The sequence below is a fragment of the Numenius arquata genome, chromosome 7 (genome assembly GCF_964106895.1).
Source record: "Numenius arquata chromosome 7, bNumArq3.hap1.1, whole genome shotgun sequence".
In the NCBI taxonomy this organism is placed as follows: Eukaryota; Metazoa; Chordata; class Aves; order Charadriiformes; family Scolopacidae; genus Numenius; species Numenius arquata.
The window spans coordinates 15,893,412-15,965,246 of NC_133582.1; the positions used below are offsets into that span (position 1 = coordinate 15,893,412).

The window sequence follows — 71,835 nt, forward strand, 5'->3', positions numbered from 1 at the left end:
CAGGTAGGCATTCCTGTGCATGCTGCCTACCACTGCTTAATTTATTAGCACTGGCACAGCTGGGATCATCACCTGGTCAGTAGTCCCGGCCCAGCTGCACCGTCCTCCTTCTTCCCCAAACGAGGCATTTGATGTGAAGAAGCCCATGTTAAGCCCCTTTAGAATTAAACTCCACTTCAGAAAATCCCAGTGTGAATAAAGAAGTAGATTGATTTGGTTTTAAATGGAAAATAAAAACAGGGAGGCAGTAAATTAGAGACTCCATACAACACACTGTCAGCGTGACTGAAAGGCAGTAGATTGAAAACCAGCGTGCATTTGTTATAAAAGAAGGGATTTGACATTTAGTCACAAGTTAATATTTCAAATGTGATTTGGAAGACTGATACGAACCTGAAAGGAGGAGGGCACAGAGCTGGCTTTCACTGAAGAGATTAAAATCCCCTCCATCTCCACTAGCCCCTCACCACCGAAGCAGGGAGGGGTTTTTTTCTGCATCTTCCAAAGCAGCCCGAGGTCTGTGGCCAACATGGATGCTCAAAGTCAGATTCACCGCAGCAGCTTCGAGCCCCACGCCGGGTTCTGCAGGTTCAGGTGGGAGGCGAGTGCTGGGGCAAGGGCAGGCGGCACCAGAGCAAGGGTGGTGGAAGGAAGGCTGTCACCCCAGCAGGGTCACCCGCCTGCTGGCCTCTTCTGGGAGAAAGGGATGAGCTGAGCTGAAGGGATGAAGAGTTTTCTGCTGGGGATAGCAGTCCTTGCCTGCCCTGGGGCAGCAGGAGCCCTCAGAGAGGTGGGAGAGGAGGGAAGCAGATGCCGGGCCTGGGGCGAAGCCTGGGGAAGGTGAGGGGAATGGCTTGATCCACTTGTGAGGAAAAGCAGTGGCACTGGGAGAAAGCTGACTCGCCTGCCTGGAAAGAAGAGCTCCTACACTTATTTTCCCCACCTCTGTCTGCTCGCTGAGATCCTGTGGGCATGTTGGGTCCAACGCAGAGCCCTGCTCTGGGAAGGAGGGGATGAGGGAGCTGAGGAAGCGGAGAGGTTGCAAAATGAAAAGAGGGTATGGAAGGTGAGAGGGAAATGCCAGGATTCCAAGAGAAGGAACAGCATGGGGACAGAGAAAGAGTTGCTAGAAGTACGATGCTGGGCTGAGGCACACCAAGGGAGGGGCACTGAGCCCTGCAGAAGTCAGAAACCAAAGGCAGTTACAAAGGCTGTATATCACAGACATGGAAGTGGTGTCATCTTGTATTTTAATGCAAAGTTTAATGTCAAAATCCTTTCAAAGAGAAGCAAAAAACCCAACCTGCTATCTATTTTTTTAGCTCCCCCCATCCCTTAGCTCCTCAGGGAATGGCCAAGGCTGGCTCCCGGGAGTGCACTGCACCACAGGCCCAGGGCTGGAGAAGGCACGCAGCAAAACATTCATCTAAACCCCAAAACAAACAAAGGAAAAAAGACCAGGTTTCACTTTCATCTCTTTTAAATAAGTATCTTGCTAGATGAAAAACCATTTGCTATAGCCATTGCAAGAGTAACTTAAACCAAGCCGTTCTTTGAGCAGATGAACTAGGGAAGCCACGTCTTGCATGGCTGAAGCCTCAGGAGGGTGAGGAGGGGGAGCACTTGTGGCAGATTTTCCAGCAGCTGAGTCTCTCTGTCCCATCACCTCCCGTGTCAGAAGCGCTGAACCCGCTTCCCACAGCCAGACTGCCTTAAAGAGCCAACGGCAGAGCACTCAGACGCTGCTCAACGAAATAGGTAGGAATTTAGTCTGGTGGTGATTTCTGCCTCTGCCAAATTCAGCTGAAATTTGCCAGTGGGCTGAAGAACATACTGTTCTTGCCTAAAATTTGTTCCATGGGAAACAAGGTCAAAGTAAAGAAGGCGCAAATCAAAGATCACTTTACCAAGGGAGGCAACACCTGACCCTTCCTGAGAAAGGCACCTCCTCACGATCACTCTCCTGCACAGCTCAGCGAGCAAAACTTCCCGGGGCAGCCCCAGCGATGCCCTCTCTGCCGGCAGGCTCAGCCACGGGGCAGCCGGGGAAAGCCACGCTGTTAGCCACTCCAGACACACCTCTACAGAAACCTCTGTCCTCTGAGACGCTGTACCCGCCGGCAAATATATCACTATACAAATTTGCACCATGTATCTTCTCCTAGTGCCAGTTCTTTTGACAATGTAGAAAAATAAAAGGCAGTCCGTTTTGTTAGCAGTCACTGTGTGCATATTTAGCAACTTTAGCCAGCGATGCCAAAGTCCTCTTCAGTAATGCTACGGGGCCAGATGGCTCACAGTCACACATCATAAATTCCTTTCTGCTATTTCCATCTTGTATTTACCCAGCTCAGTGTGTAACAGCTACTGGCGTTGAAGGCTTCCTTTTTCAGAAACATCTGTGGTTTTGATAAGTCTTTGTAGGTATGGAAAAGCCTGAAGTCCTTCAGCTCCAGCTCCCGGAGCAGACTGTACCAGTACCGCACCACGGTGCTGTCGTTGCCGCTGACCTCAAACCCAGGCCAGTGGATGTGCACCTCAACGACCAGCTGTCCTATCTGCTCAACAACATCTTCCAGGATCAGGTTTTCCAAAATTTTCCACTCGGCACTCTCCACATCTGCCTTGAGGACATCAATCTGCAACAAAAACACCATTACTATGTGAAAATGAGCAGCTTTGCAGTTATTGTGAGTAACATCTGAGGCCAGGCTTGGCCATTTTATAACATACATAATTGTTACTATGTGCAATTCCTTTTGTACCAAAAAAAGAATTAAACAAAATCTCAGAGCATCATAGGGCTAACATGGACAGTACGTGAACTTTCACGCTTCCCTGTTCACAGCCCTCCTCCTCCTGCCTCCAACTCTGGGTCCGAAAAGCTTTGTACCCCGAGGTGTCTGATGCAGCTCATCCTACAACCAAAGCATGTTACTGCTCCTTCACAAATCTTGTAGTGGCATCAAAGCTATGGAAAAAGGAAACCCACCAAACTAAACAAAGACACTAAGGTATTACTGTTCCTTACTTCTCCATCACAAAATCCTGTGACAGTGATTACTTGCACCACAGTAGAGTGGGGTCTTCGTGTGTCAGATGCTACTGGCACCACACAGATGCAAGAGAAGGCAAAAGTGAAATGAGCGAGGAGGACCAAATAAAACAAAATTACGCAGAGAGCCTGCAGGGTTTTAAGGACAGACCCTCCAAAGAAAAAGGGAGAGCAGCAAAGAAGCCATGAAGCTGTCTGAAGGGAAAAATATATCTAATAGGAAAGCGCCCTGTTTCAGTTTTAGACCAATCCTTAATTTTGTAGCAAGATATTCAGCAATCCAACTTCTCACAGCCCAACATAACTGTGGGTAGACTTTACTTGGAGATTAGATGGGGAAGGGGAGTTGTATGCTTTAATAAAAACAGAGCATTTCATCACAATTTCAGACCGGGTAGAAAACGATGACTGCTCAAGGCCCTGCATTCCTAAAGCCAAACAGGGGAAACTTCCCCCGTGACAGCGGGGTTTGCCTAGGTCGGTTCCACCTGAGCTGCTGCTTCTGCCCATCTGCTCACACTCAAGATTCATTTGAAGTGAAAAACTAGAACACTTTATTTAGAGTCAAGAATAGTTTAAAAAAAACCAACACCTGGCCACGGCAAGGGGCGGCCACATCTACCTTCCCTTGTTCTCTGGCTGGCTGACTGGTGGCACCAGGGTCTGATCTGCTGAGGTGCCACAGCCACGTCAGCCCTCCTCAGGGGCTGTGCTCCACCGCTACAGATGGCCACGGGATGGCAAGAATCGGTAGGTGTCAAACACTTGCTGTTTCTCATCTCCATCTCTAAAATGAGGGTATTAAGCACTGAACACCCTCCGTACGGTGGAAGGGTTGTGACAGTTTTGTGGGACAAGCTGTAAAACAGCAGAAAACAAAACACTGCATTTTCAGAGCAGGACTTGGAGAGTGGGACTTGAATGAGGTCCACGGTCACAGACTGAATGATGACAAGCCAAGCCGCTGCTCATCTGCTCATTAAGGCGGCATTGTGCCTCCTCCACACTGAGGGAGGCAGGGGGCCAGTGGAAAACGACTGAGGGATTATGGAATTAAAACCCGTATTGTGGCACGTCCGCACAGGGAGCAGAGAGGAAGGCTGCACAGACAACCTTACCTCTGGTATTGCCTAACTTGACTCTGCAACAAAGAGCCTGTCAGTCAGTCTGTCCATCCGTGGGTCAGTGAAACAGTTTAACACAGAGCTCCTTTGGGTTCAAGGGGAGGTTGAATGTAAATGATGCTGCTCATGTCATTTCAGCTGAGAACTACTTCATGGTAGAGCTCACTTGTTTTCCTTTATACATTTAAATAGGTTACTTATTTTTCAGACACCAACTCGCAGCTCTACCTGTAATGCAATTTTGTAGGTAGGTGATTCCACCTGGGTGCAGTTGCCATAGGACCGAGCTGCTGCACTTCAGAAACCACAGGCTTTTATCTTTGGGAGACTTCTGTCACTTTGAAAGGAGATAAATTATGCAACATCTTTTTTTTTTTTTTTTCAGGGGTAAGAGGGAGAAATGTTTCTAAGTGTTTGCTTTTGTTTTCCCATGATCTTGCTTTATGGCAACAGCAGGACATCTTTTTCCCATGGTAATGTTTCCAGTCATCATCCAGGTTTGTTTGCTTTTCCCTTGTGACACTGACTGCTGCTCCTGCTACTCAGCAGGCGCTCTGCACGCTCTGCGCTGTATTTGCAAAATTGATCCAAAAAGTGGCTGCTAACCAATGTTTCGGTAGCATAAAATGAGATACCGAAGTAACTGCTTAAACACACACTGAAGTGACCAGGGAAGCTCATGGGGATGTGCTGCATACACAAACCAGAAGCTCTGTGTTGCCTTCAGTGCCCAGCACTGCTCAGAGACCTACAGGGAGGAAGGTCTCTACACACCAACTTTTGTGACTGCCTTCCAGGCGAGGCGTCCATCTCAGCCCAGAGTCTCCGTTTTATGCCATGGATAGGGGAAAATAAATGGCAAACCAGCTTTGTGTCAGAGTATCCAAGTGAATAACAAGCGTCCTGCTAACATCAAACGCGGGTTTTGTGATGATTACACCGCTCAGGAGATATTTACCCTCCTTGATAAGCAGAGCACTACTGATAAGAAATGCACTACCGCCTTCCAGACGCCTTGATTCAAAGTGCCACTGAACGGATTAGGGGACAAATCTATCAATTCAGAGCTCTAATTCACCTGGGAGCACAGCTGGAGCCTGCGGCTGAGAGTAAATCCTGGGGGGCAAAGATCTACAGTGCCTGAAGGTAAAGGATGGCAGTCAATAGCCCACCGGTTTCAAGACTAAGGCTGGTTCCTCTTATCTTCCACAAACTAACTAAGGTTATCAGTCAAAAATGCAGTTTTTGAAAAATGTTTTCTCAGCGTTTAGCTCCCTTGCAAAAGCACTGCAGCACTGTAGCAGTTACACTCGGAGAAAAAAAAAAAAGGCAGGCCTTTCCTCATGCACAACCAAGCATATAAAACAGCTGAATAAGAATGTGTTTTAGTTAGCAAAGGTTAACACGTACAGTATGAAGGCTCATTTCTTCTTTTTAGGGTAATGACTTGTTACAACTGTGCATCATTTCCTAAAGCAGAGATCAGAGCTCTGTTTGCCTTGATCGTTTTTGAACTACCAGGGTTAACAGGGATTTCAGGCTCTGCGCTGCCCCATGGGCACCATTTAAAGCTCCCCGTGGAGAAGAGTCAATTGAGAGCGAGTAGCTGGAGGAAGCAATTTAGCTGTATTACTTCCAGCATGAACTCAGCATGTGGAAGCGGCAGCCAGGAAAGGCAAAACCAGCAAACGCGGTGTAAGTCAGGCAAGGAGGATCCCTCCCTTTCCGTGGGAGCAGCTCTGCGGCAGAAGGTGGGAGCAGGGAGAGAGGAGAGCTGGTTACGGCTTTCAAGCAGAGGAGCGGAGCTCAGAACCACAGTCCTGCACTCGGGATTTGAGGCTGCGAGGAACAGCCCTCTGTTCCAGCTCCCTGATACAGGCTTACCATTTTGACATCAGCTGTACAGCAAGAACAACTCTGCTTGCTTATGCACCGGTTCTTCCTCTCTCCACCTAAGTACAATTTTCTATTTTCAGCAGACAAAACTCTAGAAAAAGCTGTCTAATTCGTATTTTGATAGCGTGTGGCTTTGCAGGCAACAAACAGGTTCTTGAGTGTGGGTTTTTTAAATGTAGCTTCCCTCTTTTTCCCATCTGCAACCTTTCAGCATACGTTCTTCACTTTCTTTCCTTTCAAAATGCATCCACAGCCCCTCCTCACCAGCAGGCAATGGCTTGGATGTTAAGTCCCTTTCATTCCTTTTTATTCCGAGCCGAGGCTGTAATTGATGGCAGACAGGATGCCACGTAGCCTAATAGCAAATTATGCTCCCAGCAGCTTGCAACTGCCTCTCCCTACACCCCCTGCGATCCATGGGAGGAGGAACCATCCTTGGCTCTCCCTGAGCCATCCGTCAGGGAGACTGGGACTGCTGTGGGCACGGTCTGAGCAACACCCATACTGAATTCAAAAGAAAAGTCAATCACTGTACAGTGATGTAGAGCTCCAAACAGCAGCACTTCTCCCTCAGATTACCTCCCTTCCTTCCTACTCACATGTACAAGCCCCTCTGTGATGGTCTGTACGGCCAACTTAAAAAAGACTCTGGGACAAATGTGTCATTTGAGATTATAGGCACCCAATGTGACAGATTGGGAACAACTTCAAGTATCTGCTTAAGGCATCAAAGCCACAGAGCTGGTTTGTGCAGTCGGGTGCTTACATGGTCTGTGGTCTTTTTTTACAGTAAAGGGCAACTGTACAGTTGAAGTCACTCACACAATATACACATCACTGAAACAGAAATCCAGCAGTGAGTGCAGACGAGCTTCATTCCTCTGCTCTCACCATTGATCCTCCACAGCCTTGCAAGCGACAGAGAAGTCTTTTTTTCTCCCAGTTTCAGCGATGCGCTTCCATGAAAGCATTACACAGCAGGGGCAGGATATTAAGTCATTTCATGCTTACCACTTAAGCTGGAGAAAATGTTTCAAAATCATATTAAGAAAACTTATTTAACTTTCTCTGACGGCCAACTGTCAGTACAGCAACAGCTTGCCAGATGCAGTAATGGCCCCAGAAAACGTACCCATCCAGAAAGCCCACCTGGTGCCTGCAAGAGATATCAATCTCAGCTGAGTGCTGAGGAGCGCTACCAGCACTTAGCCCATGCTGTCCCACTGGGGACTGCTCCCAGCAAGGACCCACGTGGGCACCCCAAGTGACTCCCTCCCACAGCTCCAGAGCCCAAGCGTGGGAGCAACCTGGCACTTTTGTTCCACACTTTTTCCCTTGGTCTCTGATTCCGAGACATTTCCCACATACTCCCTCCATCTGGAAGCAATTTCTCTCTGAAGACTCATTACAGAAAAAGATACACCACCCATCATCCTCCACTCCAGCCCAGTTAAGCGATGTCACTTACTCCAGTGGGCAGGCAGAGAAGAGGACTGTTAGCTGGCAGGAGGCTTTTTCCAATGCCACTTTACCAGAGGACAAAATAATCTCTGGACAAACAACCGCCACCTAACTTAGGAGATCAGCATGGCCTGAAATCCTTTCTCCCTGTCTGCATTTGGTCAGGAGGCTGCAGGGTTTCACCTGTGGCTTTCCTGTCATCACAAACATCTTTCTTCACTGTGGGATTAGTTCTTGGCATCTTCCCATCTTAACTCATGCTGGGCACTGGACCAGCCAGAGATGGCAGCTTACTCGCTAATCATCTTCTGGTCATAAAAATAATGTATGTCCCCAAGACTGAATCGATTTTCAGACAGGTCTGATGAGTTTAGCCAGCATTACACTACAATGACCTTAAAGCTAGAATTATTGTGCTTAACATTGTCTAGCTTTCTACCCAGCAAGACCAAGGTTCCTGTGTCACCCAGAGAACAGGACTTACAAGCCCTCAGCATGGGGCAGGCCGACTACACATAGGCAATCCTGAGGGAGAGGACCTTCTCCTCATAAAAATCCTGAACATCAGAGATCTTGGTTCCCCACCTCATTAAACTGAGACCAGTCTCCAGAGCAGGCAACAGAAACCTCACCACTAGCTGAGGACTCAAAAGTGATGCTTTCTCAGAGGAAAGAGGGTGAAGAGCCTCCATGAGGACATGAGGCCCAACGAGGGCATGAGTCGCCAAACAGTGACCTCCTCACCTGCTCAGAGTGGCAGTAGCTCACAAGTGAGCATCCCCGCTCAGAAATACTGTGTCCCAGCTCCCATTTGCACCATGTTACCTTTTTCAGTTTGCGTGGCTCTTCTGTTGTACAGAAAAAGGTGAAAACAACATCTCCTCACCAGTCCCTCAATCCAAAGGCGAGATTGCCCAAGTGGGGAAAATCCCACAAGGGAGCTGCAGAAACCCTGATCTTAAATTATTTATCAGCCTGATCAGCAGCAAGAGGTCTGCTCGCCAAAGCCCATGCTGCCAACAGACACTTTAAATATTGCATTTATCCCACCAGCAGCCGACAGCCCAGGCTGGAAGCGCAGCCGCTCCGCGTGCAGCCCTGGCCGAGCACACGGAGTTGCTCTGCGAAGAGTACATTCAGCCATCCAATCTCACAGGAGATGTCCTGCTGCCCGCTCCCCCCGCAAAGCGGGGAAAATCCTTTCATTTCTGTTCTTTTGATCTCCTCTGCCAGACGCTGCTGGATGCCTGTGGGAACGGATGTTTACTCAAAAGAATAAGTGCTGTACGCTGGACCCTCAAGTCTCTTCATTAAAGGGGAACAAACGCTTGCAGTCTGTTTGTGTTGCCCCAGCACCAAGCAAGGACAGTGGGACCCGGCTCCGTGCTTACATAAGGCCACATTATCCCGGTCCTGCAAAACGTGAAAGCCAGCAGTACCACCACAACCGCATTAGGAGGGAAGGAGGGGGCAGTCAGCGTGGGAGGTTTGCATTAGAAGGCAAATAGTTACGCAGCAACTGAACCTGAAGCCTTGAGGAGCAAGACCTGTGAGTGTGTTCACACATGCAAGGGACAGAGGGCTTATGCTACTGTAAAATGGTTGTACCTAGTAAACAGCATGCAAGACCTGCTAGTGTTTATTAATATAGTGCTCATGGGACCTTCAAAATGTAAGTAATTGAAGAAAGGGCTCAGAGTCCCATCTTCAAAAAATGTTCACCATACCAAGAACACCTCTTGCAGGAAGGGATCATGCAGCCCTGGTATAACTGAGTAGCTCCGATTAAATCTCGTGGAGAACCTCGTTCCCATCTGCGCTAGCCAGTGTGATAAAGTCCTTTAAGACTACATCCCTTCATGGGCTCTATTTGTTTCACTCCATTTCTGGTCCAAGGTGCCAACCTGCCTCTCTTCTGCTTCACTGTTTGTCTGTCCACCCCATGGTTTGCTTGCAAGCAGGAAGAAAGCTGCATGTTCCTGAAAACATGAATAAGGAACATCCTGAACTGCTTGCATGACTAGGAGATTTCATCTGGGACGGGCAGTGGGAGGGGGAAGGAGAGCTGCTGTGGCTTTGACCTCTGGATTTCAAATTTCTGAGAGTGGAGGGATACCTTAAACTGCTGTCAGATCAAAAATGAGACCAGAAAGGATCCAGACACTAAGGTGAAAGTATTCAGACAAGAGATGGCCAATTCCAATGACAAGAATTTGTAAACCGTGACAGGAGGAGGGATGAGCTACCAAGGACAAACATGGAGGAAAAAAATTACATTAATTTACAGAGCTCCTAAGTGTTCTGGATAGAGCATTTATCTAAATGACTTGTTAATGTCAATTACTCCCTGCAAATTGTGAGAAAGATGGGTAGCGGGGAAAGACCAAGATGCTATGGAAAGGGGGTTGATCTTGATTCTCATAAAACCAGCGTCATGCCATGGACCACCACCCTGAGCAGATGTTCAGCACCCTGGCCGAATTAAAACTGTACAGATTAACATTATGGCACTTAAGCAGGAGCTGGGGAGTGTGCACACGGGTCTGAGCTCAGCAGGTGCCCTGCATCTGGTACCACCTTGTGAAGCAGGGCAGGTTCCCCAGGCTCCTGCCAAACTCCAGTTTCGTTGGGAGGAGGGAACCAGAAGTGACTGGCTTCTTACAGCAGCAGCATACCAATGATGACTCCAGGGTGCCTGCAGCGAGTGCCGTGCTCTTCTGAATGCAACTGTTTGACACTGAAATAGTGGCTGCGCTGCTGCTGTTGAAAAGAAGGTGGAAAGGCACACCAGTGCACCGTACTGTGCTGGGAATTGAACACAGCTTGTGCAGCCCTCTGGTAAAGCTGTGGGGAAGCAGATTTTTAACACCTGATTTTTCTGAAGGGTCTTCCCTAACAGCAGCAGCAACAAAAAAGTAAAATAAAACTGTAAAAAATCCTGCTTCTTTTCTAGTTTTTAGCAGACAATAATATGCTTTGACAGTGTTTTGTTTGGGTTTTTTTGTTTGTTTGTTTTTTTAAAGAAGACTTGCCTAAGTTCTGTTTCAATAACAAAATACTTTCATTACAATTCAGGCATTACACTAGTCCTTTTCCTAGAGGAAGAAAAGGCTAAGGATTGCACCACATTCAGTCCACGTTGTCATTAAAAAGATCTTCACCCCATGCCTGACAATTGCATACTAAACAGCACCTTCAAGTTGCTCCCTAGAAACACCCCTATTCTTAACAACATCTTAAGAACTGCTCCTGGTGGAAAGAATTTAAATGAGGTGAAAGGAGATGTAAAGGACCAAGAGAAAACCCTGTAAAGGAATGTGTATGAGACATTCCTTGCATTCAACACAGGGAGTTGGGAGAGGTGGTGAGCAGTAAATCACTGTCCAAAGACCTTTGCTTCCAGAAACATGAGGTTGTCAGGCCCACTTCTCCCTGCAGCCAAACTCTTCAGTCTAGTTACAATTAAAATACTTTACACAGCAGCTGCCTCAGCTGACTAAGCAAATGAAGAGTAATTACCACTTTGATTTCATTATCGCTAAAATTAAAAAATACATACATCCAGGAAAGAAACACTGTGTGTCAGGAGCTTGCACATTACTAAGGGGTAACCATTACAAGGTTACAGAAAGCAGCATTTCCAACTGCAGCTGGAAACATCTGCACCAGTTCAATTTTCAGCAACTGGAGTAAAATTCGCTAACTCCCTGATGCACCCCCAAACAAAAGGCTCATGCACAGCAAACAATGGTCAAACTGCAGCTCTACTGTAATTCCAAGGAAACTGGTCATGTTAGACAGAAAATTAATTTGGCCCAGCGTGTACAAACATAACCTCAAAGGGACGGAATGCCTGTGTTATGGGCAACAAGTCTCACAAGAACTCATAAATCAAATTACAGAGCTAGAGGCACATGCTTATTGTAGAATAACATGCTCTCCAGCACTCTGAGCTTTTGCTTTAATGGGATGACTTCAAAAAAACACAAAGCTTTACATTTTCCAGCTAGCTTGCCCAATGTTATTATCTGCAGTGCTCTCCCTTTCAGCACAACCAGCACAGAAATCAGGCATGTGAGACAGGTTTGCAGAACTTTGAAGTCCCGATCTCAGGACTTGTCAGACAGATGCCAAGCACAGAGCTGAGTCTGGAGTCACCACCACAGCTCCCTACACATCCTGCAGTTTCTTCTGGGTGCATGCCTTGAGGTTATCATACACCTGCACAGCAGGTCTAACTCCTTCTGCGTTCATTCATAGCTTTCTGGTTCCACACAGAAACCGGAGGCTGGAGCTGGAGCAAAGAACCAAATGAGGGAATTAACACACAGATTTTTAAGGGTGTGCTCCCTCCACACTGCTCAGGTCCCCCTTCCGTTCCCATTGCATCAGTGTGTGCTGCTGCTGCCCAGGCTGCCTGCTGCCAGCCACCGACACCGCTGTCGCCTGCCCTGGAACCGTAGTGTGCATTACCTGGCCTCCACTTCTTAGCGCTTCTAGTTTTTGTGGATTGCTTACACATGCACGCGTTATCCACGTGGCTCAGGTCACATCTGCTAGCATTTTCCCACTACGTGTTAAAAACAAAACCAAACCAAAGCCCAAATACACACATACGCTACATCACTACAGCAGACCTGCGCTGCTCACAGTGGCAAGAAGCTCCTTCAGGAATAACCAACCCACAGTAAATATGAAACTGCAAATCACTCTCCTAATCAATGATTCCAAATATCCACTTTGAGAGCTGCTGAAATAATTGTCTGCCAGGAAAACAAGACATAATTGGGACATCCAGAGAACTGATATGTAATTACCACTTTTATTTCCTGCAGCACTGCAGAGAGGGGCAATGCTTCTTGCAGGTTTGGGGGACGTCTCTTTCTCGCCACTAATGGCATTTTCTTACACAGCAGCAGTACTAGTGTTTGAGGATGTTCCAACATGTTATTTAAGAAAAAGAGAAAAATAGGAAAAGGTGGTCACCAGTGTCAGCTGGATTGTCCCTGCATGATACTGAGGCAAGTCACCTGAGGTGCGATGCACTTCGCCCAGCCCTACACATCTAAACCCAAACCAGCTGTCCAAGCTCCCTTTATAGACCAGAGAAAAGAAGAGGAGGCGAAGGGCGCTTCTGAAGGGCGATTTGAGATGTGCTGTTCACATCATCCAGCCTGTTTCAAACGTCTGCCCTTGGATGAGATGAACTGCACCTTAATGGTTTCCCTTGAGTTTATGAGGACCTCAACAGCTATCTCAAATGTAGAAATTTAAGTTAATGGAGGTGAGTTCCATGATCCTCCATCCCCTGGCAGGTCATTTATTTAGATTATAAGCTCTTACAGCTATGGTACTAGATCTGCCCAGTGCAAAAAGGGTCCAGTGCTAACATGGGACTTTACTGTGCCAAGTTACTCCTACTACAAATAGGCCAGGACCAGCCATTTACTCTTTAAAAAAATCACTGCTCTGGGACAAATCTCTTTCTACTGTGTCACGCAGAAACTGATATAACAAACAGACCGTCTGATGTGTCCCCATAAAAGCAAATGAGATAAAAAGTGGTGGCAGTGCAGACATTTCCAGGGGAGGAAGGAGAATAAGATGGTCACAGACTGAGCCCTCATTGGGACTTCTGAATAGTACTGATTGCTGATGCTCCAGCAGCAGAAGGGGCAGCGAAACACAAGTAAGATGTTATGGGAAATACAAGATCTCTCATGTCAGAGAAGACTTAGAGAGGCCGGTATGACGACCCTGCCAAAGCAAAGGCTGTTCTTCACAAATATATCTGGGTGGTAAATAACAGCTGCAGAAAAAGGGGCCACTTAAGCCTAAAGACCACCAATTACACAAAACTTGGATGTGAAAATAATGAGGCTAAAAAGCAGATGAAGGGTGGGTTTTTTCCTTTTAGAATTGAGATTCTGGAAAAGCCCCAAATAAGCATAATAAAACAAAGAAAAAATTAAGCCCTTTCAAGACAGAACTCCAAACATTTACTTAAGGATTTGTACAATGCAGCAATTGAAGAGATCTGGTCTCATTTGGTCTTTCTAACGCTAAGTCAAATGGAGCAGAGTGCAGGTCTGAACTTGTGCCTCCTGCTCCAGCAAGATGAAGGGGGCTGTTCCCCAGCTGCAGCAGCAGCAGCAGCGACAAGGACAAACCTCTCTGCAAGAGCTCCTGGGCTTCTGAGCTCCTGGCTTCTTATCCTGAGCTCAGACTTCCACATCAGGACATAGACCAGTTTGCAGGTGCTCATCAACCGGTAATGAGGACCTTCTGTAAGCGAAGATGGCAGCTGAGCTGAGTTTAGAAACAGTGGTGGCATCCACACGTTGAACTTGGGCACAGAAGCCCCTTAGCAAATGAAATTCACGCTAACCAACCCCCAGGCTCCCTGTGTAATACCTAAGTCTACCTTTGCAAGGGATAATCAAAGTTAAATGATTTTGTCTAAGCAGGGTCTAGAATACAAAAGACTTTTCTGGCCCCTCCAGTCCTGAAGTGTGTGTAGTAAAGAGTAAGCATAGATTTGCTTGCTCCAAAACTTGAACATGGACTTTTCCCAACCTTGGAGAGCTAATTTTTTGTTTTGTCAATCAAATCTCCACACAAAACCAAGTTGTTACACAGTTTTCCCAGGGCTTTTATTCTGTATTTATTTGTGTACTGCCAAGAGAGATGATTTTCAATTTTCTTTAATCTTTGCTCTTTCCCACCAGTCTTCACAAAACCGAAAGTGCAGCACAAAATAGACTCTATAGTATCTGCTTTAGGAGAGGGGCAAGTGATAAATTACTTGCCTAGGAGGAGATGAGGTTATTAACCAAAATGGCTTCAGGGTGTAGTGTTTTGAAGTTGTGTTGAGTATTAAATAGCAGATGAAAGGGAGGAGGTTTCTCCTTTTGAAACCCTAAGTCTAAGCCTGTTCAATAAAATGAAGCAGGCAGTGGTTTTCAAGACCGGAGTGGATAAAGCCTTGAACAACCCAGTCTGACTTCACAGCTGGCCTTGCTTTGAGCAGGGGACTGAACTACAGGTCTCTCAAGATCCCTTCTGACTTGAATTATCTAGCGGCTCTGCATGAAGGAAGCTGCCCATTCAGCTATCACTAATCCATGGCGTACACCAGCATTGTAGCATCCTCACCCCAGTAGGCAGTTAGAGAATATGAAAGGGAAAACTTTCACAAAGCTGAACTCCACTGCAATAAGAAAGAAAATCTTGTGCCACTCAGTGGCTTTCTCCCTTTTTTCACACTGTTCGTCAGCAATGGACTACAGAGTGTGCATGTTCAACAAAAAAAATTGGGAGGAGGGAGGGAGGATTAGGAAGATCAATGTTTACATCTTTATCCTTTCCTGTGGATGATAAAATACTGTTCCTCTCAGAAGATACACCAGTAAATTTTCAGTTTAGATTTGTGTACCAGGAAACAGGACTCTCATGACATCCTTTGGAGATTATTCCAGGGTTTAAAAGATTTTACACTCTAGCAGTTCCCCAAAATACTTTTGACTACGTTTCCTTTGCCAGTCTCATCCTAATATAGTACTAGGTAAGTCCTCTACCTCCAGGCTATTTACAATCCCCAGAGAGTACGCCACATAGCCAATCAGAAAGATCAAGTTCTTTTAATCTATCCTCAAATCCACTCTAACAGCAAAAACCTGTTTGTATTTCTTGCCATAATAGCAGGATGGGTTTCCCTTTCTGTGGATGAGGTCCCAGTACTGACTGCAGAATAGCAAATGCACTCTTATCTAAGCCAGAGTGCAAACGAACCCATCCAAGGTCTTTGATTCCCTTGCACACAAAACCCTCAAATTGCATGTTTTCTTGTCAAGGCTACAACAGCAAGAACTCCAGGAGGCCTTGTCTGTCCTCTCTTCATCAGCCTGATCCAAAGTCTCTGACGTCAGTGGAAATAGTCTCAGTCACTTGGAGGGTCTTGGATCAAGTCCCAAATCTTAAAGAATCAAAGCAAGGAGAACACGAGGCATTAACTTCAAATGCAGCTGCCTGGAATTCCTGCCTTGAAGTGGGAACAAAATGACATTGAGAGTAGGCGGAAGGACTTTTAAAATTAAAAAGAATGGGATGAAGAGCATGTTTTAACTTTCTAATTGAAAAAAGCGCTTTGGAAAATATTCTATGAAACTGTTTTGAATTAACTTATTTATTCACTCAAGGGAACATTCCACTCACATTCACCAGAAGAATGAAAACCTGAATGTCACAGTATTTACTTTGATATTCTCTTAAAAAATTGGAGTTTATCGGTGTCTTTATGCAACATACAACTTCTCAGGCTGCCTTCCAAATTAAAGAAAAACTAAAAAGAACAATGTGAGGAGATTCAGCTATCCTGGTTCCAGCAGCCTGTTCAGGTATTTCACAAATAGGAAGTAACAGAAGACTGCAGAGTGTGTAACGGCTTTATCCTCACCGGGAGAAAGTCAGCTCCTGACTTCGCTGATGCCACAGGGGAGCTACCTGAATGCTCACAGAGCAAGAGGCTGCATACGCTGTTCATGATGCGCCAACACACTTAACCAAATCCTATGCCATGTGTACACAGCTAGAGGAAAGCCTACAAGTGTTACATGTGCATTATGTTCCTTAGCTGCTCTCCACCTGGCTGCTTTCATGCAGGATAACTTTTGCCCAAAAAGTTATATACTCAGAATTCATACCTACACCCTTCTCATTCACAGAAGGTCTTACAATCACTCCCATATTATACGATAACCTGAGAACTGACTGTTCTCAGTAGGTCTGGTGTATCACAAGACTCATACACTTTTTCTGGATCAGGTCATTAATCGTTTGCTCTGTGACTAACTCCTTTAAAATCAAAACAAGCCATGTAAGGCACATGTCAAAGGAAAGCCATCTCTCTCCCCAGATGTTTCACTAATGCACAGCCTAGTAGAGTTACAGTATGACTAAGAAGTAGAAAAAAGCTGTTTTTTCCTGCTCTTATCTTCTAAATGGTCCAATCAGTAGAGCTGAAGCAAAAGAAAATACTGAAGAAAAGCAAGAAATGAACTGAAAAGGACATCTTGCATTTTATAGTAACAAACCAAACAAACATTGCACTGCTTGCTTTGTAAATCTTACAAAAAAGCTCCTCCTTAGCTCAGGCTGCCTATTTCTTGATAAAGAAAGACAAGCAAAAGTAGCTGCAGGCAATGAAGTATATTAGCGTTTGAATTCAGGGTTGTATATCCTCTGAGGGAAGAAGTCTCTTGAAAGCAACCTAAGGAACTTCCTCAAATGTATTTTGGCAGCAGTCATTTAAGACTTGAAGATTTCTGATGTCTTTACAGTTCCTTAAAAACAAACTGGGAAATGTTAAAAAAACCACAGATCACTGCCAATTTCAAAACAGGATGTTTTTGTTGTTGATGACTGTAATTAGGACCAGTGACCTTGAAAATATAAACAACCCATCCATTACGTCTTCTAATTATTGTTGCAAATATTTTTTTCTCTTTATAAACTTGGTTGCATGAGTGCTTTAGTGCTTGTAGTCAGGCAATGACCAGACCTTCCACTGGACTGAAAACACTAACACTCAATGTCACCAACTAGTTGAAGGGAAAAGGAAGCGGGGGGAGGAAAGTATTTAGTATATGGCTAGTGATTTAAAATCAAAGTGGCTGTTATCAGGACACAGAAAATCAAGACAGACAAGGCACCCCTACAAGAAATGCATTACAAGTATTTCTGAAAAAAGACCCATTGTCAGGACATAACCTTGGAAAGTGCCTGAGCTCCCAAAACACCAAGGAGGAAGTTCTGCAGCTTTCCCAACACCTAATCCTACAGTCAGAAACCTGACACCAGTCACAGAATCATAGAATTGTTATGGTTGGAAGAGACCTTTAAGATCATCAAGTCCAACCGTTAACACTGCCAAGTTATCACTAAACCATGTCCCTCAGCACCACGTCTACGTGTCTTTTAAATGCCTCCAGCAATGGCGACTCAACCATTTCCCAAGGCAGCCTGTTCCAATGCTTAACAACCCTTTGAATGACAGCATTTTTTCTAATATCGATCCTAAAACTCCCCTGGTGCAACTTAAGATCATCTCCTCTTGTCCTGTTGCCTGTTACTTGGGAAAAGAGACCAGCACCCACCTCACTACAACCTCCTTTCAGGTAGGGAGCAATAAGACTTGTGTGTGTCTAAGTGGTGTAGTAAGTCGTTAACCATTTCCTCTTGGACATTGGGGGGATTCATTTGGCTCCCCATCCAGCTCAGGAGGCTGGGTACCCAGAGAACAACTGGTCTGCCTACTAAAGACCGAGGCAAAGAAGGCATTAAGTACCTCAGCCTTTTCCTCATTCTTGGTCACTATGTTTCCCCCCGCATCCAATAAAGGATGGAGATTCTCCTTAGTCCTCCTTTTGTTGTTAATGTATTTATAGAAACATTTTTTATTGACTTTTACAGCAGTAGCCAGATTAAGTTCTAGTTGGGCTTTGGCCCTTCTAATTTTCTCCCTGCAGAGCCTCACACAATCATTGTAGTCTTCCTGAGTTGTGTGTCCCTTCTTCCATAAACTTCACCAGGCCAGTTTTCTTCCCCCACGGCTGGTGTTACAGCACATGGGGACAGCCTGCTCCTGCGCCTTAAAGATTTCCTTTTGAAGAATGTCCAGCCTTCCTGGACTTCTCTGCCTTTCAGGACTGCCTCCCAAGGAACTCTGTCAACCAGGCTCCTAAACAGCCCAAAGTCTGCCCTCTGGAAGTCCAAGGTGACAGTTGTACTAACCCCTCTCCTTACTTCTCCAAGAATCAAAAACTCTATCATTTTGTGATCACTATGCCCAAGACAGCTTCCAACCTTCACGTCACCCACAAGTCCTTCTCCGTTTGCAAACAGCAGGTCTAGCAGGGCACCTTCCCTAGCAGGCTTGCTCACCAGCTTCTTAGCTGTGTCCTTACCTTCTGATGTCCAAATTCATTCAATATTGTGCCCAGCTTCTTTGTGTTGCTGTGAAGTTTATGAGCAGCAATGGCCGGATTGGGATCCCTCCAGTCAATGGACAGGCGATGATACCACAGGTGCTGACCCTCATGAATGTGTGCTGACTTGATGCTGGGGTCAAAGCGATGCACCTCACATCCACTGTTGGCCATGCTGATCTCAAACTGGTTGTCATCGTTGCCTAGCCTACAAAACAAAAAAGATGTAACTACTAATGCTGCAAAAAGAACTATTAGTGTGTAGGACATTCTGAGGATTCATAGTAAAAGAAGGTAAAATCCAAGGTACCTGTTTCTGGAACAAAGTAGAAGCGGTGGAGCTGTTGTGCTCCTTCCTGATATAAATCTACAGCACTGAACACAGTCTAACCCTATTTCTGACAAGATAACCAGAAATAAAGCTAAGGGTCCACAATAATACCTGCTTTAGATTTGGAATAAGTAATTAGATAGAAGCAATTTAAAGGAACATGTGTTTTTTCCCAATGTCACGTTCATAATTGACCTTCATAAACTTTTAATGAACTTTTTCATTTATAGAGTGAAACTACTGGAGTTCAGCAGAAAATTCAAGCTCAATGCAATATATTGCACACAATTAGAATGAAGGGCTCCTTTCAGGGCAAGAAGTAAATCACTTTTACTCAGGCTGATAACCTTCCCAAACAGCTTTTCCTTAATTCAGAAGTCGACATAATTTGTAAGAAAGTAAATCAAACTTTAGAACTTTTGTGCTGCCATTATTCCTCTATTTACATTTTGTATTTATATATATTCCTCTATTTTCAATTTCCTTTTTCTTGACAAGATTACAATACCTTCCTTAGTCTCCACTGCAAAAAATTCCAATACCCAAGCCATAAGCAGAAGAGCAAATACATTTAAAACACATACAATACTGTTTTGTAAAAAATCAGGCATATTTCCCGCTGTGTTTATAATCTGGTGTTACAGAGATGAGCCATAATGGCCACCAACAGGGACAAGACACAAGAACCAAATGCCTTTCTCTCTCAGCACATAGGAAGACACAGATAAAAAAGCAAATTTTAAAATAACCCCTTCACAACAGTAGCAGAGTTTTTACACGACTTAAGAGAAAGATTGCCGTTAATTTGGCAAAGACCCCAAAAAAGAAGAAAAATTAATGGCCCCATCATACAGCAGTGTTGCTTCAGTCCCTTTTTCTGCAAGGAGAAGATGTACTTTACAAGGCTGTGCCATATCCCCACCTCCCACAGTCCATTGGTTCACACAGGGTACATTAAAACTAAAAAATTCTGGTATTTACCATTGCAATCACATATCTGGACCACAGGCCTTCCCTACTGCATAAAACAGAATGTCCTCTTCATTCCTGCTCCTCCAAGCGTGTTTCAAATGCTGTTCAAATCACGCATTAAACCTTAAACTTAATCAAAATTATGCTGTTGGATGTAGACAAACGTAGCGCTGGGAAGAGAATCAAGTTTTTTAAATCAGCGCTTCAACCAGTTGCACTAATTGAGAATATCCACTATGTACTGACACAGCATGGCATTTATCCATCATACCCAAACCATTACGAGGCAGTACGCTCAGCTGTACCATCACAGCACCTGCTACACTACGCCACAATTATCCTTAGAAATGGTGTGAGCCTGAAATAATTCTGGCTATTTGCATCAATACGTAAAATGCCATTCATTTTAAATCACGCTAAACTACGGGACAACATTAAGCCAGCACTCTGTTTTACATAGATGACATCCTGGTAAACTAGAATGAATCCAACTCGTGAAACAATGTTTGGCAGAGCATATGTTTTTGGAAGTTACCAACACGGTATGACGCTTGCTGAAATACCGGCTAAGCACAGTGTAACAATGCCCTATTAGAAGGTCTTCTCCTCAACCATCTTCCCCTTCAGGCATCCATTCGGGAAAGTAGGAGGAGACAGGGTTTGCAAAAACAGCCCAGCGTGCCTTTAAAGAAACAACACTATTCCACAGGATTCCAGCCTGTACAGCCGTGTGTAGGGAAGGAAAAGAGAGAAGTTTTCTTTTAATACATTCAACACACATTAGGAAAAAAGTTCAGAAGTTAACCAAGTGAATCGACATATTGTTTGCATGTGGCTTTCTACAGAAGGGACACTGATGAACAAAGACCAGCGTAATCCCTTAGGAATGAGAAGCTGGCTAAAAATGAACAACATATGAATTGTTGGGGACAGTTACAGCATTAAAGGGATGAGCCTACCAGTGACCGACAGACACATGCGTCCGTGACACACTTCTAACAGCCCCAGCTGGTACAATCCACGGGGCCAGATGCTTTTGATGTAGACAAACCTCAGGCTGCCTCCAAACAGATTGCTACTCACTTGGACTGCAAAGGGAGGTTCACAGCAGTGCAAAACAGATAAAAAAAGTAGATAGATGAGGGTGAAGAAGGTGCTGATATATCTTCTGGCACTCTAGATAACAGCTCAAATTTATGCCTAAAGAGAGATCTAATCAACAAATATTTAGGAGAGAAAATAAGGTCATTTCCAAAAGAACTGGTTTCAAAAATTCCTGCTTCACAAGTGATCACACCAAGGGATAACGCAGCATGAAAAAGGTAAACAAATGACGTCTCCTAAGAAGGATTTTGTGTTACTTAAAAAGGGACTGTGATTTTAGAAGAAAGGTGCGGAGGTCACACAAGACTAGAGAGGCCCTTCCCCACCATCAGGAGAGAGCAGCTGCCGCCTCCAGCAACAGCAAAATAAAATTGCGAAAGAGCCCGACCTATTTTTACTGTACAGGAGAAGAGAGCTCGGCACAGAGTCGGCAGTCGCAGGCAGTCCCCTGCAGCGGGGGCAGAGGTGGGCTTCCAAAGCAGCAGGAGCAGGACCCTGACCCGGGGGAGGGTCTCTCCTCGTCTTCGTGCGAGTGGAAGGGAAGGGCTGGCTGTCACTGCTCCCCACCGGCAGCAGGGCAGGGACGCTGACCCAGGACAGAGCCCAGCGCCACAGGGAGCGGTGTCCCTTGGCTGTCCCCTGCTCCCAGGGTCCCCAGAGGGTCACAGCACACAAAGCCTCACACTCGGAATAAACACGGGGCTGCAGCTTGCACTGAAGGGAGCATCGCGTCCGGCCCCCCCATGTCACGCTGGAGCACAGCGAGCGTGCAGGTGGCACAAAAGCTGCTTTGTCTCCTCCAGCACAGCTCCAGCAGACACCTGTAGCTGATCCAGCCCGGTGACTGCAGGTACTCCAGCTCCCACAGGGACCACAGGACAGAGCTGTAAAAACACACAGGTTAAGGTCCGGCTTCCCCTTTCTGTGTTCCCCCTCCTCCCCTTCTTTCTCCAAGGAAGATAACCGAGCTCTGCAGCTCGGGAAAAAAGAAGCATCCCCTGCCTGGATCCTAAAGCTCCTACACTAAGACCCACCTGAAAGGGCTTTTATTCAGTATTGCAGTGAGACTCTTTAAACCTCAACTGGTAAATTCCTGAAATCCTATTCATTTATATCATCCCAGCTTGAGTGCCTTCCTGTGGTGTTTGTAACAGACTTAGCTTAATCTAAGCAGATTTAGCACTAATAACTGAAGCTCACTAATGCATATTGCAATTATGCATCATACTGGGAAATCCTGTCCCCCAAGCAAAAACATTGCTGCCTCCCAGTAGGGGAAGCAACTAATACTAACCTAAAAAGATCTCCAGACATTTCAGACACTGCTCGCTCCCATTCGCAAGTACCCTCTTCTACAGCATTCAAGAAGGCAAAGCCTAAGCAGCATGTTTTGTTCCATTTTTAATGATACACGGATTTAATTCAGGATTCCCAGTAACACTCGCTCTGAACTTTCACATTTGTCCTCCATCCATCCTCTCCACAGAGAATGTTCTTCATTGGAAGCAGCTGCTCCCCCTTTGCTCTTTATGAACTGCATGAGATAACAAAAATGTTTAAAGGGGATTTGTGTCTTACTCAGAACAAAATTACTTTTCTGCCTGTCATAAGCTAAAGAAAGTGAGTCCAAGAGAAGGGTTATGTAGTAATGAGCTCCAAAGGCTGCAGAAGTAAACTGGAGGACTGAAGACTGCTGCTCCTTAACCTAAAGTATTTCCTTTTTATTTTTTAGCTGTTTCATGTGATGGTTGGGTATTTACTGCAAGTGTAGCTGATGATTGATGGGTGAGCCAACATCAATTTCAATCTCTGCTAAGCCCTACTGTTCCATGAGTACAGGAAATCTGGCATTTAGGCTCCCTGTACCATACCCAAAACAGCACCGCACATAAGGCACCGGTATCCATGCACTTGCTCAGATTCGTTCAAAACCATTACCAAGTTATCTCTGTGCTGGTCAGCTTTCTGCCAAATCTGCATTTCCTAGCACAGATGAAATCAACTCTCCATTGTGTCTACTGGCCAATTAAACAAAAATACTGTTCTCAACCCACGCTTGGTCCACAGCAAAAGGGAAGAGGGACATTAATGTAGGGGTTCAGGTCTAATATTAATGTTCATGTAACTTGAACTGCAAGGTGTAGATTAATTCCATTGAACTTTGAGTACTTTGCCAAGACATCTAAAGTCAGCAGTCATGTTATCCCAGACCTCCTCTATAATCAAACGAAAGCAATACCTACCTCCAGAATGTTATTTAGCTTAGCTGATTTTCCACCTGAATGTGCCTGCCTCTCCTTACTGACTACTAGAAGGAGCCTCAGGCAATGAGCCAGCACTACTACAGTCAAGCAGGTGAAGTCTGGACCTGAACATGGCATAAACACAGTGTCTCTCCTAACTTGCACAGGAACATGAAAAACTGAGTAAAAAAAAAATCATGTGAACCTGTATTTTGCATTAAAACCAGGTAAGTACAATTTGAAATAGATTGTAAAGAACATAAACAAAATAAGAAGCAACAGTAGTCGAGAGGAGTTTGCTCTCCATATATCTGATTTGTCTCTAAGGAGCGTGTTAATTGTTCTTCTGCCACAGAGCAACGCAACTGAACAAACCCTGAGGGCCCCTCACCCTCTGAGGAATTTGGTCTTTACAGCTCAATATAAGCTCGATCCAAATATAAGCCCACCCAAATTAACAGGAAACAGTCCCTTTGACTGCAGCATCCACTTGACGTTAATGGCTGGTGTTAACTGCCATGTGCTAATCGCTGAGAAATGCCCCGCTTCACAGACACAGCTCCTTGCTGTCCACCGTTTGTAAACCCACAGCAGCAAAATCACAGAAACAAACTGCACGGGTTCAAAAGAGATGAAGCCTTTCAATACAACTCTAACCTAAAGCTGGCTCCCAGGACAGCAAAGAGAGTTTTATGAGGCTGCAGCCGTGTGGAGATCTGTGTGAAACGGGCTCCGGATCCCAGCAATCATTCTCCTCATGCACCTGATGGGTAATGCAAAAGGCCAAGGGCCTGACAAACTCTGAGGGCTGACCTCCCTCCTCCTCCTGGGAACCAGAGTGTTTTACTGGCACGGAAACGGGCTGCATTTGTGGGTTTACTACTTGTGAAAGCACTTGTTCTGTGAAGAGCGAAAACTTCAATCTCAAGTGCTGTAAACATCATAAACACTACAAACGTTTTAAAATAAAGCCACAACTGGCTTTATTATTATCACTTTGCCACATGTTACCCCTGAGGTGCTTAGCAAACACACTCTCATATGGAAATGTACTATTTTGTCCCAGGGGTAGTTAATGAAATGCTGGCTAAGTAATGCTGCTGCAGCACCTGGCAATTATGCATTCATTTCTGCTCAGGGAAGATGCTGTTGGCTTCTCAGTTTATGTCATTAATTTCCATCTTCCTCTATGTGAACCACCACTCACTACTCACCATTAAGCAATTTATTTTCATACCAATAGTAGAAAAGCGAAGGAAAACCATGACCCTTATTGTGAAAGGTTTTTCCCTAAAAACAGAGTTTAGAGAAGCACACCAACACCTAACAAACACACCCCAACAAAGTCTGTATTTTAAAAGCCAACCTTGTTGCAGCCTGTGTTGCATTTATAGGGCTTTTTGAAGCGAGGTGTCATGAAACAACTTGCTGTCTTTAAAGAGCTTACCCAAGGGAATAGAGGCGGCACTGCTTGCTCCTGATGCGATGAATAAGGCTGAACCTCTCATCAAGACAGATCGACCAGGGCTTCTTTGCAGTTCCAGAGTGCCCTCTCAGGCTGTTCAGGTTCATGTGTTCACATGAAATCTGTTGAAATCAAAGGATGTTTCATTTTAAGACATAACTTTTAATCTGTTTTTAATTTGCCTTCTGGGGAAAGAGTGGAAAGAAGAAAAATGTTAATTGGTTTCATTTAAATCTGATTGTCAATCTGACACACAGCTATGGAGATTTGATGATATTTTTCCTTGTTCATCTGTTCTACTTGATGAAATGTAAGGCTTACATAATCCCCCAGAGAACAATGCAGTCTGAAAAGCAAATAATTAAGCATTAGTACTATACCCCAAAATCAATTTTCCTGAGAACAAGTTATTTTGGCATTAAAATGTTTACTTTTTTCTTTTTCAAACCTTGGAGTGGAATTTGCATCCTGAATAATGTTAAAATCATGTCATGATTCAAGACTGAAATCACAAGTTGCAGCGTCACTGCAATGTACACTGTATACCTTACCTAGAGTGTCCTGGGTCTCTGTTCCAGAAGGGATTTAGTCATTATCCCAACACATCCCCTCTCCAACAACAAAGGGATTTAAGCAAGTGCTTAACTAAACAGAGGAATCATAGCATGTGTGCCTACGCTGTGCTGGCTTAGACATCTAAAGTCTAAAGCCAGGATAAAAACACTGCAAAAGGAGAAGAGACAGAGACCCTGCAGGGACGAACATTGTAAGTCAAAGTCCTAGTAAAGACCAAGAAAGCAAGGACCAAAACGTGCTGGATGCATCAGAAACCTCGAAGTGTCAAAAATCACTCAACTGAGAGGTGAAGTCACCTTTGCCAGCAGCTGAGCCACAACAGCCTGCAACAGTCACAACACAGCGGCGGCTGAGCCACCATGGCCATGAGTAGGGTGGCCCTGTGAGTGTCACCCTACGGAGGAGCCCCTGCCTGCAGCACCAGCTCTGCCTGTTCGCCCAGCAGCTCGGGCTAGCGCTTCATCCCCAGGCTCTGCCACACCATTCAGCACCACCCTCTTCCTCCAGACCCCCCCGGCATGGAGCTGGGGGGTGCTGCTGCCTTTCCAGCATCTGGGAGCCAGGGCACAGCAGGCAATGGAAAGCCAGTGCAATTTGTATGGCTGTCACCATAGCAGTGATGAGGGGGTAAGGGGAAGCAGAAGTAAGCACCAAAGTAGTGGCTACTTCTGCCCAAAAGAGGCTGTGTCGCGCTGCACCAGCATCAGCTCACAGTTGGTTGTTGAAGGTCTTTTTAATCCACATGTAGCCCAGCCATGAAATTCAGGGGTTGCAGGGCACAGGCTGCTACAAGCAGTGAGGAAAGCGAAGACTGAGAAGAGTTGCAGGAACCCAACTGAACTGTCACAACGAAAAGTTGTTCTTTGGGCACAGTACCAACCCTGGCTGCAGGGATGGGGGCTGGCACTGCCAGAAAGCCAACAATAAAAAAGGTGGAGAGAAGAGCAGTAGAGACAAAACCAGTTTAAACATCAGTCCTGAACTGACTGTCCTCATCTTGCTCCTTCCTCTCCCTACAGCCCAGGCTCAGCTCTTGGTTTTAGCCAAACTAGAAAGCACAGGTCTGGCCCCAGAAATTGAAGAATTTTAGACAGGGGTGAGAGTCAAAACAGGAACCCAGCCTTTGCTGTGGCAGGCACTCTCCACCATGAGCCTTACAATAAGTAAATAAAATTCTCATTCTTTAAGAACCTTAAGCTCTGAAAGATCATTACCTGGACCATTACATCCAAAGAGCTGCATGCTGCATCACCACCTCCCTGCTCCTGCTCCACTCATAATTTCCATGGAAAATTCATAATAGCTAATATAGCATCTCTTCATGCTGCTCTCAGGATTCACTAAGTATTAAGCAATGATTTGCACTGCACCCCACTACCCATTTCCCTTCAGTCACATAACAATCAAGGAATAAATGGCATTGTAATAACAAGTACTAATTTTAAGACACAGAAGAATAATGTGCTCTCTACAGAAAACTAAGATTCTGAAATGCTGCCACTTAATCGACTCATGGCATTATGAGCAATTACAACACTCAGAATTTGGAGCATTTTTGATAGCTCTTGCTACTTAATAGCTCTTGCTATCAAAAATAAAAGAAACCCAACTGAATTCTGCCTTTAGCACCATCACCAGACTGTTGTGTGATTTATAGACCCTGATGCACTGGGTTCACATCCTGTTCTGGGCTTCTACTCACTACTATCACACAAACAAGAGCACATGTAAGATGCTTCTTCTGATCATTAGATACCAGCATTGAAAAAGCACTTTCTGGCCATACCTCGACCCTGCTAACGTGGCATCTTCCCCCTCCAGCAGTTCGAGCCACTCTTCAGTAATGGTAAGGAGCTGAACTCAGGCATAGTAATTAGTAGACACTTACTCGGTAAACAAAAAAAATGAGATCCCATGCTCATCTGTGTAAGCAAGATCCCATTTCCAGAAGTGCTCATACCAGCCATGGTGTTACTCTGTCAATTATTAATCCTATAACATCTGCCAGGTCCGGAGCAAGATTTCTTCTCATTTTTTGTTTTCACTTATGCTTGTTCCCCCCCACCAGGGTCAGTTACTCTGGGAACGAAACTTCTCGATTAGTATGTCAAAAGCAATAAACTATCTGCTAATTGATGTCCTTGTAGGCTTTGACCCAACTAGTGGAGTTTAGCAGTCTGCCACTGTTTATTAAGTCACAGAGATGAAGGATGTTTTCAGCTTAACGTGCCTGCTGCAGCTTCAACTTCTGTACAACAAAACAAGCAGCTCTACACACATCTCTTGCTGTCTCCACACGCATCATCTTGCCTCCTGCCCTCTCAGTGCTGGCATGAGTGGAGGCAGAGGTGTCATTTGCTTGAGCATTTAGCCGGAGGTACCCACAAACTGGAGGATAAGTTAACACTCTGCTACCCTCCCAGTTACCACACCATCAGCACAGCAATGTATTTTTAGATGTGTTTCAAATGAATCTTGTCTCAGCCTTGAAAGCATTGCATTAACAAAGAATTTTGTATGTGAGTGACATTTCAGTGACATTAGCACCTGGGGCTTTTTGCTGTTCTCCAGCGTAAGCGATGGTGCAGTTAAATATGTATCCAAGGGTCAATTGCTGATAGACCTGGGTACTGAAAGCAGCCGCCCTCTCGGAACTGTGGGCATCTAGCACCCTCTCCATCTTTTCATTAGAGGAAACGCATGTGTAATTGCTGTTGTGAGGAAGTGATGCCTTCATTAAGCCATGATGGCCCAATTTCCATATATGCTGAACCCTGGAAGCATCTGTCAACGCAAACTGGATTTGGAAATGTCACCTTTGAAAAAGCACATAAAAACATTAATTTTCCAGGTCATCACTTCTGTCCTTAAACTATCAGGATACCATCGGTATCCTGGTACCATTGGGACAACTCATCCAAGTTTGGGACTGTTGCCTTGTTGTCATTTTACTCAGAACCTCAAATGCACCCTTTTTTGGCTAAAATGAGCCTATTTATTGCATTATTATTGAGAGGTGGAGTGGCTGAATACACAGTTCTCTCACTACAGAGTGCTCTGTATTTTTCTGTGTCTGAGGGAGAGTGAGAGAGAGAGCAGGAGAGAAACCACATCCAGAACTTCAGTCATATCGTACTCCTGTCAGGATACAAACCTATCTGGAAGTAAAAAGCAAAGAAATAATGCATTCTTTCTACCCTGTGTTTTTACCCCTACATTCATGTTGTTGACCATCACCGCTAGGTTAAGCAACTTTAGAAATAAAGCAGTTTCGAAAACAGTTTGGTGTGAGGTTAATTACTTAACTGCGAGGGAACAGCCTGTGCCAGGCAAACGGATTTCTAAATGGAGACTGACGTGAAAAACCTACCTGAGAAGTGCTAATGTACTTCAGAAACCTCAAGGCCTCGTAGTTGAGGGAAGGAGTTGGACTCGCCCATGGCTGTAGTTCAATGTGCCATCTTACAGTCTGCAAAGCAAAGCAGAATAAAGAACACCTTAAAGGAACAGGATTTATTTCTTGGTATAAGCATAAAATGCAAGGGCTAAAAATTTAAGGAGATTTAATTTCAAACAAAAAGTGTTTCCTAAGGGCTTGTCTACACATGAAAGTCATTTCAGAATAAAGTAGGATTTGAACTACAGTGAAAGAGCATGTAACTACGATTTATCATGATCAGCTTTGAAAGCAGATGTAGGTAATTCAGAAAGAAAGGGATCTTCATCCAAGATACATGTGTCAACATAGTTATTCTAGGACACCCAAGTAAGCCCTGGCTTGTAGAAACGCATGAAGAAAACCAACATCTGACTAACTAAATCCTTCAGCAAAACATCTGAAAACAGTGAAATAATTTTATATCTATCACATATCTCTGCTTGAATGTCCACTGAAACAAGAACTTGGATTGCAAACACTAATCACCAAAGGTAATCTTTGCGAACAACCTCTTTCCTTTTTTTTAAATCTAGATTTGATAGAAAAGCAAGCATCTTGCAGTCTTTGAGAAAAGCCCTCTTTCTCTCCCACGCTCACTTGATGAGATACACCACAATTCTTTGTTTTCCCGAAAAAACACCAGTGTGGCTGCCGGTAGCCCTACCACTCCTCATTTTCATAGCCCCAGGGAAGCAGCTTTGGTGGATGCTTTCTGCACTCCCCGCAAGGCCCCTCAGCTCTGAACCTCGGGGATCCTGTCAGCTTTTCCAACAACACTTCCCACATAGACAGAGTGGGACAGAAGAGGTCTTTCAGACACGTGCTTGCAGAGCAACGGGGCTCTGTGCTCCCATCTGTGCCACCTTCTCCAAATTCTGCCCACTTTTGTCACGCTGGGAAGTTCAGACATGTTATCTCTTGCCCTCAAGTAGATAAAAATACAAGCACGGTGTTAAATTGTACTAAATTAAGATTGATTCCTCACGGCTTTTCATCTTCAGGCACCATAACTCACGTCTATGGCTGGGCAGGTAGTATCAAGCTTCCCTTTAATCATCCCCGATTAACTGAGCTTCCATAATGAACAGGATGGGGTCTTTTTCCCCCCCATAGGTTCATGTTGATATTCAAGAAAATACCAAACAGAAACCCCATTTGGGATTCCCACAGGACCTTACTTCAAATGAAGCCATGGAAAACATATAGAAAATAGCAATTAACCGGAGAGGATGGAGGCAGATGAGAGAGGGGAGGTGCTGAGCCCCCCAACACCACTGGGCTGCAGCGCCAGAAGAGCAGAATGGTGACAGCAGGGATCCTCTGACACCAGAGAGGAACACAGGAAAGAAAAAGAGAAGGCGAAACAAGAAAAGAAAGATGATTAAAGGGGATCTCTAGACTAGATGGAGTTTGCCTTGAGCTGGTATCATGAACTGATATTTTTTGCAGCTTAAGTAAACATAGTCTGGAGTGAACATGACCCAGGAGGTCTGTATGAGGTTTATTGTTCTTTTAAGGTTCGCTCATGGGTTTTTTTTTACTGCAAAGGGATGATGAAAATTATGTTGGAGATTTTTTTGTTTCCCCAAAAGGCTGAGAAAAGTAGCATTTCCCACCCTGAGACTTGCTGTCCGCAGCAGACATGGGCTCCTATCCCCTGCATGGCACAGGGCTGGAAGCAAGCGAGCTCTGCGGCAGCACCTACCCCTGACCCTCTGATCGCAGGAGGCAGCCTGCAAACATCTCCCAGCAGGAGGATAGGTGCACACCGGGGAGGGAAATGCCCGTAATCTTTCAGAATGAGTCACAGTTCACATGGCTGAATAACGTTTGCACTGACAGGAATGTTGCTGTTTCAACAGGCTTGAAAGCTGAAATGAAAATGAAGACTGACAATCATTTTCAGGCAAAAAAGAAAAAAAAAAAAAAAACACACACCACCAGACACCTAAATGTCTGTGCCCAGTTATTCTGAAATCTATTTGTGTGATAAGTAGCTCATTAAGTAGGGGGATTGCAGGGTGGCCATTGTGGCACTATTCAGCAAGAATTCCCCCTGCACAGAGTGGACAGGGAAGCAAGAGAGAAAAAAAAATCCCTATAATTAACCACGTGAATGAGATTCCTTTTCAGCAGAGTGCAAAATCCAAGAGCCACTGTGGCAAACTCTCAGGTTCTTAAAATCTTAAGGATGACAAACTGTCTTCCCACTGACTCCAAAATGTATCAATAAACACCTGAAAATGAAGATTAATACTTAATCATGTGACTTAATCATGCAGTTTCACTAAAAAAAAACCCCAACAAACCAAATCCAAAACCCAAAACAACACGACCAGAAAGAGATCAATCTTTTATATATTTTTTTCAATTTAGGAGCACTACATAAACGCTACTTTTGTGACAGAGATCAGACCTGAGCTCCTGTTTGACAGCAATGCTTTTGAATAGCTTCTCAAACTCCACACGGGCTCCTTCCTAAGCTGCAGCCCATTTCCATTCACTAACGAATGCATTAGAGAGATTTGTTCCTAACTAACTAAACACCCCTACGGGGCACTTCAATAGCTCCACTACAATGAGATTCACCGACGATCAATGTGGGGGTGAAAATTCAGTACATCTCTTGGATCAGGTACACCCTCCCAGCAGGTAACTCACCGATGCTGGTGATACAGTATGGGTATGTTTAGGACTCACAAAATCACCGGCGCCATGCTACCTCTCTATGGTAAGGACTCATCCAACCAGACACCATGACTATGCTTCCCGAACACCAATATATCCCGATTCCACAATTAAAAAGAGGTGACAGTACCTGGAAAGTTACAATGCCACTTAAAAAAAAAAAAAAAAAGACACTGAATATCTTGAAGTATCCCATACACTGTTTCACTTACAGACACATTAATGAAAAGAGCGCATTGTAAGAAAAAACAGTTTTCAGCAAGACTTTATCACAGGCACTGGTCAAACACTGACTTCAGCTACCCCAGGAGGGTAATGGATGTCTAAATTTTCACCACATGAGATAACCAAAGAGCAAAGCAAATCATAAGGCAATGCCATTTCTTTGTTAGGAAAACTAGGATGTATTTGAAGGTCTGATTGTTTTTTCAGGTACTTCACACTTAAGGATAAGGACTGATGTTTCCTTCAGACCAATCTGACAGTAATCCACAGTGACTTCTCTCTGGCGATCACTTCTTTCTAGATTTTTCTCCCTCATCAGCCATCTGTGATAGGTTTCTGATAATCCCGTAATAATTTGTAGTATACATATGGTATCATTTGTCCTAAAAATCTAAAATAATAATATAAAGTTTAAATCAACATGTGCAAAGGGCTCACAAACCAGCAGGTGTAAAATTGTAGGTTTGCAAGCATTCTGGTTTTCCTAGCATAAACTTGAACACATAAATCATTACATTCTTTCCAGATCAATCCTAGTTTCAGTGCAGTAATTCCCCTCCCTTTCCTTCTGCTTATATTTGAAAAGGAATTACTGAGTATTCCATGCTTCCATCTTTTCTAACTCAGTAACTGTTTTTTCCCCTCCTTTCATTCTCCTTCCTTTTTAGCAGCCTATTAAAATACAGAAGCATAATAGCCGTGTTTATAAATAAAAATTTGGGAATCTCACTGCCCTGCCAAGCAGTCTGTTCCTTCCAAGGAAGAAACAAAAGACTTGTCACTACATACACAGATGTCTTAATCAAGGGAAAAATATAAAACCCTCTGATTAAACTGTGCAACAACAATTTTTCACATTTCAGGCAGGACCAAATGTGAGTGGAAAGCACTTGTGGCAATAAACTCCACCAATAACCATAAGTATTTTCTAGCCATAGAAACAAATGACATACACATCTTCACCTCCAACCATTCTGGCTGTGCTCCATGTACCGCCACGCTCAACCCTTTTGGAAGAGTAGAGCAGAAGAGAGCTTGCTCGTGGGTGAAATTTTGCAGGGGTGTTACCATTTTAAAATGCAATGGGTGGGATTCAAACTGCAAAATTTCAGACATCTACAAGGCAAATGTGTATTTACTGGATTGCATTCTTGAAAGCTCAAGAGTAGATTGTCCCTTGATATGATTTACAGGTCCTGGACATCATTTTATTTAGGCTCCCTCTGGAGCACCCGTGGCCTTAAGCAAATTACTTTGTAGTGGTTTTGTTGTTTTGGTTTTTCCTCCAATTCAAAAGTACCTTAAATAGTGAAAGCAGCGTGTTGCAGCCCACCTGAGGCTTTAAGGGATGTGCCTCACGAGGGACACGCAACCAGTGCAAAGCCTGCTGAGATGATTGGGAGGGCTGCTGAGGGTGGAGGCGGCCAAACCTGGCACACTGCTTCTCTCACTGACGACAGGGAGCGACTCCAGCAGTGAATGATCCCTCGTGAACGCCCACATTTAGCTTCAGAGGCAATTAGCTGGTTGACTCCAAGGGAGAGCTGGGAGTGAAGAAACACTCCTGCCGTGTGGACAGCCAGGGACCAAGCTCCTGCGGGTGGGCTGGGGAGCTAAATTATTGACAGTACAGAAGAGACAGAGTCTTTTAAGAGTATGATTCATCTCACTATAGAGTAGACAACTAAAATAAGTAAGATGAGTCACACACTGGAAACGTCCATGTCTCTCCATGATCTGCAAAGGAAGCCTGAAGAACAGGCTCAGAAACACCTAAACTGTAGACATGCAACATCAGAGAAGAGGAACCCCAGACCAGAATATCATACATGCCATGCTGCAGAAAAAGTTGTATTTTAGAGGACTGAGCATACTCTTTAGTTCTGAGCCTCAAGCAACGCTTAATTGCACCTTATTCTTCAGTAGCATTGAGTAACTCCAAAGGTTTTATGTTTGGAGCAGCAATACGTGGCACAAATAAAACAAACTCCACCTCAACAGAAAAGAATGAGTATGCCTCAGCCTCAGCAAAGACCTCCTTCAGAAAGGTCAATTCACAAGCTCCCCTTTAGCTAAATGCAATCAGCATCATGCAAAGGGCTCACAAGAGGTATGCCCGTAAAAACATGCTACATTACATCGTTAATTTAGAAGTGGCGAGGCCACGCACAGGCTCAGTAAGCTGTAATTTAAAATACAGGCTTACAAAATGACTATGACTCATATTTAAAGCTCTGAGTGAATTAATTTCCATGGTGGCTGGCTTTATAGGTATTCCATCCCTACGTGTCTGAACTGCTTCTTTCCTTTTTTTTTTTTTATTATTACTCTTATTTTCTATTTTTCTTTGCAGCTTGGCTTTCTTAAACATATGATTTTTTTGCCTAAGAAACCATCTTGCTCAAATTGTTACATACGCTCCTGCTCTGTATATGTGCATGTAATGAGAGACAAGCAGTGGGTTCCCGCTGAGGCAGCAGCGTTGGGAGTATCACAGGGAAACGCAGCCGACATCTAGTCCTGCAGCCACCTAAACTGAGAGCTTCCACTCCGACTCTGAAACTTTCACATGCTGCACGAAGTCCATAATGAACTGAAAAAAAAAAAAAATTAATACAGGAAATCTTTCTATTTCCCCATTTTTCACTTTCCAGAGTTCATCTAAAGCAGAGGTGTCTCTGACAACACTGTATGTAAGCACAGCCTTCTTCGTACCCAGCCACCACCGGATTGCTCCATCCCTGCGGACTGGAAGAGAGGAAACATCACACCCATTTTTAAAAAGGGTAGAAAGGAGGACCCTGGGAACTACCGACCTGTCAGCCTCACCTCTGTGCCTGGGAAGATCATGGAACAGATCCTTCTAGATGCCATGCTTGGGCACATGGAGGACATGGAGATGATTCAAGATATCCAGCATGGCTTTACTAGGGGCAGGTCTTGCCTGACTAACCTAGTGGCCTTCTATGATGAAGTGACTAGGTCAGTAGACAAGGGGCGACCTATGGACGTGATCTATATGGACTTCAGTAAGGCCTTTGACACGGTCCCTCACAAAATCCTGCTTGCCAAATTGGAGGGATACGGATTTGATGGGTGGACGGTTCGGTGGATAAGGAATTGGCTGGATGGTCGCACCCAGAGGGTGGTACTCAATGGCTTGAAGTCCAGATGGAGAGCAGTGACAAGTGGTGTCCCTCAAGGGTCCGTGCTGGGAGCGGTACTGTTTAACAGTTTAACATTTTTATCAACGACATAGACAGAGGGATTGAGAGCACCATCAGCAAGTTTGCAGATGACACCAAGCTGTGTGGTGTTGTCGATACACCAGAGGGACAGAATGTCATTCAGAGGGACCTGGACAGGCTGGAGAAGTGAGCCCAGATGAACCTCATGAGGTTCAACAAAAGCAAGTGAAGGGTTCTGCACCTGGGCCGAAACAATCCTCGGTATAAATACAGACTGGGGGATGAGGTATTAGAAAGCAGCCCTGAGGAAAGGGACTTGGGGGTGCTGATGGACGAGAAGCTGGACATGACCAGGCAATGTGCACTTGCAGCCCAGAAGGCCAATCACATCCTGGGCTGCATCAAAAGAAGTGTTGCCAGCAGATCCAGAGAGGTGATTCTGCCACTTTGCTCTGCTCTGGTGAGACCTCACCTGGAGTACTGTGTGCAGGTCTGGAGCCCTCAATATAGAAAGGACATGGACCTGATGGAGCGGGTCCAGAGGAGGGCCACTAAAACGACCAGGGGGTTGGAGCACCTCTGCTCTGAGGACAGGCTGAGGGAGCTGGGGTTGTTCAGCCTGGAGAAGAGGAGGCTCCGGGGAGACCTAACAGCGGCCTTCCAGTACCTGAGGGGGACCTACAGGAAGGCTGGGGAGGGTCTGTTTACAAAGGCCTGCAGTGACAGGACGAGGGGCAATGGTTTTAAGTTGGAGAAGGGGAGATTTAGATTGGATATTAGGAAAAAGTTCTTTACTCTGAGGGTGGTGGAACACTGGAACAGGTTGCCTAGGGAGGTGGTTGAGGCCCCTTCCCTTGAGATATTCAAGGTGAAGCTCGACGAGGCCCTGGGCAACCTCGTCTAGTTGGGGGTGTCCCTGCTGACTGCGGGGAGGTCAGACTAGATGACCTTTGGAGGTCCCTTCTGGCCTGGACCAATCTATGAATCTATGAATCCTCTGTATGCACTGGGTTGGTGCAGTGGGGCAAGCACGCCACATAGGGAGTCCCTCCCACAGATGAGCTCCAGTGCTGTAAAACCATAATGCGTTTGTTATAGAATGGTTTGGGTTGGAAGGGACCTTTAAAGACCACCTCATCCAACCCCCCTGCCAAGGTACACCTTCCACTGGTTCAGGCTGCTCCAAGTAAATAGTATTGGTCCCAGTACGGACCCTTGCAGGACACCACTCGTTATTGGTTTCCACTTGGACATTGAGCCATTGACTATAACTCTTTGAATGCAGCCATCCAGCCAATTCCTTATCCATCTATCAGTCCATCCATCAAACCCATATCTCTCCAACCTAGAGGTAAGAATGTTGTGGGGGACCATGTCAAAGGCCCTACAGAAGTCAACACAGATGACATCCGTAGCACTTCCCTTGTCCATTGATGCAGTCACTCCATCATACAAGGCCATTAGATTAGTCAGGCACAACTTGCCCTTGGTGAAGGCATGTTGGCTGTCCCTAACCACCTCCCTGTCTTCAGTATGTTTTGACATACCTTTCAGGATGATCCGCTCCATGATCTTATCCAAAGATTTGATGATGGAACATCAGGCTGAGGAACAAAAGCTTTGTGCCAAGATGAGCAAGCAACATAACACAGAGTCAAGCGCTCCTGTGCAGTAGAGCTACTTACCAGAGTAAGCCCTGCCTGTGGAAACCAGTCCTATGATAAGAGCATTTTCTGCATTAAGGAGTGAGTGTCTTCCATTTAAGTGGGTTTTCAACACAACTTGTGTGTGAAGAATTTTAATAAGTAGGGGTGTTTCTACGTCCGGACACGTGTGTTTTATTTTAGTGAAAAGGGAACTTCTAGGATGCACTTAACTCTCCCCCAGCTCCTCGCTCTCTGTGCGTCACCTCCTCCAACTCTCTGCAGTGCCTGGGAGCAGGATGTGATTGCTGCGAGAGCCAACTTCGGCAGCTCTGAGCATCACCCAGAGGGTTCCGCTTGAGAGCAGTTTACCAGCACTTGCTTCCCAAAGCTGCAGGTTGCACCATAAGTAAAACTCTTATGCTTAGCAGGGAAAAAGCAAAAAAGCAATACGTCTTGAATAGAAAGTCTTACATTGAAACCAAGAAAACAATTTTCTGACCTCAATTCTCATTAGAAAAGCTTTGAGCCACTGCACGGTAATTGAAACCAAAAGAGTCTTTACCCTTGTAGAGCAAATCAGTCTGAACATGCATACCTAACAACCCCTGGAAAGGCAGCAGTCACCAAGCGTTTCACCTCTGCTCCCCTTTTGTTAATATTCATGTTTATTTTCTGCTCCTTTTGCTTCTGATTTCCCATCTGATGCTACGAAACGGAGCCACACGCACACAAATTACAGCTCTCGCGCTCGCAGGGGAACTGCTGGCCTGACCCGCAGGCAAGCCACGCCGGCCACCTCCACGCAGAACACCGGCGACTTCGATGCCATGGGAGGTTCAGCGTTTCACCCACAAAGCCCACGTTTCAAACTCTCTCCAACTCTACTTTCAGTTTTGTGTCTTTTCCCCCAAACGTGTGTCTCGTAAGAAAAGCATACGCAGAAAAAACAGGGATGCCTGGCACTGCCTCTAAGTGACAGAATTTGTATCTCTTTAAGAATTAAGATATGGCTTTGGAAAAATAAAAGAGTGCCTTCCAAAACTAACATGACACAGCCAGATCTGTAGAGGAATTTAGGTGACCAATGCTCCATTGAATTCAAATTCAAATCCAAACCCTGACTTCTATAGGAAATGGGTACTGGGAACGAACTTACCGGGTTCAAATTGGCCGTTGTGGATTGTAAATTCACTGGCAGACCTGGGCTTCAGCAACTAATGCACATCACCCTGAGTGCAAGTCTGTGACTTACAGGAAGCTCCTGTTTCAGAACACTTGCCAAAATATTAATTTGGAGGCACTCGCGAATGCGGAAAGCATTGCATCTAATTTATTATTTACGCAGCATAACTACCACCCCTCGCCACCTCTCAGGAATAAATCCCCTGCAACCACAGGAGCTGGGAGCTGCGGAGGTGGGAAAGGGCAGCGTTGTACCAGGGAACTCCTCCTCGGGCCTTCAAAGGTCACCAAAGACTGACAGCTCTGCCATTGGAAATCCCAGCAACATCAGGGAGAAATATACACTTATTAAAAGAGAGATTGATTCTACCCTGCTAAGAGACACACGGCTTTAAAAACAGTCAAGTGAGATTTCTTTGCTATGGTAATAAAATAAAATAAATAAATCAGGCAGCAACATTCCAGTGCTATCCAGAGGCTGACAGCATGATAATTTATATCTGATGGAGATAAAACCAGGAGCCAGAACAGATTGAAATTTATGGAAGCAAAATCTTCAAACTGCTTAAGCAGTGTAATACTCAGTCAGCTGAATTATTTCCAGTGCCCGCATGCCTTTGCCCACACTGAAGGATAACAGCAAGAAACAGATACAGCAACTACTGGTCACTGCTTATCAAACTCAGACTTCAGCAAGGTCACGATTTCAACCTGTATTCACAACTGCTTTAAATGAAGTGCTTTGGTTGAGAAAATATGGGAGATATCATAGTCCACAAAATAGAGAAAAAAAAAAAAGAAAGCTATTTTGCTCTAGGTTGACTTCATTGCAGTATTCAAACCACAGTGCACAACAAACAGAATTCATCAGTAGATACTCAGCCAGAGAGATAAGCCGAGTTTATTTTGCACAAATTCCAGCACTCTAATTGCAATTTACAGATAAGGATGCCGCTGGCAGCCTATCCACTGACTCCAGTAGGCTCTGCCTGAGGCTAAAAACTGGGGAAAAAGAAGGTGCTTTAAAGTAAAACTTAAGGCTTTCACACAAATAAGAGTATTTCGCACTTGTGCAGCTTTCTCTCTCATCCGAGTCAAAACAGAAATGGTCCACTACGCCTTCCAGCCTAAAGGGAGATCTGAAGCATCAGAGACCCCCTTCCCCTTCATCTGCCCCTCCTGGGCAAGGACCAGCATGACCTTCTGTGCCCAGGGAGCAGGAGAGGGCAGTATTTGTCAATAGGCATCTCTAAAACTATAAGGCAAGTAAACATTAATTCTTATCCATGGGTAAACCAAAAGGCTGAGCAACTTCTACAGATATTTAGATTTCACAGCATAAAACCTAAGGTAAGATAGAAAATATTCACAACAGGTACCTAGAGGCTTCCATCCTTCCAACCCACCATCAGTTCACTTGATCATACTGGGTTTTACTGGGTAGCCAGGGAAGACTTAAAAAGCCAAACTTCACTTTTTTCTTCTTCAACTCCTTCTTTCAAACAGGCTTTAGTTAATAAAACAAGGTGATGGGGCTCCACAGAATAAAATGTATACTAGCTTTAAACATCTACAAACTTACTGCCTTTTTTTGTTTTTAATATGATTATGGATTACTGCCCTTAGTCTAGAACTATGTAAAAGTTTTCCAAGCAAAATAACACAGTGTGTTTGGCAATTAGTTCCCCATGTCTAGAAAGGGAACAAGAGCTGGCTTAAAAGTTGTCAGGATTTTAAGTACAAGATGATACATTAATTTTCCAATTTATAAAGAAGAAAATCAAGCTCATTTCAAAGCACACAGTTTTGAAGTCTTTTTTGTTCAAGACAAGTATAGACCCAAGTATCATAAGCCCATGGAGGATGGGCTTGGACAAATATGCATCATCCTCTTTAGTTAAGGACATTTTCCAATGTTTTATTATTAATTCTGAGCATTATACAGAATACAGCACTGAACAGCTAAATGGTTTGATCCTGAACTTCCGATGTACCCAGAATTCCCAGATTTCATAATGAATAATAATTGCAAGATCAAACCATTAATCAAGACATCTAACTAAGAAGAAACACATCAGCTCAGCAGCAGCCAACTGACACATAATTGCTTCTTGTTTAATTTTCTCAAAAGAGTGAGGGAAAAGGAACAAGATGCCGTTGCTTTGCTCTATTCAGGATGAAACAAAGTTCACTTATTTGAAAGTTTCAGTGCTGCAGAACAACCGTGAGGAAAGCCCAAAAAGAGACACGACATCAGTATTAACAAATTTTATTGTTCCTTTGGGTTTTTTTTCAGGCAGCTCCTACCCTGCAGCATTCATCTCTGGGATAAATCTCGATCCTCCACTAGTGCTGTCAACTCTGCAGGGAGCAGGAAGGATTTCAACTGATTCTTATCATTTTTAGGCTTCTAAGTGGCAAGTATTACTTAACATTACATGCCGTATCAATAGACATTACCATCTCTTCCCCCTAGCATTTCAAACACTGTCTCTTTGTAAAATATGAAAGAGGATGCTAAATAAAGGGCACTGACTTTGAAGCTCCCAGTTAATTATCTGACTTAGCTAGCTGGTAGGGGAGGAATGAGGAAGAGGGACGGGGATGGATGGGGCAAAGAGGGGGAGGTTAAAGTAGCGACAGCAACTCTACCATGCTAACATTCACTGGTTCTAACACCATTTTCAACTGCATGCATTTCCCAATCAGGTCCAGCCCCTGGCACATCACAAACATTTGCTTCTTTGCTAACTTTTCATCTAGGTTAATTTTCCCCAGCAGACCACCTGGTCACACATACAAAAAAAAAAAAAAAAGTGACTTTTTACCTCCTCAAAAACAACAGCAAGAGCACAGAGCATCCACTATTTTAGCAATATCCCTACAAGAGACAGGTTGCCTAACTGGCTCTTTGCAGGCCTTTCCTTGCTAAGCCCTCAAGGCCCCCAAAGTTTGCCTTCCACACCCCAAGAAGGGTTGAGGGTTCAAATCCTTCAGTCTGTGGGAGCCACAAGGTCAGTCCTGGAAACGACACAGAATTTTGTGTCTTCCAGATCTGGGATTTGCAAAGCCAAAACAGTTCTGTGGCGCTGGCTTTCGAAGAGCACTGCAAAGCCATTCTGTTCCTGTCTGCAGAGCATACGAAGAAGACTTTGGTGAGAAGCAAGATTTCTGTGTATGTGGTAACAGCTGCTGGAACGACTACATTTATCATCACACAAAGACATATGGGAAGGTTTATTTATCGTATTTACATGTGTCAAGGAGGACATAAATTACAGGGCTAGTTTTTAAATGTTGTAAAAAATGAAAAAGAAAGCAAAATAACCACCAAGGGATGCCCACAGAGCCAGACCCGGGACTTGTGCTCTTCATGGGGTCAGCAGTCGCCTGAGGACACACCATCCACCCATTCCCTGACAGTGCCGTCCATGAGCACCTCACAGCCAGCACCTTTCTTGGTGGCACCTGAGCCTGATGGCACATTTAAAAGCAAGACTAATGAAGACGGGATAGAGTATCAGGCAGGGGAAAACACGTGTCATTGAAGATGCAAACTCTTCCACTTTGTACTGCACACACAGCTGGGAACATTTCTGCCATCTCCTGCTCAAAGTGAGCGAGCTGTTGCCGTAAGAGCGAGTTCACAATCATGGCTTTCATCTCTCCGTTACCCAAGGCGTCAGTCCATTTGCACACATGGTTTCTATTACCCTTAGAGATTTGCTAACTCAAAATAGGACAGCGTGTCACCCTGTCACTTTGTATACAGAAACAGTAACACGAACAACATCGGGGCGAGTAATGTATGTTATGGATTCCAGGATATGCATGCTACATCACAATTAAAAGAAAAATTAAATCAAAACTCTTTTTTATTTCCTTGTATTTGCTCAACTGAACTCTGAACTGAATGCCATTTGATCTTAGACTTCAACAGCACGGAAGGGCTCTGGACAACGTTTCATCACACACCAAAGTATCCTGGTGCGTATCTGCCAGCTACGACACCACTTCAGTTGATTAAATGACTCACATCCACCACACACAGCTCTGGAGCGCTGAACAGCCATCCAACATAAACACAGCTCCAAGTTAATATTAGAACAAGCGATAAGAGGGGGCTGCGGCAGATGCCATCAAAGATTAGCAGTGGTTCACACAGACTTTCTCACCTACGCGTTAAGTCTTTTATCTAAGCTGGGCCGTGAGTGACAGCCGTCACTACCAGTCTGCAGGAGGAGGAGGACAGCAAGGTCTACCACAACCAAACCACTTGTGTGAAGACTGGAGGTCCCTCACTAACGCTACCTAAACCTCCAAATTCTACATCTGTTTTGTAAGAGAGATGATGCATTTGTCACGTTGTCTGTATGAGCCTGTTCTTCACTGCTGGATTTCAGTACTGCATCCCTTGCCATGGACCACCGGAGTTTGGCTCTGGGTTCACACCAAAGACCCATCAGCTGCACCACAGTCTGAACTGCGCCCACAGTTCAGTAAAAGTGGCACGAAAGAGATTTTTGGCATGGTAGCAACTACTGTGCAGCTTTGAAGCAGATGCACATCTCTGTTAACTGCCTGCTGGCTGGGTAAATGTTGATGTGAATTGACTGAACAAACTGGGACGAAAATCTTACTAGCAACGAAGTTAAGTATTTGTCTCATAAGAAAGCAGCTAAAGGTCAGAGATGCAAAGGAAAAACCCTAGGACTTACTGGGAGAATTTTACTTGTCCCAGATGTCTCTTTCTGGCCTCTTTTCTCTCCAAAGAAGGAAGTTTTAGAAAAGAATGAAATAAGCTTGGCCACCTTGAGAACCGCTGGAATAAGAAAATCCATGTGTTCAAACTATCCTCACTTCTATTAATCCTCATATACAACATGAAACATGACCAAAGATGATTTTTGGTACTAACTATGCTCATTCTCTTCAATGCTGTCAAAATTTATGACTTTCAGGGACTCGTAATCTTTTCCCATGACAAGACTGTGACTTGCTGTGCAACTGACTTTCATACCAGTGCTCACCTCCTCCCACCTCCTGCTTGACAGCTGCTCTTGTGCAGAAGACATCCTTCCTCCCCCGAGCACCTACACAGCACGTAAAGGGGAGTCCTGCTCCTTGGCTGCTAATAAGGTCTGATGACCAGCAGTGCACCAGGCAACACAATCCACCACCCAAAACACAGCGAACCCTGGAGGGGTGAAGAAAGAGGTGAAAGCAGAGGACCTGCTTACTGAATTGCTGCCCTTTAGTGGGACACAGAGGCCATGTCCAGAGCTACTGAGCCACTCTGAGCATCACCGCACGGGCAGGAGGGCAGTGTGGGTCGCTTCCCCGCACAGCAGTCCCCTTCAACAGTTTGAGCTGAAGACAGCAAATGGGGCTGGATCAGTACAGGGTGTTTCTTTACACCCGCTACCACAGGCATAAAGGATTCACGTTTGACGGCCTGTGGACCATCTAGCTTGGTTCAAGAAAAAGATGGTGCAACTGCAACGGCCATCATGGAGCAAGGCATCTGCAGAAGAAATTACTATCTCAGGCCCTGGGTTATGTCCTTATGCAGAAAAGCTTATATACACTGAAAAACATTTTTTCTGTGCCACAGTTACCTAGAAAATATTATTTCCCTGCCTTTATATGCTGAAAGAAAGCCTTGACTAGCTATTTGAAAGAAATCTATATTATTGGATAAAATTAAGTCTCATAAAGCTGTGATGACTTTCTGAAGGATAATATTTCCCAGCTGCTTCTCAAAAATTCACGAAGGAAGAACTTATTTTAGGTAATAAAAAGTGTGTAAGAATCAAGTTTATTCTGAGTGATCACTTACCTCACAAGTTCACAAGTGACATCACTGTCAGAAACAACATTAACATCTCCTCTTTATGGTCTACCATAAACACATTTCATTTGGAGATAAAATACAGTGAAAGGCCAGTATTGCCCTTGCTTGGCTACTTGGAGGATTCCCATGCTTGGGTACCTTCTGGTGCCTCAGCTGCCCTTGTTTAGAGGCAGAGCTGGCCAGATTTGGTTGTCTGCTGTTGAAAAGTGCTGTCAATAAAAGTTTGTTCTTTTCTTCCAAACACAATAACCTCTCTCAGTCTGTGCCATTAGCCCGAATATCTGAACAAAAACCAAGCAAGGCTCTCACAGCTGTTCCCCAGGTACTCATGTCCTGAAGCCATAGGCTCCTACCTTGTGCTAATCTTATGAGCTAAGCAACTTTGGGTCAGTTTATATTTGGCAAGAGACCTCCAAGTGCTGGAGGGAAAAAGTTGTCAAGTAGTGTTCCTTCCTCTGGGGTCCACTAAGTCATCACAGGACAATTATGGTGGGGTTTGGTCTCTCTAGTGAGGTATTAAGCCAGGACAAGGATCACTTACAGCCTTTAAAGACTCCATTACCTCTTTTTATTACATGGATTTTAGACCATTGTTCAGGCTAAATTCCAGTTTGGCTAATCACATTGTACCTGCCAGACTGCTTCTCTAATTGCAGAGCAGGTGAATGTAGATGAAGAGACCTCAGAAGGCTGACTGGACTCTACCTCAGTGCCCTGAAGCACAACTAAGGATATGTAGACCTTCCCTGTGTGGCTAAGCAAAGTTCACAGTTTTTCTAGAGAGCCTTTCCACTGCTTATCCAACCAGAGTGTTAAAAGATTTTCCTAATATCTTGCCTGAAAATTAAGCCAGTTACTTCTTGTCTTACTTGCAGAGGACGTAGGGAACAATCACTCATTATGTCCTTCAAAAAAAATTTTTTTTTTTTTAGTTTGAGGAGTCTTGGCACATTCCTCTCAAAACCTACTTTTCCCTATTCAAAACAAGCACCAGTTCTGCCAGGATTTCCCTGCAGGGCTGCCTTCCTGCACCTCTTAACGCCTTTTTCCTCCCACTGAGACTCCTGTCTACCCGTGGCTAAAGGAGGTGCCCAGAAGTAGGCACACTCAAAAGAATAACCAATACTCAGCTCTTCGGCATTGCACTCCTCTGCCACAGAATCACAGCTGCAACTCACGTTCCTCAAAGCTAGGATGCTATTCACTCCTTGACGCAGCATGTACAGAACGCTGTAAAGCTTGTCATGTCTGGTACGCAGGTGAGGCGCCTGGAATAAGTTCTGGATTTAAATTCACCAGGAGACCCAAAATGCTGCCTTGTCCCATGCTGCTGCCCCAGCGGCTCCCTTCTTTTGGCCCAGCCTGGGCAAACCTGCTCCTTTAAACACAGCCCGACGTGACTCACTGCACAGCTTCCAAAGCGCTGTCACGTTCAACTTTGCTGTAACGTTAAAACATTGCTCCAGGCATACATAATGAATAAATGGTTATAAAAGTTAAGTCTCAATCCAAAACGGGCCAGCTATTACACCGTGGCATACGGAAAAACAGACGGATACATTTGACTTCAGAATAACCAAGTTTTCTCCAAGAATTTTGGCTCCTGCTCATCAAGAGGCAGAGTAATTTCCTATTCAAGCAGCGTCCAAAGTTTACCAGGTTTTTAAAGACATGAAGTCCACCTGAAAACACTATACATACTGATAGACAATGAAAACATCTTTTTTTTTTTTACCAGATTTGTAGAAGAATTTAAAAGGACTCTTTGCATAAGCCCTACATATCACTGACATAAGTAGCATTGTCATTTTAAAATTAAAAATCAAAGCATAATGTAAGTAAAATCTGAGCAATAATGTAATGTTAAATTGCATGAGGTTATTTTGAAACTGCCGTATTAACTGCCAAACAGTTATTCCACATAACTCCGAAGATATCACTCCAAAATAATATGCAGATTTCAATTACATTAAAGATGTGAATGTTATCAAACATTACCGCAGAGAAGCAGTAACCTCTCAGAAATAGCTCCTATTTAAAGCAAAACAAAATGTGCAATCCAACAAGCAGGAGCAGAAGACAATTGGTCTGTATTTACAAAGACCCAAAGTACAAATCTATACAAGTGTAAGTCATGCCTACAAAAATACAATCTCACAAGATTGTTCTGGTTTAGACAATGAAACTTCATGTTTCAAAATATGTTACAATCCCAGACAAAATACAAATGGGTCCAGCAGCAACATCTAACTCTTAGCTTTTAATCACTGAAGGTAAACATTTTTATGTCCTGAGATATGAAATGAAAGAGCATCCAAAATAACCTGGGGTTAACTCTGGCAGCGTACTGCATTCCCCACCTCTGCACAGCCACAGGAGCAGATGAAGTGATTTCCAGCTGATATTACAGTTCTCAAACTACAATTAGTAATTTGCTTGTCTTCCGGCAGGCACTGCTTTCAGAAGACACACCGGCGGCTGCAGCTCAGCAGCCTCAAGCGTTTCTCCAGTCCTGCCTTCCAGGAGCACACGCACACCCCCGGCCCCCCCAGTTCCGCTACACCCCTGCAGAAAGCAAGACCCTGAACCTCAGTTTTTAGGAGAGACACTTTAAACACTTGCTACATGAACGACCGGAACTGCAGGAACTTAGAACACCTGCCAGACTAACACTGGCCTTTTTTCTTTCACACATAACCATATAAAACTTTTTCCCTCCCCGCCTCCTCCTCCAGGGAAAATAAATCTGCCCAGAAGGCAAAGGACTCCAGCTTTTCTTAACCAGACTCTGGGAGAGGGCTCCTCCCCACTTCAGAGCATGGGAGCCAACATAACCTTCTTATTGCAGTCATTGCGATAACAAATTGCTGTTATTTCCAATTCCACGTGCAACAAGTTTTTGGTTTTGTTTTTTTTTTTTTCTTTTACCATCACACCCTGCAATAACATTTTAAAACTCACCTCACGCGTCTGTAAGCGCTGTGTGGGTGTGGACCTCACTAATACCTATTGCAAGGGCAGGTACACGTGGCAAAATTTCTGTGTTTCCATGTAGCTGGAGGTTTTATCTGCTCCATACGTTACCAGACAAGTTCTTAGCACAACTGGGGCTCAGAGTCACAGTTTACAAACACAGTTGGGCATTTTATTATCAACAGCGCAGTTTTAAGCACTCCCACCAAAATACAAATGGGATTACAAACTTCCATTTGCTTTACGTTTGCAGCGTAACATATCACTCATCTGAAAAAGACTATCGTATGCTCTCAATGCCAAATTTTGGTTTGTTTTTTTTTGTTTGTTTTTTTTTGTTTTTTTTTTTCTCAGCAAGAGCAACAGCATCTGCTCTTTGGTAACCTCCTCCGGGAGCAAAACAGCTGGGAGCAACACAGCTCCCAAAGGCACCAGAACAGGCAGCTCCCAGAGCTGTCACACAGCTAAGCCACTTCATCCCCTGCTTTTGGTTAGCAATTTCTGTGCGTGCATTTTCAGGCACGAAGAGACACTTGTAACCTTGGTGGTCAAACCCTCCCATCTGTCTCTCCGCTGACGGAGATTTGCCAGCGGTGGGGAGAAGAGCAGGACTGCACAGGCAGTTTCCAGCAGACACAAGGGCCATTTGTGGAGGAGTCACCGTCTTTCCCATCCTGTCTGGGTATTTTGGGGTTTTTTTTCCCCTTTTGATGCTGTTGGCTATTTGACTGAAGTTGTGCTTTGGAAATAAATAACACAACTCTGCTTCATGCAACTTTATAGTGATTCAAAGTAGGCAGAAGATAATTTCCCTGCATGTTTTTTGCAATTTTTTTATAGGGCCACAAAGTAGGATATTCAACTCAACCTGTGGAAATACTCTGTTCATCAGCCTTCTGCATTAATTCAGTGATGTAAGTGCGAGCAGAGTTATAACCAAGTGGCACTAGGAAAACAGAGCAAAGTTTGGCCATGCTGATTTTTCGTGACTGCCATCCTGCTGGCTCACGTATTGCAACGTATTCCAACACCACCACCGCGATCAGCAGCACGGGGCGGGGGGAAAACATACCTGAAAGCCTCTACAGGCTTCAAAACCAGACCGACAATGGTTTACAGACAGATACAAGACACAAAAGCAGATAAAACCCACAGCAAAAGGCAATCCCAGGCTGGTACAGCTGGGAGCCCGTCCCTCCCCCCCAGGCAGCATTTACACACGCCAGCACGCTGCCCTGGCAGGGGCTCCACGCCGCCGCCTCTCTCCAGAGCTGCTGGTACAAGCCATCAACCACCGATTTAAGTGGCTTCTTCTGACAAGAGTTCCCATCTTGTCTTAAAACAGTCTGAAGTGAAATACAACGTTTCCTGATGAAAAAAAAAAAAAAATATAAAACCAAAATAAATCACTCATTTTGGTTTTAGCTATCATACACCATCTCCACTTCCACATGAAAAAGTGGCAGCACTCAGACCACTTCTACTTTGTTTTCTCATCACTTCCTCCCCCCCACCCTACATTTCTACTTGACAACTATTTCAAAACCAGTAATTCCCGGAATTTCACTCCCACTGTCTCCAAAGCTTTATCTTCACTTTAAGGAGTAGGTTTTCTTTAGCCTGAAGCAACATGCTGAAGTCAAATTGCTGAACACAGAGGCCACCTGATGGTCTCAAACTTAACCTGGCAACTCCACCCTGTATTATATTTACTAATGTTTCTCACTTAAACTAATTAGTGGGATTCAAATGAGACCTCAGCAGCAACGTGCCAAACACCACAAACCACAGCAGCGATGTTTCACACACTTCACCTGGAGACGCACCAAAGCGCGCTATGGGCTTTCCAGAGCCTTGAGATCTCCAACGTCACAAGGCACTGCCAGTTCTCCAGTGCAGCCTCTCCTGATGCTACCTCTCCACTAGGATTTCCTCAAAAATCATGAAATAAATTAGGATATGCTTTACTTTTGCCTTCCCCTCTCCGTGAATGCTGAACTTCTTCCATAATTACAATCACTTACAAGTTGGGCTTTAGGAAAACACCAAGTAACATGGCATTGACAACAAAAATCATGAAAACTGACACTGCAAGATCTAGATGTCTCAACATGGTATCAATACCACCACACATCAGGATGCCACATAGTCATTATGCTGAAGAAATATGTGACAATGTTGCCCTCATCATTGCCACAGTAAGTGAGGAAGTAAGGGATTATCTCATTTCTCCTTCTAAACCTTTCAGAAAACCAGGGACAGAAAACAGCAGCTCTGTTTCTCCATCACAGCTCCCCAGGGAAGACGAGGCGATTTTAAAATTCAAACTATGCAGAAGTTCATTGTCCACCTCCTCTTTAAATAAAAAATAAATTACTTGGAGTGCACAGGCAAAGAAAAGAAAGCAGATTTGCAAATAGGACCCTGTGATCACAGGATATCTCCTCAGATGGTGGTTTGGATGTTAGCAAGAGGTCTCTTCATCAAGGGAGTCCAAGCAAACCCAAATAAAACTTCATTTTAAGAACAGTGGAAGGTTTATAGCCATTCAACAGACAGCTCTGGTTTTATTCTTGTCAAGGTGAGTATCAGAAATAATTATTTACTTTGACCAGGAAGCTGATCCCACCTGTAGCAAAATCCCATTTGCTCCTCTTCACAGTCATTCCAGCTTCTTTAAGTATCTGCACATCCCTGCACAGACCATCACTACTGCACCCCAACAGCAGAGCCTCAAAAGAAGTGACAAACTACTCTTTGCCAGCCTTTGAAAGCTGGCTCATCCCCCCCCCCCGAAAGACCGCAAAGAAAACTCAACAGAATAAACACCTGGATCTATAACTGATTCCTGAAAGACTGACACCTGCCAAAACCAAAGAGGGTGGGGAGCTGGCTGAAGAAGGCAGCATCTCGCGACTGGTGACACACGTGGCTAACTGGGGGCAGAGGTCAGTACTGGCATTCCTCACTCTTGCTGAACTCCAGATGCTAATGACGCTCCTCACATCTCCAAAAAGCTTTACAATCATTACCACGTCTGAACCTAATTGCAGGTCCATTTACCAACTCATTAACTAACTCATTAATTCTCATGTGGACCATGTCTTAGAAACATTTCTTGACAGCCTTCAGTGAATAAAATGGCATTTGCATGCCAAGACTGCCAAGAACTTTTCCCAAGCTTGCTCCTGGCGGGGGTGTTTCAGCCGGCCGAGCGAGCCTGGTGGACTCTGAGACCTTTCTGACTGAGGTCTGACCTTCTTCAGCCCCCGCACCAGCACGCTCCACTTTGACTGCAGCCCAGCAGCACTCCTCAAAACAACTCTTGACCACGAGATGCTTCTCCTAGGAAGCTGCCACCCCACCACCTCAGCTCCCCAACACCCTCCGGTCACCTCTTCTCGGGTACCGGCGACATCCCAGCGACTGGGACGAGGCCACATCAGCGAGCCGGGGCTCCTACTGTGGGATGTCCTCCAGCGGCCACACACACCAGGAGCCCGCTCACCCTCGCCCTCCGGGGGAGAGGGGGCGCCGTGGCCCCCCTCCTGTCGCCACGCAGCCACGCTCCTATCGCGACACGGCGGGCGCTTCCCACCCCCTCAGCCCTCCCTACCTTCCTGCGGCGGCCGCCCGGGGGCTGCAGGGGGCAGCAGGCGGGGGCGGCGCTGCCCCGCCGGCCGCTCCGCACGTAGGTGACCCGCCGCCTGCCCGCCGCCGCCGGCTGCCGCTCCGTGCCGCGGGCCGGGGGGGGCGCCCGCCCCGCCGCCGCCGCCGCCGCCGCCCGGGGCTTCTCCTCCGGGCACCAGGATCGCCTCATGCCCAGCTGGAGGCAGAGGAAGAGGGCGGCCGAGAGCAGGCAGAGGCGGAAGGCCGGGCCCCGCCAGAGCGGCCGTTCCTTGGGCATGGCGGCGGGGGCTCGCCCTGGCCGGTGCTGCCGCCCCCCCGCCCCGCCGCAGGGCTCATTGCCGCCGGCGGGCCGGGCCCCGCGGCCGCCGCCGAAAGTTGGGAGACCCCGCCCCGAGCGGGGCCGGCCGGGGAGGGGCCGCCGTGCCCCTGCCCCTGTGTCCCGCACCCGCGGGGGGCTGCGGGGGTGCCCCGCGGGGCTTGGGTCAGTGCCCCGGCACCGGCGTGGGGCTGGCCCCGGCGTCTTTATAGCATGGAAGTTATTAATCAAAGAATCACAGAATGGTTAGAGTTGGAAGGAACCTTAAAGATCATCGAGTTCCAACCCCCCTGCCATGGGTAGGGACACCTCCCACTGGACCAGTGCTCAAAGCCCCATCCAGCCTGGCCTGGAACACCTCCAGGGATGGGGTGTCCACAACTTCTCTGGGCAACCTGTTCCAGTGCCTCACCACCCTCACAGTAAAGAATTTCTTCCTCATATCTAATCTAAATCTCCTCTCTTTCAGTGTAAAACCATTAACCCTCGTCCCATCACTACACTCCCTGATAGAGTCCCTCCCCATCTCTCCTGTTGCTCTATGTTCTCTCCCAGAGCTACTAACTTGCTTATATATATATATTTTATATCTATTATATATATTATATATTAGTTCACATTATACTTTGTAATGTCGCGAGGCAGTGGAATTTTACCGGGGACTTGGGTATTGCTCATGCTTAAGTAAAACAAACTAAAGGACAGCCTGGCCCTGGAAGTAAGGACTTTGCTTTGTGGAAGGTTAGAGCTGTTCGTGAAGGATAAAGGATACCCCTGGACAGCCAAGATAACACCAGCATCCTAACCCCTCTGACATGCCTTTGAAACCCTTCCAGCGTCGTCTGGTGTTACAGATAAGTAACTCTAGCAAGGCTGACTCCAGGGACGTCTGGATGAATAGACAAGCAGCAAGAATGCTGCACAAATAGAGTTGCTTTGCACAGTTTTACTATGATTAGTAATCAGTAGTGTGGGTGTTAGTGATTAGTCAAATCGTGTCAGACGGGAATGTTTGAAAGGTATGAGAACCCTGCGTGAAACCATAGTTGGGGTGCCCTAATTTGGCTGGGACACCTCATGTGCATGAATAAAAGAATTACTCCTGAGAGTCCATACTTTGTGTCCTAGCCTCTCTCCTGGGTTGGCACGGGCCAGCTTGGAAAGTTCGTGACACGCAGCACCATGCTTCCAGCGCCCCTGCCTTTGCTGCCGAGGGAGAAGCTTTCTGTGCTGAGCTCCTTCTCCCTCCTTTCCACCATCCTCTCCCCGGTGCCAGCCTGCATTTCTCCTCTCTGACCCTCTCCTGTCTGCTCACAGCCTGGGGCAGAGACCTGCTGGCAGCAGGATGGAGGAGCTGCACGCAGGAGGATAAGGGAGGGAGCAGTGATCTGTCTGCAGAAGTGGGATTTCAAGCCTGGCTCCAAGCACAGATGCACTGGCAGGCCAGGTGCATGCTCCCTGCCATTGCTGTTCTCTTTTTCTAGGTAACCTATTTTTCTAAATTAGCTTAAAGCAATTCCATGGTTGTTTTAAACTGCCCTGAGTACAGGCTTCTCTTGGAAGGGGGTAGATGGCAGTCCTGCCTGCTATTCCATAGAAGGAAGGGGGGTCCTTTGTCCTAAGATAAGCCAAACCAGGGCAATAACCCAGAAGAAAACTAACTCAAGAAAAACTCTACCTGAAGCAGTTTCCTAATAGACCTGGACACCTTTTTTGAGACCATCCTGTCTTTTGTTCAGCCTGCAGCCAATGTGGGACAGCCTCTGGGTGGTTTATGCCTCCAGGGAAATGCAGTGCAGATCAGGGAGCTTCTCTCCCTGCTCAGGGGTCCCTGTCCCTCCCCTGGGCAAGCTCTGGTGCTTGGCACAGGGAAGCGGGTTGGCTCTGGCATCTGACCTGTCTGACACCCACACGCTTTTGCTCTGTTTCCACCCTCCTTAGGTGGTTCAGGAGCAGATCAGACAAGCCCTGGTGCTTGTGCAAGGGAGGAACACGTGAGGGCAGAGGGAGAGTGTGACTGCAACAACCACGACTGGTATCAGCTTAACAGATGGGCACCTGGCTCCATCCATGAGAATCAATCACCTGGAGTTCCTCAGCAGAAGGTCACTTGGGCTGGCACGGGGATGCCTGTGCATCACGCTGCTCCTCCGAGTGAAATGGCATCATTCATTGGGATGACAGAAGTAATGCCGCTGCTCAGGGAAGCGAGGTTTAGACATCCGTTGAGCACACTAAATACAGGGATAAATGTGACAAGGTACAAGAGTTGCAGCACTTCTAGCCAAAATCATTATATCAGAAAATTCTTAGCACCAAAGTTGCCTTAGAGTATCAGCATCTGGTCAACAAATAATGGTGTGTGAAGGTCCTATTAAAATCAAAGTTTGTGTTTGAGTGCTTATGGAGAAAATCTTAAAAGCAAGAGTATAAAGGTCAAGACTCAAAAAGTATAAAGTTCCCAAATACATTTTAAAACTCTCTCTTGAAGTTTAAACCTTGAGAAACCTAAGCTATCCTAAAAGCTTGAACAATGCATATTCAAATAAAGAGGTCTGACCAAGCTGAATAAAAACCATAAGGTCTTTCTGGGTTTCAGCATCACAGGTTCATTTGTTGTTCATCTCTCATTGTATAGCCCCAACAGAAAGCTCAAATGCTTGAATCCAGCCACTCTTGTCATCGCTGAGCTGTAACTGTAAATGCCGACCCTGTATGAGACATTCCCTTTTTTAGAAAGCTGATCAGCCCCAATTTGTGAGCATGCTAAGAGTGATCTTGATAAAGAACAATTCATGAATTTCACTCAGAATTTTCATTTTGCTTTTGTATTTTAACAAACGATTGAGTTTCTCATGCTTCTCCCCTCTTTTCAATGTAAGTTTATCTGTTTAAAACAGAACAGAGGGTTTCTAAAGATAGAGAAAAAGGGAACAGTGGTAGAGAAAGATCTCAGGAAATTTCAGGAACAATGAGAAATCTTATCTGGATTAGCATGAGAATCAATGGGAATTAAGATAGTACCTTAAACATTCTCACCTCTCCAGCATCCTCTCCTTTTAAAAAGTGAATTATAAACTTAATTCTTCCCCCAGGAATCTCCTGCAAAGACACGGGTATGTGAGCAATGCCTGTTAAGAAAAAAAGCAAATTAAAATTGCAGTGTAATACATGCAGCTCCAGTTCAGCTGGAGGATGGGCCTTTTTGAGGTGATTGCTAGGAAATACAGCTTCTGCAAAACATGCTCACTCCGTGAGTCTGGCAGCAAATGGTCTCCCCTCCCTGTTGTCCCCAAACAAAGATGGATAATGTTAAAGGAAAATATATCCATTAGAGCACAAAGTACTGCTCATGGAATGCAAGGAGTAACTGAAACAGTGACTCTGAATATGAGCACGCAATGTCCACCAAGAGCAGCGAGCATTATGCCCTGATAACCAAATCAGACATTGGTCCTCGTGTATCTACTTTTTATGTAGGTGCCACAGATTTCTACAGCTCCCTTCATTTCTCTTCAAAGTCTTTAAAAATGTAAAATTCCTCTCTTGTTTACAAATTTGTCTATGGTGAGAGCACAGTTCTAAACCTCTGGTAGGAAAAAGTTTAACATCAATGGAAGTTCATTGGTTCAGTGCCGTCTTTGCTGCTTATAAATTATATCTTGCCTGGGATGTTATTGGTAGCAAAATCTCTCCTTTGCAACAGTTCTTCAATGCTGATCTCTCTTATGGCCATTTTCAGTTCAAACATCTTGCCTACCACCATCCATCTTCTGCCTCCACCCACTGTCAAGGCTTCTGTTTACCTTCTGGCTGGTCAAAACGTTGTCCCAGATCTCTGTGCAAAATTAAACCCTAGGCAAGAAAAACACCACTGGGAATTCCCTGGATTCACCAAGGGCTGTTAATGGAAGTCAAACGTTCCTCCTATAAAATGAGTAAATGAATAAAAATGCTCTTTTCGACTCTGCTTAACAAGCCTGTTCGATTTGGTATGAGCCACTTGCCAAAATCTACAGGACAGAGCAAAGGAAGACATTTTTCCCCCTCCTTCCTCCTACACTCCTGGCTAATGCTCTGAAATCCAGAATGGCATTGGTCCATGCACGTGAGAAGAGTCAGGTTTTGTGTAGAAATTTTCACAAAGTCATTTTAAAAGTGGCTGCATGAAGAGAAGCACGGGGTGCCCTTCCTCACAGAAGATGCGTGTGCCCCTGATCCTGGGTCTGCAGGAGACAGAGCTTTTGGTCCAGGCCTGTTTTATTGCCTTGCACATTTACGTGCCAAAGCTCTGCCATAGCCCTGAGGAACATGGGATGAAATGTTTATAGCTCCTCGGGTGACTTCTCAGTGATGGCTTCGGTGCAAGCCTCGTCTCACTTCTCTTCCTTAAAACTGCAGCTGGAAATCCTGGAAGTATTTCTCTGTGCACTGTGACAGACCTCCCTGGAGCTTGCATGCAGCCAGCAACTCTGCAAGGGAGGTGCAGCCCTTACTCCTTCCCGTGCCTGAAATCCCACTGAAAACTCAGAGAAAGAATTTCTCTCTGTTATCTTTTAGATGTTAGCAACAGAGAAGTAAATTGGCCGCATTGGTCTATTACCCACTTACCGCTGCTGAGAAATACGTGTCTGAACAGCTGTCAAGGCTAAAGCTCAGCTGCATGGATCATTAAAACCACTTCTCAGCTCGCCACTGGTAAGTTTGAAGATAACAACTGAAAAAAAAAAAATGTTCGTGCAGTCTCCCATTAGCTCTCCTCAAGCTCGTGGGCTATTTAGGCAGCTTAACACAAGATTGATCTTGCTGCTCAACAGCTCAGCGCGCAGCACGGGCAGAAGCTCTCTTTTCCCTCCAGCTACGGAGAGATTCAAACACCACAGCCTAGCCGTGTGCTCTCAATTTGATGAAACAGATAGCTGATAATTAATGGCCTGGAGAGGGGATTATAGATCAAGATTTACTTTTGAGTCATGCGCTTGTGTGCTCACTCACACACACACCTGTCCCTGTGCACATACATCCGCTGCAGGAAGGAGAAGAGGAATGAGATGGCCCTTCAGCAGAAGACGCTCCACAGCGCTCTGCTTTCACCGGGCCTTACCTTTATTTATTTAACCCTAATCTTTGTGGTATCTACAAACGCGACTGTTGCCTCCAGCAGCTGTATTTCACTCCTGGAGAGGAACAACAGTGATTTTACGGTCTGCCTTTTACTGAATTGTCTAATCATTCTGAACAAGCAAAACTCTGCCTGCATTTTAAAGTAAAGGCTGGCAATTTCATTGAACAGATACTGGTATAAAAATTGGAAACATGTATCACTATTTTTTAAAAAAATACATTATCGTTTACAGAAATTCAGCAGTGATATCTCATATGCTTCATACATTCACAGTTGTGCTATTGCATGAAGATTTTTGCAATATTATTTTGTTGTCTGTATTTCCGCTGTATCTATACTGTAATCCCAGACAGATGCCCAGCTTTGCTTAAAAATTACCCTGAGTTTCTATTACAAACTCCTATTTTCTGTATGTTTTAAAGATTACCTTGGTGTTACTCTGGACTCAGCTTTCTTCCTTTTTTTTGGATGCAATCAATTTTACAGGCATTTTTACACTTCTCAGCTCAAGGATGAATATCTTTCATTAAAAATGTAATTTGGCAAAGGGATTAATCTATAATGCTCAGAATTCTACAAAACACCACAGCTGGAGTAGTAATTATGGCTTTAAGAAGTTACATAAGCCTTTTTATTACACATTTTTAATGGGTTTACACAGTACAGTACAAATGCCAACGTATTTATACAGGGGATGGCAATGGCACTGGAGTAATCTAGCAGATGTCACAATTTGATCAGTGAGAGCGACTTTCATCTGCAAGTGCTCAGGGAAGAGTGCTCTCCAAGGGGAAAAGAGATGCAAGCCGGAGCGCCGGGGCTGCTAAGGAGAAGAACAGCAGCAACATGTTCCAGGTAGCAGTTTCACAAACAAATGAAGATTCGCAATTAATGTGCCTGTGCACTTTTTCTACAGTCTGTCTTGCGATGTTTTTTGATATACTGGCATTTGTCTGTACAGTTTATGCGTCATTAAAGGCAATAGGATAAAATCAAAGCCGTGAGTAGCTGGCATCATCCTTGATGGACCTGATGGGCAACAAACAGCTTTCATAGGATAGGAGGTGTGCAAAAATGTCCTGGACCAGTATGCAGGTCAATTTAATAATATGCATCCACCTTTAATAAAGGTCTCACTCACATGTCTGAACAGCACCCCATCTTTGCAGAACTCTAAATTCAGTGTCACTGTCTTTGTTTGTAAAAAAAAAGGTTGCTTTTCCAAATTATTACCAAGTGGTCAGCCAATCCTCTCCTCCAACTGGTTGCATTTTAAATGTATTACACAAAATCCTAATGAGGAGGAGAGAAATAGCCTTGCCCTCGGCTGAAAAGATGCCATGGCTCCCCTGCAGCTGAGCAGCCTGGCCAGGACCAGACGGTGAGGATAAAACTCTGTGCTCTTCCCGCAGGCTCCTTTCAAGGCAGCTTGCCCTCAGTGCCATGTAGCATCAGTGATCCAGAGATATCGGTGTCGATTCAAAGTGGAATAACCTCCTTAGCCGAGAGTTTGTGTATATCTTAGGTGTTGCCCCAAGGGTCATCCTTTTGGCATGTATCTTCCCACAGCATGTCTGCCTCTGTCCTCAGCCGTGGACATGGAAAGCAGGGGCCAGCCAGACTCTTCGAGGATGCCCTGGGAAGGATGAAGTGGGTTTGTGAGGATGCAGGCACCCCTGCAGACATCACCCCAGGTGATGAACACTCAGCCCGGCTAATGCTTGTGGTTGTGCCCCAGATCCTGTCTTGCTTGCAGGCTCCTTGTTAGGAGGAGATCCCTTTGCCAGGATGCATTGATTTTCTTCGGGAACAAGGTCATTTCTCTGTACTCTGCCAGGGAGTAAAGTACATACTTCTGAAAGCGCAAAGACTCTTTGCAGAGCCTGCGTGGTGCCTGCAACTGTCCCGGGGGCAAGGCTGGAGGCAAAGCTGGTGGTTACAGAGGAGAGCCTGCCCTGCTGTCTCCCCATGGTCCTGTCAGTGTAGCAGAGGTGGCACAGACCAGGCAGGACTGTCTCAGAGGGCACTTATCACCCCCACAAGGCAAAGGAGAAGCAACTACTCTGAGCTGTAGCTGGGTCAATGCCAAAAGCCAAGCGAGCAAAGGAACCCGGTGGTGGGACCCGCAGAGCAGCGGCTGGAAGAGGCAAATTTTCCCACTGATTTCTTACTCCTCCCTCAAGCTTAGCGCAAAGGAAAGAAGATGATCACTGATGTTCAGCGACGGGAGCCTTTAGGAATCAAGGGCTTTTTGCTCAATCTTTGTGCTGAAGTGCTTAGCCTTACACTGCAAAGACAAACAGCAGCAAGATTGCTCTCAGCAACCCAGACAGGAACATCTTAGTGCATAATTATGGATGAGATGCAAGAGGACGAAAAAAAGAGGGAAAACATCTGTTCGCATAGAGTTTATTGCCGTTCGCTTAAGAGCCCCATTAAATGCCAGAAAAAGCTATTTATCCTTCTGTTTGAGGCAATTATCACGCTGCAAATCTCTGTGGCAATTCGCCCCATGATTATTCCTGGAGTGCTGACACTGTGCACTGACACTCACCACACAGGAAAAAGGCGTGGACCTTGCCCACTAAGGCTTACAGAGGGACTTTCAGAAGTGGGGTAGCCAGTGCTTCTCAAAGTCTTTTGACTTGTGCTTTGACTGTGCTCAAGCTGCCATCCTATTGAACTGCTACAGAATGAAGTAACAGAGCTGCTATAGAGTCACCTAGCTTTTTAAAAAACTCATTTGCAGGGAAATATTATATTATCATTAACCACTGTGGAGATTCGTGTTTTCTTGCAGTCTTTTCCTGGACTTCACGTGCCTCAGGCCCTCCCTTTCAAAAATCAAAAGGAGCTTTTTTATTCAAAGCACACTTAAAACTGGGGTTGCTCTTTTTGTAGCCACTGTCTCAGCAATATGGGATGTGAGAAGCCCAAATCCAGCTCCTTGCATGCTCAAAGGAGACCAGCTCTCCCACTGACCTGGAGACCGCTCAGCTCACCTGGCTGCCAAGGCGTGTGGGGAGGAGAGGCTTCATCTCCTTGAAGCCCAACCCTGCACTCATTTGATGAGGAGGAAAGCAAGCACAAGGCTCCCTCTGTGGCTCTAGTGCATTCCATGAGGAAAGGGCTGTTTTCCAGACCTTCGCTTTAGCCAAAAAGCCAACTGGAGGTGCATATGCAGGTGCTTCAGAAACACCTGCAGTTGGCTTGGTTGCTTAATTCTCCAGTGACATAGAAAATAAACAAGCCTTCCCCTGTTTGGCTCATAAATGTAAGTAAAGGCTGATGTAAGGCTTGGATATCAGCTGGTTGACTGCAACTTTGCAGAAGTTAAATAAAAAAGCAGCAGAAGTGACAGTGAGAGGAGCACAGCATACGATGCACATGGTGCACACTTCTTACAACACGAGAAATATATTGTCCTCATGGTAGTGGACATGAGCAGAAACAGAGGAAAGCAATGTGGGACAGTGCTCTCCTAGTGCTGGCTGCTGTCAGTGGTGTGAGACAGTCTCAGAGGAAAAACAAAACACAGGAAAAAGATTTCCCTTGGAAATACCATTTTTAGGAAGTTGTTCACTTTCAAGAAAGCTTCTTTCACCTTTCTTTTCTCCCCAGCCACTCCCTTTCCTCATAAGGCAGAGTTTTGACTCATGTCCACTTTTCCTACTCCAACATATGTAACTTTGATGTATTCACAGAGAAAACCAGGGGGGAATTCCCAGAAAGAAAACAAGACCATTTCAGGTCATCCTTAAACCACTGACAGTTTCTAATACCTGAGCACCCAGAGTGGTGTGTGGGCTGGCCCGGGGCCAGGCCAGACAGTGGGCTCATGGACCAGGCTCTGCAGACACCCCCCACAGGAGGTCTAGCGCCCAGGCACAGCTCGAGGGGCTTGGGGACCCCATGTCCCCAAAACATGAGGAACTGAGGACACTTGGCTACCCAAGACAGTGGTTTCCCCTCCAGCCAGACAGTGGTGGAAAAGCTCTGGGACATGCTGCTATAGCAACAGCTTTGTCTAGGATTATAATCCCTTATTTTTATTAACAACAGCTTCTGGTGTGCTGCTACCTTCATATTTCTATTTCCTCAATGTACCTTTTTTTTAAGAATTCTCTGTGACATTTTATGACCCTAACTGATTCACGATTATGTCTTCAGCCTTATGGCAGCACCCAAGCCCTCCAAGCCTTATAGGTATGTGGGAGCCCGGCAGGCACCCACATTTCCACCGACTTCAGCATCACTGCATTTGCTCTTTGAGATGGAGTGTGTGGGTTTCTTTCAGTAACTGCTTGATCCAACATCTCCCTCTGGTGGAAAACAGGGAATAAAGCAGGATAAAATAAAGCCTCGTACAAAATATACATTGCCTTAAGATAGTTATGAAAACAATACAAATCTAGGTCTAGGCTATGATTTTCTCTACTACATTTATTCCAAATGAATTTGAATATACCACACTGAAGTTTATCTCAAATACTATTCGACTAGAAAAGAATTGTAATGAATGGTGAATGCCAATTTTCCTGTATTTTTTCAGAAATTTGGAAAATTTATTTTAAATATAGGCAGAAGCCTATATCGAGACAATATGTCTTTATGGATTTGTTTCTGCGAAGAAAATCAACAAAATTCCCTGTTTCAGGAAACTATTATTTTGTGCTCAAGCTCTAAAATCCATCATACAGCCCATCTGCCGTCTGCAATCGCAAGGATTGATAGAAATGTCTCAAAATATAATCGTTCCCTTTCTATGCCATAATTACACCTTTGAAGCTCCCTGTGAGTGTTGGCAGATCGGTTGCCATCTGCCGGGAGCGCCTATTCGATGTAGATCAGAAAGTGCAGATGAGAAGGAAATGCTCAAGTACAGTCCGGTTACCTTCTGCCTGGCCACACACGGGCTTAAGAAACAGCACAAAGATAAAATGCTTTGCACAGGTGACAGCTAAATATTTCTTTAAGGGCACCTCCTTTCATCAGTATGGAAAGTTGTGGAGGTTTAATGACCTTCCACTGTTAACCTTCCCCCACCTGCAAGTGTTTCCCTGACCCTTGCTCTGTGTTTCCAGATGAAGACTGCAGAGCTGACAGCTCTGGAGTCACCAAGGAGAGATTTAGGATCAAAATGGGGTTTTGCAAATTCCTCAGCTGCCGGCTCAGCTTCAGCTGGAGCTGGAGAGTTAACACAGGCCGCATCTTTGCTTCAGCTCCTGGCAAGGCTCTTGGGTGAGGAGCAGGAACTCAGGGACGGCTGGTGAGATATTGGCAGAGACTGACAGCCGAGGCTGGGCAGCTGAAGCAAGAAAGGACTCATCCCAACAGACTTCAGGCTCCTAAAAGCCAAGCAGTGTCAGTGAGCCGGCTTGCAGGCATCCAGATGTTGTGACCCCCCTTTGTGGGCAGGTATATAGCTGGCACAGGGCAGTATCACTATTTATCTATGAATATGTTTTAGAATATTTAAATTTTCCATGCCTAGGGAGAAAAATGAGGGAGGGATGTGCAATTATTCCCAGAATATTAGGAACAATTGTTTCTGGAACAAAAAGCTGAGGCTCCCGAGTAGGATTCTCAGCCTTTGTGTGGCATGGCCTTAGCGGGGAAGAAAGCCTCTGCGAGAAAGAGTAAGGCTTTAAAAGGAATTTCAAGCTAGAGACTGGGGGGAGCGAGCAGGCAGAGAGGAGCAGGGGTTCATGATGCCTTGTCCTTAAAGTTGCCATTTTGACATCTTTGACATATAACCACAAGTAAGCAGGAAAAGGCAAGGCACAAGCTGGACAAATAAAGCCCCTTTCAACAGGGCACAGGAGCTGGAGCGATCAGGCTGAATGTATGCTGGTTTCTATTTGCTGTAAGTCTAAAAATAAGATATGGGACTAAAATGCTTGATTTTTATATAAGGGTATTGAAATATCAGAGACTTTCCAGAAGAAAGATCATTACTGGCTCATTGTAATAGCATGATAAAAATTACATGGGAAAGAACTGAAATAGATCCCATCCAAATGAGGAAATGTAAAAGGACACGAACTCTGTCAAATTAAAAGCAGAAACAGAAAGGCAGACTAAAAAAAGATTTTGAGGAAATAACTTGGTAACAGATAAAAAGCTTCCTCTGCCCCAACAGGAGCAAGGAGCCTGCCGGAGGGTCTCCAGGTGACATGGGTATGCAGTCAGCAGGTGATCAGGGCGGCAAAGGAGTTTGAGAGAAAACAAGCTCTAACACACCAGCTACACAGATTACTTGTGTCGGCATTCAGCACAGAAAAGCTTAGTGGAATTCCCACAGCAGAGCCATTTGTTAAAGGGATAATGCAGAGAAGCTGCCTCAGATTGAAGGGCCATTAGATGAGGGTTTAGAACAAATAGACGCAATGAGTAGTAACAAATTCATGAGAAGCAGATGTTACTCGCCTGTGGGTTTTTAAGGAAGGCTAATGGGAAATTGTTGCACTGTTAGGGCTGGTGTATAACCCTTTATTTAAAACAGCCAAAGGAAAAAAGGATGGCATGTGACACTGTTTTAAGGGCTGTGAGAGATCTAGAGAAATGCAAACCACTAAACCTGACACCCGTAGCAGGCAAACGGACAATAGAAGAGCTGCAAGGACAGATATGGACTAAGAGGGAAGAATCAGCAGAGCTTTGCAGTGAGGACTATGAAGCTGTACTTCACCATCCTCTTACGGCTTCAGAAGAAACAGTGAGGCTGCAGACCAGAGCGATCAGCTCGGTAAGATCTGGTCAGCTTCTAGAAAGCCTTTAATAATGTCTGTCACCAAGGATTCATAAAGAAGCTATTCTGGCATGGGATAAAAGGGAAGATCCTCTCATGAGTCAGCAACTGCATATAGGATAGAGAGAGGAAGTAAGGATAAATCATTGTTTTTCACAGTGGAGAGAAGTCACCAATGACATCTGAGAGGGATCTGTAGTAGGGCCAATACTAATCCACGTACCCATCAGTCAGGTGGTAAATGGTAAAGTGGCTTGGACTGCTGGTGGTACCAGCTTATTCAAGGTAGTAAAATGCAAAGTGCCTGCAAGGAGCTGCAAACAAACGTCTCATGGGCCTGGGAAATGAAATGGCAAGTGAAATTCAGCACGGAAAACACATGGCTGAGTTGGGAATTATCGAATAGTTTGGGTTGGAAGGGACCTTTAAAGGTCTAGTCCAACTTCCCCTGCAATGACCAGGGACATCTTCAATCAGATCAGGTTGCTCAGAGCCCCATCCAACCTGAGCTTAAATGTTTCCAGGGATGGGGCATCTACCACCTTTCTGAGCAAACTGTTCCTGTGTTTCACCACCCTGGAAGAAGACGCCTCACTACCCAGTCTCAGCAATGGCCTATGAAACACCTAGTACTGTTCAGACAAATATCTTGGAGTTAGGTAGTTCCATTCAAATGGCAGTTAAAAACTCATTAGTGACTATAAAACTATTGGATATTAGAAACTATTAGGAAGGGAAGCAAGATGTCATTCATTAAATACCGGATTCATCCCATACCATGAGTACTGTGTGCAGGTCTGGTCCCTCCACCTCAAAAAGGGTATGGTAGAGTGAGAAAAATCCTGAAGATGGGCAACAAGGAAGACCAAAGAGATGGGATGACTTTATGAGTGTAGCAGCTACATAAACCATGATTCGTCAAGGTGGGAAAGAAGACTCCGAGAAGGAGAATGGTACAGCTCTATAAATTCAAGAAGGGTCACGGAGAATAACTAATCACCACTTTTCATAAGATGCAAGAAAAGGGCGTCATCCAGGTTCAAGACAAACATGAAGGCAAGGAGCTCTGTGCCTGGGTGAAGAAGTGTCTCCCATTACGGAACCTGTTGTCACGAGATGTCGGGAACTACAAAAGCACCGTATGTGGTTTCAGAAGCAGTCCAACAATTGTGTGGAAGATAAACCATCTGAGGGCCATGAAACACTAAGCTACCCCTCAGCTGAATCAGCCAGGGTATGCTGTAAGTGGCCCTCTCCACTGCTGGCCATGCCCAGAGCTAGGATGCCAGACTGGTGGGCCTTGCAGCTGAACATATTTTGCCATTTTTATCAACCAGACAACTTTTAGAAGAAAATTAGAAGAAACTCTCCCAACCCTGCAGAGCAGAAGTGCACAACCAGATCTCTGGTTTCTCATGGGGCTATGAACACCCATTAGTATTAGTAGTGTTTCTTGCTCCAGAATAAGCTACACTGTTTGTTACTTTTTAAGACGAAAATCAAGATTAACAAAAAATAGCCCATTCTCATGATTTTTCCATCTATTTTTTCTGTTCTGTGTTAGCTGAGGACAAAGCTGCAATTTGACAAGCCCTATGCCAACACCGCTGCCAAAAGCAGCAGCTCTGCCCTCTTATACCGCTGGAAAGGGCAAATGATGGGAGGTGGAGTGCAAAATTAGCCTGCAGAGCTGAGAAGGCAGCAAGACTGCTGAAGGGAGGGCTAGCTTAGGCTGATCCCAGGCACTAATTGACCTATAATTTAATTTGATGATGTTTCTTTCAACAGCTGTCCCTTGCAAAAGATAACTGTCCTCTTCCCCCCCGAGAACAGCAGGAATTGGCAGCCATGTCTGAAAGTGGCCTTTCTTGGCCATCAGGCCATCCCAAATGAAAGAAACTCAATTTTTTATGAAAGAAAACACTACAGAAGTGACCTTTTATCTGTCAATAGAACTTTATTTTATCAGTTCATTTTAATCGTGTGAATCGTGTGAATTCTTGAAGGATTTTGATTTTTGTGAGGACAAAAAAAATAGTCAAAAGTGGATGCTAATACCCTTGAATGAGCCACTTAAGATCTAATGAGTGGTTTAATCACTAATGGTGAGACCTATACATTGACAGTAAGCTCAAATTTTGGGGAGTGACTATCTTCAGCCACATCAAAGGGCTTGAATTGCTGAAGGGAGTGTAAAGTCGAGCTCAGCCTCTGCCATGGAGTGGGTGTCTGGGCGTTGGTGGCTCAGCTTCCTTATGGCAAGGGGGCTGGCTCCATTCAGGTACAGACAAATTTGTCTTTAGAGCGTTTATCTAGTCTTAAATGGCTTTTCTCTCCCTTATGAAACTGAAGCTGGTGTTAAGATCCTTGTTGGTTTATCACCAATTTATTCATACCAGCTGTTGCAAGGAAAGCAGCCAGCGCTGATGCGAAGTCGAAAAGAGATCTTTGTACTCCTAAGCCCACCCTGAAAAATTCTCTTCTGCAGAACACAGACCATCAATGCTGCTATTGGGGGAAAAAAGTAATCTGTGCCTGAGAACAAAATCTGAGGGGCTCGTAGATAAAAAAAGGTATTTGCAAACAAGTGTGAGAAAAGATTCACAAAATTGTAGCTCATTTGGGGCAACCTCCTCTCACAGAAACTTTGCGTAAAGTTCCCCGAGGTGTAGTATGCAGTGATCAGTGTCACAGACCTGCTCTTAAAAGAATGTTTGCCTGGTCACTGTGCATGAGAGTGACCTGACATTGCTTGCTGTAAGAGCTGACCTGGAGCACTGTAATGCAGCACTGTGTGGGGTTTTCTTTTCCTTGTAAATCACACATAAAATAGTAAAGTTTGTTAGCCACATGGCAGGAGCAAGGGCAATACCAGATTAGATTTGGTAAAAGAGGAGAGAACTAGCTTTTACTGAATCTGAACCTAGTGCATCTGATACCCTTTAGATGCAGAAGAAGAAATTGTAAATTGATCTTATTGATATAACCGCCCCATGGCAGGGGGGTTGGAACTCGATGATCTTTAAGGTCCCTTCCAACTCTAACCATTCTATGATTCTATATTATACTGCAGTAATCTGATCCCTGTTATGTGAAGAATATTTACATATCTTGCCTTCTCCTTAACATGAGGCTAGGAGAAATGCCCAGGGCAGAAACAATGCCAGACAGAGGAGAAGGACAGCTGGACTAATACTTGGATCAACCCATCATGCCTTTCCAAGGTGGCAGCTGGAAGCCAGGTAAGATACCACCGAGCATCTGCAATGGCACAAGCTATTGTCTTAGGTTCCTTCTATCCAGTAATGGAATAAAAGTTCAAAGCTACTACTAGGAGATGCAACACTAATGTCGTAAATGGAAAAGGAACCTCTGGGACTCAAAGTTTGGCCCTTGATGAGGAGCCTTGCAGAGCAGCAATGCACTCTCCCACCAGGCGAGCAGCCTCTTTGGCTGTGCCCCTGTGCACTGAAAAGCCACCTGCCCCATGCCCGTAGTTGTGGACCACTGGGAGCTTAACTCCTCCTTGGCTCAAGACCTCTCTCTGCAGTGTCACGTGCTGCCTGGACGGCCTCAGGCCCACCTTCACCTTGATATCCTGAGCTCCCTGCAGTGAGGGCTCAAGGGAGCAGCATCTGTCAAAGATGTCTTTGGTAGTGCCAGGATCAGGGGCAAGACTCCAGTTGTTCTTCTCCCTGGTTCCCCCTAGGGTTACCCGGTGTATCCCTGGGAATATATAAGTTAAGCCATCCCCATCACGGATGAAGTTTTTCACCCAAGGAGCATGAACCTTGAGTACTTGTCCCCTGACAGGGAAGAGCTTCTCGTCCCCCACCAGCTGGCGGGCTCCAATGCCCGTGCAGTTGACAACGACGTTGTATTCACTGTGCAGCTCCCACAAGTCTGCAACTTTTCTGGTGTAAATCTGGACGCCAGTTGCTTTCAATCTGCAAAAAGACTCCAGAAGTGAGGCAGAAAAGAAACCCCTAAATCCTCATGTAACTTAAATCCTTATGTACATTAAGTAAATGAGATAGATTGCCTTTAACCTACTGCTCAAAACCAAACAACAGATGGGACAAAAAGCAAAGAAAATGCCACTTCTGTTTGTGATTTGCCTGATTTGGTCCCATTAAATCTTTTTTTAGCTTGTTTCAACTGGAAAAGATACAGCAGCTTGATCAATATTAGAGAAGGGTCCGGCATAGGACCCTAGACGGACAGGAAGGTCCTCATGGTCTCATTTGTTCATTTCTATAACCGTACCAAGCTTTAACAGCTCAAGCAAGCTGAAAAATGTCAGATTTATTCACCAATGTACTTCTGCTAGTGACATCACTATCATTCTACACCCCTTTAATTTTCCTATTACACACATGTTGCATTCATTCCCAACTCACCCCCGTGATACCAGGAGCCACTTAGTCATCTAGTGCCATGTGCAAAGACTTGAGGTACCCAGGACATCCCCACAGGCTGGGCAGATATGGCATGCGACGCCCAGGAGACCTATGCCCTTCTGGAGGGTCTCCTGGAGTCACCCAGGACAGCTCAGAGCACTATAAATCCATGTGAACTCCAGCAAAATTCACCCCTTCTTGAAGTTCATCTTTGAGCTCAATTCCAAGCCAAATTCCACCCTGAACTCGCCTGAAGCTTGATATCCTTCCCTGTGGAGAAACATCAGCTGGAAATGTGGAGTCACCACATGCTGTCAGCTGGATACAGTCTCTGGGGTGGGTTTAGCACAAACAAGTCACTGGGGATTTTAGCATGAGCCAGACAGGAGACAGATCTGTGATGATGATGATGCACTAAGTGGGAAGTCCTGTCCTCTGCAACACTCCAGCAGCTGGCAAAGTGATCAGCTGCGCTATAAGGGCAGTGGTTTCCCACAAACCAGTGAGTGAGCTGGGGGACCAGGGCACGGCTGGTGCTCTGAGGGCTGGGGTCTGGGTGCAGCAGGACACTGAGGCTGGCTCGGAAGAACTGGGGAGGTCTCATGTAGCAGTTCTGTCTGGGCAACTTGCTGGGAGAGCTCATAAGTGTTGTAATTGGGACTCCGCATCCTGGCATAAAAAATACACCAGTAAAAAAACCGTTGAAAACTCCTGAATTCAGGCAAGCAAAGAGGAAAAAATTCCTGAAGTCCATTTTTGGACCAGCAAGGTGGGCACAAAACCAATTTTCCTTGTGGATTGCCAAGAGAATCATCTATAAATACTGCTCAGGTCACTAGGGGTTTGAGAATTAGTTACATGTTTAATATGCTCTCATTTCTCATCACCAGAGAGAAGAGAAAGAAAAGGAGCTTGATTGTTCTTACTAGACTACATCCTTTGAGAAATAAGAAGGCTACACCAGGAATAAGGAGACAGCAGAAGTCACGTGGCGGATACTAAATGCGTTGAACAACTTGGTTGTGCTTCAGCAGAGATTTCCGGTTCAGTTAAGCGATGAAACATGACAGTGCATGTGTACCGAGGAGGCAGCACAGACCTCACGTGGCACTGGTGCCACTGGAGTAATCCCAGCCTGGCTGGCTGCTAGAACAAGGAACAGTTTTTCACATTTTGCGGTGAGATGAAAGGCATCTGAGCAACTGGCTGAGCTGGCAATTTGTAGCGCGGTGTCGGTACATGTCTCTCTACTTAACCTCAAATCAGCCTGCAGCCTGTCGCTTTCTCTCAAGCAGAGACAGCTTTTTGCTCATTTTAGGGGTACTTAAGTGAATTAAATGCACACCCCAGATGTCAGGACCTTTTTAGATCTGCATCCTGTCTCTCCTATAGTTCTCTGAAATCCGTGTATTTTGGGGAAATTTGGAAATTGCCCGATTTCCTAACTTTCATGTCAACCCAGGCGTGAATTCTGAAGCCACGATTCCTTGGAGTGAGTGCATCACCCATGTGCAGGCAAATATTTCCGAAAGATTTGCTACAAGATGATGCTATTTGACCTTTTTTCACCTGACTGGATTAAGAAATTACTCCAGTTGTTGACCAAATTTGAGGTGAATCAGTCCAGCTAATTCTTAACTGCAAAGTCTTCACAAATAAGACATCTTCCCAGACATGCATATTCTCCCAGGGGTTGGATTTATCTTCAAGAACAGAAGAATGTATTTGGGAAGTTTGGCAAATGACGAGTGCCCACACATTTTCCTAGGACATGGCAGGTTCCTGACACACTTTCAAGGTCTGGCTGGCCAAGCATGAACCCTGTGACTATGTCAGTCCTGTGCCCAGAGGCACTTCCAATCTAAACCCCACTGTACAGCCACAGTGGTAGAAAGTGGACATTGCACAGATGGGGCCTTTCCCATTTTGGAAAGGTTGGGTATTTATTTTTCATGCTTCTCCTCAAGGAAGAGCTTGCTGCATTTTTCCCAGTGAGAAACAGCCCTTTTCCAGTTTTTCTTTTTGCTCAAACCTAAGGCTCTCATGGAGTTCCCAGCTCCACCCCCCCAGTCCCTCTGCCTGGGTTTCTCTCTGCATGCCCAGCCTGCAGCAAAACCAACCTTTTCTCCAGCCACAGCAGGTAGGGTGGACAGTCACATTTCAGTGTCGTAAAGGCCTGACCAAATTGGTGCTGAGGAAACTTTTGGAGTTCTGCTTTGGACATCAGTCGAAATCCCAGGACGATGTCCGACCAAAAAGGTAACTCTTCCTTGGGAGAGTTTTTGAAGACTTGCCACCTGAAAAGACACGGAGAAAAAGCTGTAAAACTTAGCTGCTGTTGCTCTGCTGTGTTATCTGTCATGGCAATCTTAGCATAAACCCAGGAACTCAGGAACCTGTTCCCGCCCATCAGTGCAGCTCTGTGAGGTTAACAGCAATGGGGAACCATCACTGCCTGCTGCTGCAATACCCGCCTTGGCAAACAGGCAGAGAGCTGCCACAGCCGATCTCGAGGGTGACACACCGGGGTAAATCAACTGGAGAGAGTTATTCCAGCTGCAGAAGTACAAAGCCCCCTCACACAGTGTTCCCTCCACAGCTGCGGCCACCCTGGCTGGACCTTCTTGCACACCTGGTCACATTTTTTGGGGTACCCATAAAGCCACGGAGTGCCCAGCCTCAACACTCCCAAGAGGCGAATTTCTGTGTACGTAACAGGCAGCATAAAACACCCCAAACACACACAGACCAAGTGTACCCCTATACCTAGTTGCTGAAGCTGGAAGATCCTGCACTCCCATCCCTACAGAGACCACCCCTGCTGAAGCAACTGGTGGGTGAAAAATATCAGTTATTAAAAGACGTTGGGTGCTGGCCATTCTTGAGTGGTTTCTCTGTCCACACCTATGCATGAATTTTGCTTGAAAATATATTGTATATGAGCAGCTGCAATGCAGTTTCTTGGGAATACGGTCATAAGAGCTACTCCATGAAGGGAATACACCTGAATTCCAGCAAGGATAAACCTCTCTGCCTGCTCCAGTACATAGCACAAACATACCAAAGGTTGTTCTTACCCAGAGACTAGGTGAACGCCAGCCTCTGATGCCTCAGCTGAGTTGCTGATGGCGAAAAGGTAAGTGAAGGTCTCTTTGAACCACTGCTTCTGCACGTGGATCGGTGTGCCTGCATGTAAACAAAACCAAACATGCAGAGAGGAATAATGAAAAGAAGAGAAGCATACAAGCCAGCGTTGAGGAGATGGGACACGTGGGGAACACAGGCCATGGCACTTTTCTTCATGAAGCTCTGTGCATCGCTGCACACCTGGGCACGCAGCCGCATGCGGTGCCACAGGCAATGCCATGCCAGGTTGCACGTACCTGGGTAGGTGTGAGGGATGAGGATCCCAGCTGCGGCATCACTCGTTGTGTTGGGGCTGAACTGGTCTGAAAGGACCGTCACGGAGCAGCTGGGGCAAGTCTCCGTGATGCACAGTGCTGTGGACAGGCCCACGACTCCGGCACCGACCACTGCAACCTTGGGTGCTGCCATCTCCAGGACGCAGAGCCAGAGGAGAGGTACCCGGTACCTACCTGCATTTGGAAACAACATACCCCGTGTCACCAATATCCCTGCCAGACACCCTCATCAGGCTATGAAATACCCACACAAGATGTAATATAACCCCCCTGGGGCAGCTAATTGAAGACTAATTACTCCACGTGACTATCAGTCTTTCGTACGACGACAAATTTTTGAAAAGTATTTCAACAACCAGTACCCCAACTCAGGAGAAGAGCAAAGGGCAAGAGAGCGATCTGTACGTACAGCACTGGTGTTCAGGCTGCAGCAATCTGGGGCAAGGCTTTTTCAATAAAACCCAAGGAAGTGAGGCACCCCATCAAGTTTTCCATTGTGTCAGGGGCAAAAGCTGGAGCTCTGAAGAAACTGGCTTTTAGACACCATGAGCAAAAAGGTTGTTTGAACATCAGGATCTCCAGCAATGAGGTCTGTCACTGCCTGGGCAGCAGAAGCAAATCACGTAGGAGGCAAATTGGTTATGCGATGGGTCCAGTGCACTATGGAAAAAGTTTTTCTTAACATGCATCTTAGTTCCCCTGCTGTGCAGGGCTCCCCATCTGATCCCAAGCACCCAGTTACCTGTTTAGCTCTGTCCTAGAAAACGTGAATGTCAGCTGTTAAACACAATGCATAGTTTCACAGGGTACAGCCTGGCTGTTTACACTCTCACATCCAAAAATTGTTTGGGCCACGATGCCTTGGCAGGAAAAGTGTGGGAAGAGAAGCGACCTGTACCCTGGGGGATTTTGTGCCCCTAGTGACCTAGAGATCTCCAACCCACCTCTGGCCCCTCTACCTGCCAGTGTGACCCACTGCCTTGGACAGATTTATGAGCATCTGAGGCTGCCATGGTCTCCTGGCAGCACAATAGTAGTCCCCAGGAGCCAGCCAAACTTGCTGCCCCAAGAGTCTGTGTATTTTCCTCTCTCTGCCTTGCTCTGTAGCCTGCTTTATGTCCTGGAGCAGCTCCACTCCACTCCTCAGCATCTTCAGCTACTGTTTGCTACTCCAGGAGGTGCAGTGTCTCTACTTTCCCTTGTCCTGGCTGAGTTTCAGAGCTTGGCACCTGCCCTGGTGAGTGGCACACAGCTCCTAGTTGATAATCACCTGGCTGCCCGTCCCAGCAAGGTGCCAGCCTATGTGCCTGGCCACGGCCAGCAAACAGGTTTCACACTGGCAGAGGCACAAAGCACAACTGAACCTTGCAACTCAGTGCACCCTGCAAACTCCCTGAAGCCAGGAACTAAATGGGCCCCAAAGAGACTGGGCAATCTCAGAGATGATATAAATCCTTTAGCAGTTTTGGAACAGGTGAGCTGGGTGCACCTGCTGGCTCAGGCACTCCTGCAAGGGGTTGCTGCCAAAAGCTGAGCAGGGATGTAGGGAGAGAATCTCCTTTGCCTATAGCTCTTATGTTTTCCTGGAGTATCTACCAAATTCACTCTTGGAGAGGATGCTGAGTGATACGGACCTTCGGTCTTGCTCCCTTAGGGTCTTGCTTTCACCTACAGGACTCGCTCTTCCTTGATTGTAGAAATCCAGCCTCACTAATTGCATTCCAAGAACCTTTTATGGAATGCAGTGCCTGCAGTTACAAGGATGGGCTGATTTCCCATCTTCC

General features: G+C 45.4%; 2 protein-coding genes across 4 annotated transcripts in view; both read right to left on the bottom strand.

The window, feature by feature from the left end:
* Window positions 1-1,234: 1,234 nt before the first annotated feature.
* On the bottom strand, window positions 1,235-50,314 carry METTL24 (methyltransferase like 24). Its single transcript, XM_074150832.1, has 5 exons — window positions 50,024-50,314; window positions 28,583-28,681; window positions 24,619-24,758; window positions 18,501-18,729; window positions 1,235-2,639 (listed from the first exon to the last, which is right to left on the bottom strand). Exons 1-5 carry the CDS (start codon window positions 50,312-50,314, stop codon window positions 2,325-2,327), a joined length of 1,074 nt encoding a protein of 357 aa, XP_074006933.1. The 3' UTR covers window positions 1,235-2,324.
* Window positions 50,315-64,162: 13,848 nt separating this feature from the next.
* DDO (D-aspartate oxidase) overlaps window positions 64,163-71,835 on the bottom strand; it is an 11,294-nt gene continuing 3,621 nt past the window's right edge. The window contains exons 3-6 of one of the 3 annotated variants that reach the window (XM_074150643.1): window positions 70,013-70,225; window positions 69,707-69,815; window positions 68,750-68,926; window positions 64,163-66,176 (exon numbers count right to left, since the gene is read on the bottom strand). In XM_074150643.1, coding sequence (XP_074006744.1) covers window positions 65,609-66,176; window positions 68,750-68,926; window positions 69,707-69,815; window positions 70,013-70,184 — 1,026 coding nt within the window. In that variant the 5' untranslated portion in view covers window positions 70,185-70,225 and the 3' untranslated portion in view covers window positions 64,163-65,608. Of the gene's footprint in view, window positions 66,177-68,749; window positions 68,927-69,706; window positions 69,816-70,012; window positions 70,226-71,835 lie in introns of those variants that run through there. The other 2 variants (XM_074150644.1, XM_074150645.1) reach the window with 2 other exon arrangements.

Coding starts and splice junctions, on each gene's coding strand:
- METTL24 (XM_074150832.1), bottom strand. CDS start 50,314: ATGCCCAAGGAACGGCCGCTCTGGCGGGGCCCGGCCTTCCGCCTCTGC. Junction 28,682..50,023: donor CGGGCGGCCGCCGCAGGAAG/GTAGGGAGGGCT, acceptor TTTGCTTTGCAG/ACTGTAAGATGGCACATTGA. Junction 18,730..24,618: donor TGCCGCCTCTATTCCCTTGG/GTAAGCTCTTTA, acceptor TTTGTTTTGTAG/GCTAGGCAACGATGACAACC.